Source organism: Stegostoma tigrinum, chromosome 42 (assembly GCF_030684315.1).
Source record: "Stegostoma tigrinum isolate sSteTig4 chromosome 42, sSteTig4.hap1, whole genome shotgun sequence".
Lineage (NCBI taxonomy): Eukaryota > Metazoa > Chordata > Chondrichthyes > Orectolobiformes > Stegostomatidae > Stegostoma > Stegostoma tigrinum.
The window spans coordinates 14,233,634-14,305,722 of record NC_081395.1 but is presented as its reverse complement, the minus strand read 5'-3'; the positions used below and the strand labels follow the sequence as shown (position 1 = coordinate 14,305,722).

At 44.0% G+C, this 72,089-nt stretch overlaps 1 protein-coding gene across 2 annotated transcripts; it reads left to right on the top strand.

Annotated features, from left to right (window-relative positions):
- The first annotated feature begins 24,430 nt into the window (after positions 1-24,430).
- Positions 24,431-47,029, top strand: LOC125449343 (gastrula zinc finger protein XlCGF8.2DB-like). 2 transcript variants are annotated; one of them, XM_048525061.2, is made up of 4 exons: positions 24,431-24,523; positions 29,967-30,066; positions 32,873-32,977; positions 45,498-47,029. In XM_048525061.2, exon 4 carries the CDS (start codon positions 45,567-45,569, stop codon positions 46,392-46,394), a length of 828 nt encoding a protein of 275 aa, XP_048381018.1. In that variant the 5' UTR covers positions 24,431-24,523; positions 29,967-30,066; positions 32,873-32,977; positions 45,498-45,566; the 3' UTR covers positions 46,395-47,029. The 2 variants fall into 2 exon arrangements, with proteins under 2 accessions (XP_048381018.1, XP_048381019.1); XM_048525062.2 differs by lacking the exon at positions 29,967-30,066 and having other exon boundaries at positions 24,451-24,523.
- The last annotated feature ends 25,060 nt before the right edge of the window (positions 47,030-72,089 follow it).

Below are 72,089 nucleotides of genomic sequence, written 5' to 3'. Positions count from 1 at the left end.
CAAGGAACTGATGTATCATTAATGTGTTCATGCTGACCAGAAACCATGTAAGTGCTCTCACTGTGGGACAAGGTTTGGATACTCAACTCAACTCATTGTACGCCAGCGAATCCACACTGGGGAGAGACCACACATGCTCTGAGTGTGAGAAGGGGTTCATGCGATCATCCAGCTTCCTTGCATACGGGCGAGTTTGCACAGTAGAGGTACCTTTTAAATTCCCAGACTGTGGAATTGCTTTGAAAGTTCCAGAGAGCTGATGTCGCATCAAAATGTTCACACTGAGGAGAGGCCATTGAAATGCTCTCACTATGGGATTGGCTTCATGCTTTCATCCTGATTCATCGTACACCAGTGAACTCACACTGTGTAGAGACGATTCACCTGCACTGAGTGTGGGAATGAATTCAGTCATTCACGATATCTGCTGAGAAACCAGTGAGTTCACACTAGGGATAGACCGTTCACCTGCTCTGAGTGTGGGAAAGGATTCATTTTGTCATCCACCTGCCAATGCACCAGCAAGTTCACACTGAATTGGGGTCTTTCAAATGCCCAGACTATGGGAAATGCTATAAAACTTCCTAGGAACCGATGAGCTATCAGCATAGTCACACGGGTAAGAGACCATACAGGTGCTATCACTCCGGGATACAGTTCAAATGATCGTTTCAACTCACTGTCCACCACTGGGGAGAGGCCATTCACCTGCTCTGAATGTGGGAAAGGCTTTGTTATGGTGACACAACTCACCATAACAGACTGGCTAGTATAAATTCCAAGCGGAGTCGAACAACATCACTTTATTGGAGGCCTCACTGATAGTGTTACCTAGCATGGTGATGGAATGTCTGAACAAAAACAAGCCAACTTGGCGAACAAGTCAACAATCTCACCCACAACCTGAGCTACAAATATTTACAAAAACCTTAATGTGTTGTTTGATCCATTTCTGTAAATTGTTGGGAACCAGGTTCTTTTCAGTATGGTTGAATGTCGTTGTTTGTTACTTTTTCCCCAACAAAGGGCCATTTCAGGGGGCAGTTAGGAGTCACCCACATTACTATGTGCCTGGAGTCACATGCAGGCCAGACGGGTAACAGATTTCTTTTCACCAAGGATATTGCTGAACCAGATCAGTTGTTCTGACTATCAGTGGTAGTTTCATGGCATGACCAGAGAGAGACTTGCTTTTAATTCCAGACCTTTTGAATGGTATCTAAATCCCACCAGCTGCTACAGTGTTTTGATCCTGTATCACCTGAGCAGTACCATCTGGATGGATCACTAGTCCAGGGACACTCCTGCTACACTGCAATCACCTCTGAAATTCCAGCTCAGTTCTAGACATTAATATTCCATGTAAATATCAAATCAGTTAGCTTTGTTTCAACTCGTGTATTGAGTCTTTTTAAAATTCTGATAAGTAGGATCCCTTTGTATCCACATGGTAGGGTCTCCCTCCCACCCTCCTCCTCTAACCTAATTAAGAGTTCACAGACTCGCAGCAAAAAAAAAGGGTCGAGGGAAGTGCCTGGTGAGAAAAGTGCGAGTCTTTGGTTCAGGAGTCTTTGGTGAAGAGGCTCAGTGAGGAGATTACGCCACAGTTGAAGAGGTGAAGACATGACTGCCAAGCTGATTCAATGTGCTGCGTGCATGATGTGGGAGGACAGGGACACTGATGGTGCCTCTGGCTCCTATAGCTGTGGAAAGTGTGTCCACATTCAGCTTCTGAAGGAGGTTGTTGCAGCCCTGAAGAAAGAACTAGATGACCTCAGGCTCATCCGAGAGAATGAGAATTTTCTGGACAGGACCATCAGCGAGGTCATTACACCGAGGATACCAGAAGAGAGAAGAAGGATGTCGATGAGGAAGGAAGAGATGAATGAAGTACAAGAGACCACAGGGGAAGTACCTCTCGTAAACAGGTTGACTCTCTTGGGAACTGCCGAGACAGACAACACTGCCAGTGTGAGAGGCGGACAGGTCTGCAAATCAAACATTGGCGTAGCAGCAGAGCCAAGGAGTCAGACATCATGCAGAGCAGTGGTAATAGGGGACTCCATAGTGAGAGGGACTGAAAGGGGTTTCTCCAGCAACAGGCAGGATTTGAGGATGGTGTGTTGCCTTCCTGGTGCCAGGATTCAGGACGTCACCGACAGAGTGCAGGGAATCCTCAAGGTCGAAGGTGAAGAGGCGGAGGTGGTGCATATCAGCACAAATGATGTAGGGAAGAAGAAGAGAGTCATTCTACAGCGGGACTTCAGAAGAACTCGGAAGAATGCTGAAAAGCAAGACTTCCAGGGTGTTATCACTGGTTTGCTTCCAGTTCCTCAGGCTGGAGAGGGCAGGAACAGAGAGATGATGGACTTGAACGTGTGGCTGAGGAACTGGTGCAGGAAGCAAGGATTTAAATTCTTGGATCACTGGGGTCGGTTTCGGGTAAGGATAAATTGTACAAGAGGGACGGGTTGCACCTTAATAATTGGGGGACCAGCTTTCTGGCAGGCAGGTTTGCCGCTGCAACACAGGTGTGTTTAAACTAAGTAATGGGGGGGAGGGGCCAAACTGGAAATTTAAGAATGAAGTTAAAGGGAAAGTGAGAATAAGAGAAGTTAAGAAAGACAACAGAATCAATGGAGCAGAAAACTCAAGAAGGGATTGCACAGTATGGCCAAGTGAAATAGGGATTGATAGGAAGGGTGAGGGGAGAAACAAATTAAAAATATTATATACGAATGCACGAAGCATAAGAAATAAGGTGGATGAGCTTGAGGCTCAGTTGGAAATTGGCAAGTATGATGTTGTGGGGATAACTGAGACGTGGCTTCAAGTGGACAGGGCCTTGGAAATAAATATTCAAGGGCTATACGTGCCATCGAAAGGACAGACTGGTGGGCAGAGGGGGTGGGGTAGCCCTGTTGGTGAGGAATGATATTCAATCCCTTGCGAAGGGGCACATAGAATCAGGAGATGTAGAGTCAGTATGGATAGAGCTGAGAAATTCTAAGGGTAGAAAGACCCTAATGGGAGTTATCCACAGGCCCCCAAACAGTAGTCAGGATGTAGGGTGTGAGTTGAATCAAGAGTTGAAATTGGCCTGTCGCAACGGTATCGCTACAGTTGTTATGGGAAATTTCAACATGCGGGTAGACTGGGAGAATCAGGATGGTACTGGACCCCAAGACAGGGAGTTTGTAGAGTGCCTCTGAGATGGATTCTTAGAACAGCTTGTATTGGAGCCTACCAGGGAGGAGGCAATTCTGGATCTGGTGTTGTGCAATGAACCGGATTTGATCAGGGACCTCAAAGTAAAGGAGCCATGAGGAGGTAGTGACCATAATATGATAAGTTTTAATCTGCAGTTTGAGAGGGAGAAGGGAGAATCGGAAATGTCAGTATTGCAGTTGAACAAAGGCAACTATGGAGCTATGAGGGAGGAGCTGGCCAAAGTTCAAAGGTTCAATACCCTCACAGGGATGGCAGTGGAACAACAATGGCAGGTATTTCTGGATATAATGCAGAAGGTGCAGGATCAGTTCATACCAAAGAGGAAGAAAGATCCTCAGGGGAGGTGGGGGCAGCCGTGGCTGACGAGGGAAGTTAAGGGCTGTATAAAAATAAAAGAGAAGTATAATATAGCAAAGATGAGTGGGAAGCCGGAGGACTGGTAAGCTTTTAAAGAGCAACAGCGGATAACTAAAAAGGCAATACACAGAGAAAAAATGAGCTGTGAAGGAAAATATAAAGGAGGATAGTAAAAGCTTTTTTAGGTATGTGAAAAGAAAAAAATGGTTATGTCTAAAATTGGGCCCTTGAAGTCAGAAATGGATGAATTTATTATGGGGAACAAGGAAATGGCAGATGAGTTGAATAGGTACTTTGGATCCATCTTCACTAGGGAAGACACAAGCAATCTTCCAGATGCAGTAGTGGCTGAAGGACCTAGGGTAGTGGATGAACTGAAGGGAATTTATATTAGGCAGGAAATGGTATTGGAGAGACTGTTAGGTCTGAAGGTTGATAAGTCCCCATGACCTGATTGACTGCATCCCAGGGTACTTAAGGAGTTGGCTCTAGAAATCGTGGACGCATTGGTAATCATTTCCCAATGTTCTACAGATTCAGGATCAGTTCCTGCGGATTGGAGGGTGGCTAATATTGTCCCACTTTTCAAGAAAGGAGGGAGAGAGAAAACGGAATTATAGATGTCAGTGGTGGGAAAGATACTGGAGTCAATTATAAAAAGTGAAATTACAACTCATTTGGATAGCAGTAACAGGATAGGTTAGAGTCACCATGGATTTGCGAAGAGGAAATCGTGCTCGACTAATCTTCTGGAATTTTTTGAGGATGCAACTATGAAGGTGGACAAGGAAGAACCAGTGGATATAGTGTATCTGGACTTTCAGAAAGCCTTTGATAAAGTCCCACATAGGAGATTGGTGAGCAGAATTAGGGCACATGGTATTGGGGGCAAAATACTGAATTGAATTGAAAATTGGCTGGCTGACAGGAAGCAAACAGTAGTGATAAACGGGTCCCTTTCAGAATGGCAGGTGGTGACCAGTGGGGTACCACGAGGTTTGGTGCTGGGACCGCAGCTGTTTACAATATACATTAATGATATAGACGAAGGCATTAAAAGTAATATTAGCAAATTTGCCAATGACACAAAGCTGGGTGGCAGTGTGACATGTGAGGAGGATGTTATGAGAATACAGGGTGACTTCAACAGGCTACGTGGGTGGGTGGATGCATGGCAGATGCAGTTTAATGTGGATAAATGTGTGGTTATACATTTTGGTGGCAAGAACAGGAAAGCAGATGACTATCTCAATGGAGTCAAGCTAGGTAAAGGGGAAGTACAACGAGATCTAGGTGTTCTTGTACATCAGTCAATGAAAGCAAGCATGCAGGTACAGCAGGCAATGAAGAAAGGTAGTAGCATTCTGGCCTTCATAACAAGAAGAATTGAGTATAGGAGCAAAGAGGTCCTTCTGCAGCTGTACAGGGCCCTGGTGAGAATGCACCTGGAGTATTGTGTGCAGTTTTGGTCTCCCAATTCGAGGAAGGACATTCTTGCTATTGAGGGAGTGCAGCGTAGGTTCACGAGGTCAATTCCCGGAATGGTGGGACTATCATATGTTGAAAGATTGGAGCAACTGGGCTTGTATACACTTGAGTTTAGAAGGATGAGAGGGGATCTGATCGAGACGTATAAGATTATTAAGGGATTGGACACTCTGGAGACAGGAAGCATGTTTCCGCTGATGGGTGAGTCCAGAACCAGAGGACACAGTTGAAAGATAAGGGGTAGGCCATTTAGAACAGAGTTGAGGTAAAACCTCTTCACCTAGAGAGTGGTGGATATATGGAATGCTCTGCCCCAGAAGGCAGTGGAGGCCAACTCTCTGGATAGTTTCAAGAAAGAGATAGATAGAGCTATTAAAGATAGTGGAATCGAGGGTTATGGGGATAAGGCAGGAACAGGATACTGATTGTGGATGATCAGCCATGATCATAATGAATGGTGGTCCTGGCTTAAAGGGCTGAATGGCCTACTCCAGCACCTGTTGTCTATTGTCTATTATTGTCTATTGTCTATTTTCCTGTGTTCTCCATCCTCATCTCCATCAACAAATTGTGAGCTCATGGAACCACTTTGTCACTGTGATTGAGACAATCTGATTTGCTGACACCCTTTAACTACCCATTGGGCCATACTGTCTCTCAAGGCCCCCCCTCCCCAAATTCTGAGACATGAACTTGCACCTTTCTTCATTCGTCATTCGTAGTCAACAGCAATTCAATACTGGAGAGACAGGGTGTGAGCGTTTTGCCTGTGACAAGATTTATAAAACCTCTTTCACTGATGGCGCTCCTGTGCACTCACTGTGGTTCCATTCCATTGATCCAGTCTCACTGTGGGAAGAGGTTCTAGTGATTGTTGAACTGGCAGCATTACCAGCATGTTCACACCAGGGAGAGGTCACTCACCTGCTCCGTTTGTGTGAACGGCTTCACTAATTTATCAGACTTGCTTGCACATTCCTGAATTCACACTCCGTATCCACCAGTGCACTGTCACTGAGGAGAGGCCATTCGGCTGTTGCCAGTGTGGGAGGAAATTCAGTCAGTCCTTCCCAACTCAGCACACAGCAACGTGTTCACACTGATAAAAACCTGTTTTAAAATTCTTCTTGTGAGCAGAGAATTTAAAGCAAAATGTATCAAATGAAACAAAAACCAATTCACTCTGTTGCAAAACTGTTCACTCCTCTCTGTGGGAGAAAGGACTCATTTGACAACACTGAGATGCCAGAGAGTTCACAAGTGACTCCAGTCTGCTGTAGCTGGTGCTGTTAGTCACATCCACGAGTGAATTATGTTCATTCTGACAGTTGACGTTTGTTTCTGCTGTGTTAATAATCCCTGTAACTGGACTGGAGTGTAATAATCGGGACAGACATCAAATAACTTAGTCTTGGATGAATGACGCCTTTGTTAGCTTCTGTCTTTTTCACCTGGCCAGAGCTCAGAAAGACCAATCTGGGGGCTGTACAGCAGATACAGAACACCAGCCTGAATACAATCATTCAGGATCACATTAAGAATGACAAACAGGACTTGGGTTCTCTGTTCACTGACAGCAAAGCCACTGTATGGGTTCACCCTGAGATCAGGAAGAAATGCATCCCAGCCACTCTCCTGCCTGGTTCACAGTTCTTGGACATGGAACACAACCACTGTTATGGCCAGGTTTAGACTCAGTGAGATTAATGGGGAATGCTGCAAACTGGCTGATTTGGGGTCAAATTGGGATCTATTCCTGAATAAAAGTGAATCAGCAGATTTAGGTTTCCAGTCTGACTGTGAAGCTAGTCATTATTCTGTGCAGATGTAATATGTCTATCTGACAGTCCTGAACCCTACCATTTTTAATGCAGATTTTAATTCTCTTAATTTTAAATACATTGTTTAAACTCTGCATTGAAATAACAGATAGAGGATTACGCAGGAACTTAGCCACTACTGGTACATCTATACAATAGCTATTTGCTCTCCAGACAAAGGCTTACTTCCTGGAATTCCCTGTTATGTGTGTGTGTGTGTGTGTGTGTGTGTGTGTGTGTGTGTGTGTGTGTGTGTGTGTGTGTGTGTGTGTGTGTGTGTGTGTGTTTGTGTGTGTGTGTGTGTGTGTGTGTGTGTTAGTTAATTAGCCACTACAATAAGTGAAGATTCACAACCTGGAATATTCATGAGGGATGTGATCCTGACAGTCATTCTGGGATCATTCCTGCTGTGAACTCCAGTACTGACCCTACTGAAGTCTGTAGGCTCAGTGAGTTGTCAGTCAGGAAGCTGGGTTTACCTATCTGGTAAGGAAATAGATGAATCCTTACTTAGAGTTTTATCTTTATGTCAGTGTCACTGTGGTTGTGAAACTAAAAACTAATAAGGGCAGATATCCCATATGCCTTTTTAATCATTTTATCTACCTGATACATTAAGGGACCATGGATATGCACGCCAAGGTCTTTTTAATTGTCGATGCTTCCTATGGCTCGACTGTTCATCATGTATTCCTTGCCTTCTTTATCCTTCCCAAGTGTATCACCTCACATTTATCTGGATTGACTTCCATTTGACACTGGTCAGCCCATCTGACCGGCCAAGGGCTTTAACACTGACCCTGGAAGAATTCCTCTGGGCACAGGCGTTCAGACACAAACGCATTTCTCCGCTTCCTGCCACTCAGCCAGTTCTGGATCAAATTTGCTAAATTTCTTCCGCTGTGACCTTTACTATCAGTCTCCCACAGAGGACCTCATCAAGAGCTTTGCTGGTGTCCAAGGCAACTATCTCAATTGGATTGCTGTCATTTATGCATCTACATACGTCTTCAAAAAATTCAATCAAGTTGGTCAGACATGGTCTTCCTTGAACAAATCCATGCTGGCTGTTTTTGATTAATCTCGACCCTGCCATGTGCAGATGCATTTTATTCATCAGAATTGCTTCTAATTGTTTCGCCACCACTGATGTAAGAATGACAAGCCTGTAGTTTCCTGGTTTATCCTAGCTCCCTTATTGAATTAGAGTACCACATTAGCTGTGCTTCAGTCTCTGACTCATCTCCTGTGGCAAGAGAGGAACTGAAAATTATATCCAGCACATGGCACAAAGGTAGGTAACAGAGAGTGATGGTGGAGGGTTGCTTTTCAGACTGGAGGCCTGTGACCAACAGTGTGCTGCAAGGATCAATGCTGGGTCACTGCTTTTTGTCATTGATCTAAGTGATTTGGATGTGAATGTAGGAGGTATGCTCAGTAAGTTTGCAGATGACACCAAAACAGGTGAAGGAGGTTACCTCAGACTACAACTGGACGTTGATCAGATGGGCCAATAGGCTGAGGGGTGGCATATGCAGTTTGGTGTAGGTAAATGTGAAGTGCTACATTTTGAAAGGGCAAATCAGGGCAAGACTTAGACACTTAATGGTAAGGTCCTGGGGAGTGATGTCAAACAAAGAGACCATGGGGTGCAGGTTTATAATTCCTTGAAAGTGGAGTCGCAGGTAGACAGGGTAATGAAGAAGGCATTTGGTATACTTGCCTTTATTGGTCAATGCACTGAATAAAGGAGTTGGGAGGCTGTGTTGCAGCTGTACAGGACATTGGTCTGGCCACTGGTGGAAAACTGCATTCAATTCTAGCCTTCCTGCTGTTGAAAGGATGTTGTGAAACATGAAAGGGTTCAGAAAAGATTTATGAGGATGATGATGTCAGGAAATGTGTTAAGATTATCAAGTCTAGAGGTAACAAAGGAATAGATGAGAATTTCAGCAGCAGATGAGCTGGGACTAAGGTGGAGTCAGGTGAAGTTACTGAGGTCTTGTTGATGATGGGGTTATGTGATTGGATGCCTGTCTTTGGTGAAAAAGTTTGCTAAGGTTATGAGCAGTCTGGTTCAGCCTCGACATTTATCTGGGAGAGAGATGGAGTCAGTAGCAAGGGAGTGGCAGTTTCCCAGCCTAGGTCCCTGTACATGACAAATGGCAGTGCCCCAGTTGGACATTATGATGATTCAGCAGCTTTCGTGGTTACTTTCTCCAGGTGTCGGGCCCAAACTTTTCAAGATTCATTCAGCTCAATTTCACAACCTGCCCTTGTGTTTTTGTAGGTTCTCTCTCATTTCTTTTTTTCTCTGTTTGATATCAATTTCACAGCAATTTAGAATGAGAGGATTTTGAACGTGGAAAGAAAGAGCACTGTTCATAGTGGAGAGAAACTGTACACATATTCTCTGCGGGAAAAGCTTCAACCAATCATTATTCCTGTCAAAACAAAATACAGGCACCGAATGGAGAAACTGTGGAAATGCAAGGAATGTTTGAAGGGATTCACTTCTCCATCAAAGCTGGAAACTCACTGGTGCAGTCATACTGGGGAAAAGCCATTCACCTGCTTCAAGTGTGGGAAGGGATTTATCCAGTTACCCCAGCTACTGACACGCCAGTGAGTTTATACTGGGGACAGATCTTTTAAATGCTTCCGGTGTTGGAAAAGATTCACTCAATTAAGTCACCTACTGACACACCAGCAAATTCACACTGACCCTTCATCTGCATTCAATGTGGAAAGAGTTTCAGGCATTCAGACAGCTTCATTGCACACCAGCAGGTTCACAGTGGGGAGAGGCCGTTCACCTGCTCCGACTGTGGGAAGGGATTCACTCAGTTAGGTACCTTGCTGACACACCAACAAGTCCACACTGGGGAGAGGCCGTCCATCTGCTCCATGTGTTGGAAGGGATTCATGACCTCATCCCACCTGTGGAGGCACCACCGAACTCACCTGAGATGGTAGGTATTGGAATCTGCTGTTGCTGTTGATCAGGAGGGTCAGGTTCCACTTAGAATTGCTCACTGTGAAGATGATAGTGCATAAAAGATGCACAATATATTTAGAACTGTCAAATACTGCCAAACATGTCAAGACCTGTCAAGAAGTGTTTCTATCAATGAGAACACTTCCCTTAATAGTGATCCATCTGCAATGTCAAACATTAAATTGTTTTCTCCTGAGTGCAAGGGTATTTGTGGATACTGGATGAGCTGGCAGGGTCGGTGATGGAGAAATAATACTGAGTGGATGTAAGCATTAAATTGGTGTAGTAGATGAGGGTGATGGGGTAGGGAGATGGTACTGGGTGACATGGATGAACAGTGGGCAGAGTGACGGTGTGAGTGATGGAGGATGGTTTCTGTTTGATTGCTTCATTTAATTTTTGGTCACAGGGCTGAGATCCAAGGCAGGCTGTCTGCCCCAGGCCTACTCGGATACTGGCGCCATCTTCTGGGTCTTTATTCCGATTTTCAATTGATCCCATTGACTCCAGACTGACAGTGGAGACTACGGATAGCCAGAATTAAAGGGCAGAACTGTAGCATCAGAAATCCTTCCTGTATGCTTGGCTTGGCAGTCTGAATCAAGGCATTGGATGTTACTTTCTACTGATGTTAATTGTACCTGTCACTGGGATAAAGTTTAATATTCTCGATCGGTAGCTGTTTAAAGTCAACTTAGAAATCTGGTTCACTCAACAGGCTCTTGGATGCTCGGGAAATTGTTTGCAATGAAGGCACATTCATAAATATGCAAAGGAGACATACAAATCTGCAAGAATAAAAACGTATTCAATTTGCAAGACCATTGGTTTCAAAATATATTTGCTTTTAATGTGGTCTCCAAAAGTGCAAGGCTTTTGTGCTCCTGAGATGTTGCTGGGCCTGCTGTGTTCATCCAGCCTCACATTTCATTATCTTGGAGTTAACAGTGTGTTCCTTTATGGGAGTGGTAAATTCAGTAGTCAGTTTCTTCCCATTAAAATTCCCTCGAATGTCATGAGAAATATTCTTGAAATGTACATTCCATTTCACTGTTTTGGTGAAAGGATGTTGATTGCTTGTATGATGCTGTTCTACAGATTTCTTGCTGCTTTTTATCGACAAGAGGCTTCATCTTCATTGCTTGCAATTAGATGTTTAGCATTTCAACTGTAGATGTTGTTTGAAGTTTTGTTGTCCATTTAACAGCTAGCTGTTTCAAAATTGTCGAAGGGAGCTGAGGTCAACACTATTGGAGTCATGTGAAAAACATCCGTTTTTTGGTCGGATGGTGGTGGGAATGGAGCCATTAAAATCTTCTTACAGCAGCAGGCTTTCTTGTTATTTTCCATGGCGACAATCTGTCTGTGGCAGTTTTTAACATGATAGTTTAACATTCCAGCTCCTTCAGGAGGTACATGAGATGTAGATACAGTATTCCAGCTAACTTTGATTTCAGAAAATATTTCTGGAAAGTCACCACTAGGTTCAGTCCTGTGTTTATAGAATAAAAACTGTGAAGGAAGAAAAGATAACGTTGCGGGTCCGGTGACCCTTCCTCAGAACACATGATTATAGAAGATGTGTGTAATGAAATATGTTCAACAGCCCAATAATCATCAAATATATATGTGTTAAAAGTTAATGAACTTAAAAGACCCTATACAGACAACAAATAAAATGAACGTCATCTACAAAATACCTCGCAAGAACTGTGACAAACACTACATTGGACAAACTGGCAGGAAGCTAGCCACCAGGATACATGAACATCAACTAGCCACAAAATGACATGACTCACTCGTATCCTTACATACAGATGAGGAAGGACACCACTTTGATTGGGACAACACATCCATCCTTGGACAAACCAAACAGAGACATGCACGAGAATTCCTAGAAGTTTGGCATTCCAACCGGAATTCCATCAACAAACACATTGACTTGGAGCCAATCTACCATCCCCTGAGAAAAAGAACAGGAAATGACATCACCAACCCAAGGAAACCTAACCAGTTAAATAGAAAGTGGGACATAACACCAGCGCTTCGTTGGAGGCTCACTGATGATGTTACCTAGAATGGTGACGAAACGTCTGAAAACTAACCTTCCAGCTCAGCAAGCAAACTCACATCCAGTCTTTTAAAATCTATTTTTGATAGTGTACAGCAAAGCACAAAAGAACTGCACTAACGCTGATTCCCAGAAGACTCCACTACAAATATTCTTCCACCTGTAAAGTGTCAATGCATTACTACTTAATAAAGTGTGAAGCTGGATGAACACAGCAGGCCAAGCAGCATCTCAGGAGCGCAAAAGCTGATGTTTGGGGCCTAGACCCTTCGGGCTTTTGTGCTCCTGAGATACTGCTTGGCCTGCTGTGTTCATCCAGCTTCACACTTAATTATCTTGGATGCTCCAGCATCCGCAGTTCCCGTTATCTCCAATGCATTACTACTCTCCGTCTCCTGTATTCAGTCACGTCAGTGTTTATGTTGCTGCTGTCTCTTTTGTTTCAGGAGTTCTGAATTTTCTCCCAAGTCCATTGTGTGGCACTGTCTCAAATACATTGTGTACCACATTAACACCTACTTCAACACAATCTGTTAGCTCTTCAAAGCACTCCAGCAATTCCTTGAGCATGATTTTGCCTTCAGAAATTAATGCTAATCTTCCTTAATTGTATGGTAATTGTTCATATGTGTGTTAATAATGTCCCAAATTATTGTTTTGAGAAGTTTCTCAACCCACGTGAACCTGATTGGTCTGTGTCAGCAAGGTTTTTTTTGCACTATTTTTTACAACCAGGGCATAACATTTTCAATTTTTCAGTCCTCCAGCATCATCCTGAAAGTAAAGAACATTGATTAAATTATGATCACAATAATGTGCAAATTCAGCTCCCACTTCCCTCAGTTGGGTTTCATCTCAACTGGTCAGTGCCTTATTAATTTAAAGGACAGACAACCTATCCAAAACCTTCTACTTGAAAATGATAAACCATAGCGAATAAGAACAGTTTACAATCACTGTGGTTACTGTTGAACTTGCAGGTGGGATGCCCGAATTAGTCCCTTTCCACACATGGAGCAGTTGAATGGCCGCCACTCCAGAACTCTCAGGGTTATAGTGAGATGAGATGAGTGCTTGAACCCAGTGCCTTGTGAGAGCACGTTAATGGTGCCAAATCACAGTGAATAGGCTGGTGCATTATCAGGGTGCATGACTGAGTGAATCCCTTCCTGCACTCAGAGGAGATGAATGGCCTTTCCCCAGTGTGAACACATCATTGAGTTTCCAGATTCAATGGGAAATGAATTGCATTTGTGATTGGTGATTGCATTTGTGTTTTAGCAGGTCAGATGGACAGCTGAATTTTCACCCACACACAGAGCTTTTTTCCATCAATATTCAAAATCTGATGATATTCTGTTTAAATGAAATTGGGCAGCTCAGCTCTGTCAGATACTGATGTGATCTTTGATTTTAGTTTCCTGACTGCAAATCCACCTGTTCTCATACTCTGTGAAATGAAATGAAAATGCAACATAAGGTAGTCAGAGAGAACCCTCAAAAATGTGACGGTAGGTTGTGAGGCTGAGCTGAATGAAGCAAGTAATTTGTGGGGCTGAACCTGGGGAAAAAATGACAATGAAAGCTGCTGGATTGTAATAAAATCCAACTAGTTGATAGATGCCATAAATTCAGGAATGAATTGTCACATAGTCAGGATCTATACATGTGCAATTTCAGCTCCCAATTCCCCCAGTTGGGTTGCACCTCAACTTGTCAGTGCCTTATTAATTTAAAGTCCAGACCTCAACGAAAGGACAAAGAGAATGTGATGGATGGGGCTAAAGAGGTAGGACATGCAGGGGATAAGGAGAGACAGTTTTTATTTTAACTGCTCAAGATTTTTGATGACGATATCCCAAACACCATCTTTGCTAATGAGAAGTAGCAGGTAAACATCATTACCTCCCAGTTACACCGACTTGTCTGATATCCAGTACTGGGTGAGCAGAAATTTCCTCCGATTAAATATTGGGAAGATTAAAGCCATTATTTCTGTCTCCACAATCTCCACTCCCTCACCACTGACTTCATCCCTTCATCTCACTAATAACCATCTGAGGTTGAACCGGACTATCACAATCACGGGGAAATATTTCATCACCAAGACTTTTTATATCCACCTCAGTAACATCACCCAACTCCACCTAGTCTCAGCTCATTTGCTGCTGAAATGCTCACCTGTTCATTTGTTACCTCTAGACTTAACTATCGTAACACATTCCTTGCCAGATACCCACGTTCAACCTCCTTGTAAACTTGAGCTCATTCAACACACCGCTGCCAGTCTGCAAACTCACACCAAGTCTTGTTCACCCATCACCATTCTATAATTTGAATGGGATGGTCATAAATCTGGTGAAATTAAACAGAAAAGTAGAAATGTGATAGATTTCCGAAATTGGAAATAACGTATGTATACAAGAACAAAGGATAAGGTGTAAGAGGAATCAAATTGTATATAGATGGAAATTTCTAGCTGACATCTTGCCTTATTACTCAGCAACTTTGAGAGACAGGATCAGCAACTGTCACACCTTACTGAGAAATAGAAGTTGAGCAGATTCTCCTTCCTCTCTTGTATCTTATTCTGATCCATCAATCAGAGTGAACGTGCGGGTCCCATATGTGCACAGTCACTTACATTGGGTCAGCTGCTGGATGGAACCTTGGGTGCCCTGGACTTTATCTCTGGTGTTTCCAGTCCCGAAATATCAGTATCTCCTCACGTTTACACCCTGCAGCAATCCAGGTCTGGCCCCTGATTCTTCTTTGTCTTCCTTGCTGGGTATTGGCAGGAAGTGAGGCAAAAACAGTTGGAATTTCTCTCAGAGATTGTAAGAACTGGCAGTTCTCTTATTTGTGATGTACGAGGACACATTCCATGGTTCACAGCAGTTACTTTTCTTCAGTCATTTTCTCATCCTCCCTACACTGTCTTGTCTGCTGTTAATTGTATGTTTTTTTGATAGTTTCACAATTATAGACATAAACATCACATATTAGAATATAACTACTTTCTCACTTTTCTCTGATTGAAATTTATATTGTAGTTAATAACAGAAAAGGCCTGAAGTTGGAATGAAGTGATTCTGTGCAATGGAATGTCTTGTCAGTGTCGCCACTGGCAAACTGTTTGCAGGGAAGTGCCTGTTTGAGTTTGTAACTCAGACTAAACTTTTCTTTTCCATTACACATATTGTATCAGATATTTCACCTCAATGTCTTCCAGACATATAACCAAAGGTCCAGATACACAAATCTTTCGCAAACATAAACAGAAATTTCTGGAGAAACTCCAGTGGAGTGGATTTAACACCTTAACTCTATTTTCTCTCCACAAATGCTGCTAGACTAGATTAGCTTCTCTAGCAATTTCTGTTTTTCTTTCAGATTTCCAACATATGCATTTCCTTTTTCGACTTTTCACAAATCTTTGAGTTTGAAGGAGAAGGTTAAAATGCTGTTTGAGTCTATGAATCTAATTTACCAGCACCTTTCAGTTCCAAAGAAATTATACCAGACTCAGAATGTTAATCTGTTGCCATTTCCACAGATGCTGTCAGACCCAATATTACAATTTTTTTTGTTTCAGGGTTCCACTATCTGAAGCATTTTGTCTTTTTCTGACTGGAGGCTGTTTGATTCTGCTAGGAGTTACCTTGGTGATGGTGAAATAAACCTATCAGCATTTCCCATGGACACTGATCCTGAAGGACAAGGAATGTCTATATCTGATACTGTGACCTTGATTCAGTTTTGAACTTCAGGCCGACATCTCCCTCATGCTGCCTTCTGCTAATGAAAATATTGCCTATTTCCTTTGTCTCACCACAGGTTAAACTGTAGTTGGAAAAGAGTTAGAGTCTCTACAAGATCTTCACGACAACTGTGGTCTCATCAAGGTCCTGTACAACTGCAACAAAATATCCCTGCTCCTACACTTGAATCCTCTCACTTCGAGGCCAACATACCATTTGTCTTTTTCAATGTCTGTGGCACCTGCCTATGTACTTCACAGAGTTACCCAGACTAGCTGGGCCTTTCTATATTCATTTAAATGTGTAAAAATGCCAACATCCAAATTTCAAACACACCCCGCCCCGTTCATACTGAGAATACGGTGCTAAGAATTGGGAACATCCTGTCTTCAAACACATCATGCCCCACGCCTGTTCACATTGAGAATCTCTCTCAAGAACTGGGAATTTCCTGTCTCCAAATACATCCCACTGAATCACGGTTGACATAACAGGACAGTGCACTGGCTGTGCAACGTTTTCTCATCAACATCTTTAAAGTACATTTGTTGAATGGATACTCAAAGGAGAAAATTGAAATGAAAAAGGCAAACTTGATAAAGTGTCATGTGAGGCATTTGTGTACAAACATTCATGCCCATTGACTTGAAGGGGGCGCCAGTAACATGGACTTGAAATAGGCTGAGTGAAAGGAAACAGGGTACTCAAGAATGATTGTTTTTGGGCAGGAGGTATTAATCAAGGATTAATGCTTGAACCTGTCTTTTTCCTGATACACATTACTCACCTGGGATATAATGTCTCGGGCTCAGTTTCAACACATGTGGTTAATGATGCAAGATAGATTGCTCTACAAAGAGCTGACATGGACTTGAAAGATGAAATGGCCTCTTTCATTGCTATAATGAATTTATGTCTCATTTGTGAACCATTCTTCACAATATAACCCTGTCCAGATTTGCAGAATCATTCAGATAAATCAGCTCAGCATTCCCCTGCAACCGGTATGGTCTGTCCGTCCTCAGGTGTGGTGCCCATACTGAGCACATAAACTAGGCTTGGTCGATCTATGATTTTGAACACCAATGTTTTTTGCTCAGACCCATACCTGAGCTACCTTTTCATCTGTGATCTTCCCCCCCAAACCTTTTTTCTCTACAGTCAACGGCCAATGACTTTCAGATGTACAAGCCTCCTAGCAGCAGTCCTGAAGTGGAGTAGAAAATGAATCAGGAGGTAGAAAAAGCATTCAAGAAAGAAATAAGGAAAAATAATAATAATAATAATAATAATAAAAGGAGAACCACCAATTCAATTGGGACAAGACCAATATGCAAGCAAAGCAGAGACAAGCACTGGAGTTCCTAGAAGCCTGGTACTCCATGAAGAAAGCCATCAACAAATACATAGAACTCGAACCCATATACACTCCATTGCAAAGGAAAACAGGAAGTGAGGTAATCCAGCTCAATGGACTCCAGAATTTAAATAGCAGACAGGAAAACACAATGGCGCTTCATCGAAATCTGCACTGATGATGTTACCCAGGAGGGTAATGAAACATCTCTGGAACAATGAACCAACTTGGTGAGCCAACCAACCACAAGAAAGACTACTACAGTAATCATGGGGGACTTCAATATGCAAGTAGACTGGGAAAATTATGCCAGTAGTAAAAAGGTATTTGTGAATATCTACGAGATTTTGTTTTGGAGCAGCTTGTTGTAGAGCCCACTAGGGAACAGACACTTCTGGACTTGATGTATAATGTGGGAGACTTGATTAGGGAGCTTAAGATGGAGAAACCCCTGGGGGCAATGACTATAATAGAATGGAACTCATCCTGCAGTTTGAGATGGGGAAGCTTGAATCAGATGTGACAGCTCTACAATCGAGCAAAGACAGGAAGAAAGAGCTGGTCAGAGTTGATTGGAACAGGAACATGTGGTTGGTTGGCTTACCAGATGGGATCGTTGTTGGTTCTCAGACATTTCATTACCCTGCTGGGTACCCAGCAGGGAATACAGTGGAGCAACAATGGCAGGGATTTCTGGAGGCAATTCAGATGACACAGAAGAAATTTATCCCAAGGAAGAAGAAACATACTAAGGGTAGGTCGGGACAATTTATGACAAGGGAAGTCAGGGACAGCATTAAAGTAAAATAAAAGTGATACAATGGTGAAGATTGGTGGGAAGCCAGAGTATTTGCAAGCCTTTAAAATCCAGCAGGGGGTGACTAAAAAAAACAATGGCGTGGGGGTGAGAAAGTCAGGGACAGCATAAAGGCAAAAGAAAAATGATAAAACGGGAAAGATTGGTGGGAAGCCAGAGGATTGGGAAGCCTTCAAAAACCAGCAGAGGGCAACTGAACAAACAATAAGAGGGGTGAAGAAAATGAAATATGAGAGGAAGCTAGCTAGTGACACAAAATATTGCATGAGGTACTTAGATACATAAAAAGTTACGAGAGAGAGACGCAAGAGTGAACATTGCACCATGGAAAATGAGGCTGGAGAAGGAGTAATGGTGAACAAAGAAATCGCTGAAGAATATGACTTTGCATCAGTCTTCACAGCAGAAGTCACCAGAAGCATAGCAGAACTTGAACAGAGTTTGGGGCAAAGATGAGTTTAGTGGCCATCATTAAGGAGAAGATGTTGGGAAAGCTTTGGTTGGATAAATCAGATACACTACACCTCAGAATTCTAAAGGAGGTAGCTGCAGAGATTGTGGAGTTATTGGTGGTGATCTTTCAGGAATCACTGGATTGAGGGATTGTCCCAGAGTACTGGAAAATGGCTAAGGTAATCCCCATGTTTAAAAATTGAGGGAGGCAGAGCATGGGAAATTACAAGCCAGTTAGCATGATCTTGGTTGTTAGTAAGATTTTTAGAGTCCATTATGAAGGATGAGATTATGGAGTACATGGATGTTTGAGGTGAAATAGGGCTGAATCAATATGACTTTGTCAAGGATAGGTCATGCCTGACAAATCTGTTAGAATCTTTGGCGAGGTAATGAGTAAGGTAGACAAAGGAAAGCCAGGGACATCATCTATTTGGATTTCCATAAGGCATTTGACAAAGTATAATTGCACAAGGCTGCTAAATAACATGGTGTTAAGAGCCCATGGTGTTAAGAGCAAGGTACTGGCATGGGTAGAAGATTGGCTGACTGTTAGAAGCAGACTGGGGATTAAAGAGATATTTTTCAGGATGGTAGCTGGTGACTGGTAGAGTTCAGACTGGGGGGGGGGGGGGTCAGTGTTGGGACCATAACAATTAATATTTTAATATTAACAATATGGAAGAAGGAACTGAGATCATTGTACAAAGACATGGCAGGTGCAGTACAAAGTGGGGACACTGCGAAGTTTAGAACTTTGGTAGGAAGAATAGAGGTGTAGACTATTTTCTAAATGGGGAAAGGTTTTGGAAATCTGAAGCACAAGAGACTTAGGAGTCCTGGTTCAGAATTTTTTGTTTGAGCTAACATGCAAGTTCATTTGGCAAGGTAGGAAGGCAAGTGCAATGTCAGCATGAATTTCTAAAGGACTAGATAGAAGAGCAGAGATATACTACTGAAGTTGCATAAGGCTCTTGTGAGACTGCACTGGGAATATAACAGAGCATAAAAGCTGACGTTTTGGGTCTACACCTAGGCCCGAAACATCAGTGTTTGTGCTCCTAAGATGCTGCTTGGCCTGCTGTGTTCATCCAGCTCTATACTTTCTTATCTCGGATTCTCCAGCATCTGCAGTTCCTGTTATCACTGGGAATATAATGATTAGTTTTGAGCCCTGTATCTAAAGGATGATGTGTTGCATTGGAGGGGTATGGAGGAAGTTTACAAAAATGACCCTGGGGAGGAAGGACTTGTCATATGAGGAGATTTGAGGACTCTACATGACAGAGTTTAGAAGGATGAGTGGAAATGTCATTGAAATTTAAAGTATACTGAGAGGCCTGGATAGAGTGGATGTGGAGATGATGTTTCCACAAGCAGGAGAGACTTGCATCCAAGGGTACAGCCTCAGAGCGAAGGGACAACTGTTTAGAATTGAAGTGAGGAGGAATTTCTTCAACCAGTGGGTGGTTAGTCTGTGGAACTGTTTGCTGCAATAGACCATGGAGGCTAAATTATTGAGTCTTGATTAGTAAGGGGACCAAGGATTGTGGGGAGAATATAGGAGAATAAGGTTGACAAACATATCATCCAAAACTGAATGGTGGAGCAATACCAATGGACTGAATATGCTCCAGAGGAGGTGATGGCCTAGTGTTATTATCATTGGACTGTTAATCCAGAGATTCAGATAATGTTCTGGAGAGAGGAGCACCCCAACCTTCAGTTCACCTGGGCCATCTCCAGCACATCCCTCACCTTCCTGGACCTCTCAGTCTCCATCTCAGGCAACCAGCTTGTAACTGATGTCCATTTCAAGCCCACCAACTCCCACAGCTACCTAGAATACACCTCCTCCCACCCACCCTCCTGCAAAAATTCCATCCCCTATTCCCAATTCCTCCGCCTCCGCCGCATCTGCTCCCACGATGAGGCATTCCACTCTCGCACATCCCAGACGTCCAAGTTCTTCAAGGACCGCAACTTTCCCCCCACAGTGGTCGAGAATGCCCTTGACCACGTCTCCCACATTTCCTGCAACACATCCCTCACACCCTGCCCCCCGCCACAACCGCCCAAAGTGGATCCCCCTCGTTCTCACACACCACCCCACCAACCTCCGGATACAACGCATCATCCTCCGACACTTCTGCCATCTACAATCTGACCCCACCACCCAAGACATTTTTCCATCCCCACCCTTGTCTGCTTTCCGGAGAGACCACTCTCTCCATGACTCCCTTGTTCGCTCCACACTGCCCTCCAACCCCACCACACCCGGCACCTTCCCCTGCAACCGCAGGAAATGCTACACTTGCCCCCACACCTCCTCCCTCATCCTTATCCCAGGCCCCAAGATGACTTTCCATATTAAGCAGAGGTTCACCTGCACATCTGCTAATGTGGTATACTGCATCCACTGTACCTGGTGTGGCTTCCTCTACATTGGGGAAACCAAGCGGAGGCTTGGGGACTGCTTTGCAGAACACCTCTGCTCGGTTCACAATAAACAACTGCACCTCCCAGTCGCAAACCATTTCCACTCCCCCTCCCATTCTTTAGATGACATGTCCATCATGGGCCTCCTGCAGTGCCACAATGATGCCACCCGAAGGTTGCAGGAACAGCAACTCATATTCCGCTTGGGAACCCTGCAGCCCAATGGTACCAATGTGGACTTCACCAGCTTCAAAATCTCCCCTTCCCCCACTGCATCCCAAAACCAGCCCAGTTCGTCCCCTCCCCCCACTGCACCACACAACTAGCCCAGCTCTTCCCCTCCACCCACTGCATCCCAAAACCAGTCCAACCTGTCTCTGCCTCCCTAACCTGTTCTTCCTCTCACCCATCCCTTCCTCCCACCCCAAGCCGCACCTCCATCTCCTACCTACTAACCTCATCCCACCTCCTTGACCTGTCCGTCTTCCCTGGTCTGACCTTTCCCCTCCCTACCTCCCCACCTATACTCTCCTCTCCACCTATCTTCTTTTCTCTCCATCTTCGGTCCGCCTCCCCCTCTCTCCCTATTTATTCGAGAACCTTCACCCCATCCCCCTCTCTGATGAAGGGTCTAGGCCCGAAACGTCAGCTTTTGTGCTCCTGAGATGCTGCTGGGCCTGCTGTGTTCATCCAGCCTCACATTTTATTATCTAATGTTCTGGAGACCTGGGTTTGAATCCTGCCACAGCAAATGGTGGAATTTGAATTCGATAAATATCTGTAATTAAGAGTCTAATGATGACTGTGAATCCATTGTTGATTGTCAGGAAAAACTCATCTGATTTTAGGGAAGGAAACTGCCATCCTTAGCTCGTCAGGCCTACATGCGACTGCAGACCCACAGCAATGTGGTTGACTCTTAACTGCCCTCTTGGTAATTAGGGATGGGCAATAAATGCTGCTTAGCCAGCGATGCCTTCATCCCATCAATGAATAACAAAGAAACACTGTATGCTTTTATAATCTGAACACTGAGCAAAACCCCCACAATTTGAATCAAAAAACCTAAAATATGGGAATACATAAAAGGTTACACATCATGGGAAGGTACTAAATTAGTGGTTATTGTTTTCAGGTGGGAATGTTCAGAATGAAAACTTCCTGACGCCAGCACTAAATCCCCTCCCTGTGGACTGGACATTCCTTCAACCACTCATCCAACAAATAGCTCCCACCCTGGATTCAGCATCGTCTAATGTCATGTGATCTACACCCCTTTTCAGGCAGGAGCAGACTCAGCAGCAGAGCTGGGTTGTCAGTCAAATATTAGCTTTATTTGGACAAAGTGTGGAGAAGTTTATCTGTCATCAAGCAAACTACAGTGATAAACTCAGGCAGCTATTTACAGTTGAATGCATGGTACGCTGCTCATGTCAATAACTAGACAGTCGAGCAATGAAAGGATTTCTTGTAGGTTTTGCAGCCTCGGTCTTCAAGCTTTTTCTCTCTCTTAGTTCTTCATCTTCTAATTATGGTTGCTCTCCATTGCACAAATATGTTTTGAGGATCTCTTTTATCCTTGTTCTTTCATTAACCGCTCCCTGTGGCCAATCACCACTGATATGAACAATAGTCATCTTACTTAACCATGTGATATTCCACATATTCATTACTCTATCTCCTCTAACCTCAGGACTGCTACGTCTGTTATCATTTATTTCACTAACATTTCTCTATCCTCTGAGAAAGCAGATTCAAGAGCTATCTTTAGCTTTTAGCTGCAGGGAGCCTTTTCAAATCCAACTTAAAATCCCAGAATCTCTAACTTGGCATCTTTCTGATCTATTTTCTAACGTTTGCTTGTTTACTGTACTGCAAATGCAAGATTCCAATGACAATCTATGTTAGCTTCTAATATTCAAATAAAATGATGAAACCTATCTTGTTGCCACCGAAAGGGTGAGCTCGCCCTAGGGATGTGAGAATGGACAAGAGTTGAAAGTAGTTCCAATCCTTACATTTCATTTCAGAGATAATGGAAACTGCAGATGCTGGAGAATCCGAGATAACAAAGTGTAGAGCTGGATGCTCCTAAGATGCTGCTTGGCCTGCTGTATTCATCCAGCTCTACATTTTGTTATCTTACATTTCATATGTCCATTTAAAAGGGAAACAATATTTTGTCAATCCCTTGTGCCCACAAGGCGCATACACATTTGATCAATTACTGTTTGTACTCCACAGGCTTCCTATTGCTGCTACCTGGTAAATCCTGTGGGTTTCAGCAAAGGTTCAGCACAGGCTTCTCAAATCCCTGCTCTGGCTGCTCAGATGATTTTGGTTTCAAAGAATTTCAAAGCCCAGTGGATTCCGGTAAATACTGTTCCACTATTTTCTGTGCAGGGCCAGAAACCGCTATTGTGGGACAAGGTGTTGTGGTGGTATTAGAGGTGCTTTGTCTGGTCCTCCCTCAGTTTGGGGATGAAAATAGTGAGTGGGGGGCAAGTTTTGTATGGAGTTAACACTTCTCTCGACTTCTGCAGCAGTATCTCATCATTGCCCTGACTCTAACTCAGACCTGTTTGGTGGAGGTCGGTGACATTTTGTAAGCCCACGGCTACAAAATCTGTCACAACGACAAAGTTGCTGGAGAAGCTCAGCAGGTCTGGAGAAAACAGAGTTAACGTTTCGGGTCCGGTGACCCTACCTCAGGAAGGGTCGTTAACTCTGTTTTCTCTTTCACAGATGCTGCCAGACCTGCTGAGCTTTTCCAGCAGCTCTACTTTTGTTCCTGATTTACAGCATCCGCAGTACTTTTGGTTTTTACAAAATCTGCCATTTTTTTAAAGACAGCAGAAATCTCCGGCAGCGCTGTCGTCATGACTTGCACGGACCTATTGCAGTGCCGTGCTTCAAACTCCATGAGGCAGCCAAACTCTGTGACAGACAGATCCCTACCTCCCCACCTATGTTCTCCTCTATCCATCTTCGGTCCGCCTCCCCCTCTCTCCCTATTTATTTCAGAACCCTCTCCCATCCCCCTCTCTGATGAAGGGTCTAGGCACGAAACGTCAGCTTTTGTGCTCCTGAGATGCTGCTTGGCCTGCTGTGTTCATCCAGCTCCACCCTTTGTTATTCTGGAGACTCCTCCGTCCTCAGACCTTATGTACTCCCTTTGCTGCTGCATTTGTCTTTTTTGTGTTCCTCTTCCGACTTACCCCACCCACATCACTCCACCATTGGAGCTGCCGAGGATACAAGCTTCTGGAATTTCGCCCCAACTCTCTCTATCTTTTTTAAGATCTAAAAATCGTCCTGTCTAATCAAGGTTTCGATCATTTGTGAAGCTCCTTCGCGAGATTTGCCAATGTGAAAGGTTCTAAACAATGCAAATTGGTTGTTGTTATTGTCATACATTAGGAGAAACAAGAATTACATATTGGTTCCCCGGCTCAGGAAGAACCCTCATTGCTGGACCTGATGAACAGCACCAAAATACAAGGAGCACCGCGCATGCTTCAGCTCGCGCACAGACAAGGGTGATTGATGTGAGTTCTGGACCAATAGTAGAACAGGGGCGGGGCTTGAAGACGGGTCGGCACGGCTGCTGGCCTTCCAACCAATTGGAGTGAATGAGGGGCAGGACTAGTGCAAACCACGTGATCGCACGAGCGCATTGCAGTAATCGCTAATGATCAAGGCTTGGGCGTCTGTGGAAGGTGCAGGACACGGTAAAGAAAGAAATAAACAGCAGAAAGTGGGAGGGAAATGATATTGGTACAGCCTGAAAGGTTTTAACTTAGTGCATGTCGGAGAACACACATTTGAAACTCCCAGTCTCGCGTTTGCAGTAAACAGGAAAACGCCTTGAATGGCGACGGCCCGAGTGACTGCCACCATCTTTATTGGGGGCAATGGTCCGCGGGACACATGCGCGGACGCCAACTTTGTAGGGGGCAAGCTGCAGCGAGACACATGCACATCCTTCCCTGGCAGGGAGTGATAGGGGAGGATTTACACAGAGCAAATTCAAGCCTAGAAAAATGTTTGTTTCTTCTGGATATCCTACCCAGACTGTGGGATCATAACAGCTAACACTGCTGTGATTTACCTCTTTGTCAATATTTAACTTTCTCAGTTTCTAATGATGGGTATAATTTAGCCCTGTTTAGTATTCTGTTGTTATTTTCACAGATTTTTGTAAATGAATTTTTTGCTGCTGCTGACCAAGTGCTGGTCTGTTACCAGATTCATTGTTCCACGATATGTTTCACTGTCAGGAATTCTTTTTCCAGTGGAACAGTCCACTTCCATTCTGTTTCAGGCTACCAAATTCTGCACTATTTTCATTCTCTGTAATTCATTTTGCACTCACTGAAACATTAAATGTGTTTCTCCCTTGACAAATACCAGCAATCATTGCCAAAGCCCTGCTCCCTGTGGAGAATGGAATCGTGACCTTATTGCGTAGCTGCAGTTTGTATGGTGAAAGTGCTCCCACAATGCGGTTAGCTAAGAAGTTACACGTCATTCACCCAGTGATAGTGAAGAATTGACAATATGTATCCAGATCAATGACAATTTGTATTTTAATCATATTTATAATTTCACAAAAACATAATCAAGGAACTCTTTACCTGAGCCCACAGGTAGAGATATTAGGCCATGAGAACAAAACATTGCCAAATATGGGGATTTTAAGGACTATCTTAAAGGAGGAAAGTGAATTTGAGAGATTTAAGGTGGGAATTCCAGACCATGTTTCCCTGGCAACTGTAGAAACAGCTGAAGCAATTAATAAACACTTTGGAGTCTGAAACTAAATGAGTTGTTGAGGTTTCAAAGGTTGTATGGTGTTGCGAGATAGGGATGATCACAGTCAGCAATTAAACCATGGTGTGAATTTTAAAATGTTGCAGGAGCCTTTGTAGATCAGGAAGCACAGCAGGGATAGGTGAACAAGGTACATGTGAGCACGTGGGCAGCAGAGTGTTAGATATTTTTGAGATTACAGGGAGGTTGAATGTGGGAGGCTGGACTGGAGTGTTTTGATAGTTAAGTCTAGAGGTAACAGGAATGAATGAGAGTCTCAGCAATTGAGCTGAGACTAGTGTGGAGTTGGATGATGTCACTGAAGTGGAAGTAGGTGGTCTTGGTGTGGGACTAGGCTGTTACTCTCATTTCACCTCACCTCTGCAATTCAACTGTTCGTCAAGTTGTAAATCAAGTCTGAAACAAGGTCAACAGCTGAGAGGTCCTTGTGGAGTCCAAACTGGATGTCACTGAGCAGCTGCTGCTTGATAGGACTATTGATGATACTTGCCACCACTTGATTGATGATCAAGAGTAGACTGATGGAGGGGAGATTGTCCCAGTTGGTTTTGCCCTGTGTTTTTGTGCTGAACATACCTGGGCAATGTTCCATGTTGTTGGTAGGTGCCAGGGCACTGAAACAGCTTGGCTTAACGTGCAGCAAGTTCTGGAGAACAAGTCCTCAGTACTATTACCAGAATGTTGGCAGAGCCCATGACCTTTGCGCTATTCGTCTATTTCTTGATATTATTTGAAGTGAATTGAATTAGCTGAAAACTCACATGTGATGTTGTGGGTCTCTACAGAAGGCCAAGATGGATCATCTCCTTGGCACTTCTGGTTGGAGATTACTGGAAATGCTGTAGTCTTTTGCGTGGATGGCTTGAGCTCCTCCACAGGTGTGGTGATTTTTGGAGTGCTTCCTCCAGCGACTTGTTTAATTGCTCATCACCATTCACAACTGGGTGTGGCAGAATCATAGAATCCCCACAGTGTAGAAATGGGCCATTCAGCCCAACAAGTTGACACAGACCCTCCCCCTACCCAAACCTGTAACCTTGCATTTCCCATAGATGATGCACTGAAACTGCACTGCGGAGCTTGTATCTGACTTATTGGTTGTGGGATAACTTAGCTCTGTTTCTTGCTGCGTATGCTGTTTGACATATGTAGGTAGTCTTGTTTGGTGGCTTTATCAGATTAGCACCTTACTTTTAGATATGCCTGGTGATGCTCCTGCCAATGCCGTCCTGTACTATCCGTTGAAACAAGGTTGATCCCCTGGCTATGTGGTGATGGTTGAGTGGTGTATATGCCAGGCCATGAAATTGCTGGAATTCAATTTCACTGCTGTTGATGGCTCACAGCACCTCATAGATGCTCAGTTTTGAGTTCCTTGATCTGTTCGAAGTCTGTCTGGTGGAGCACGATGATAGTACCACACAACACAGTGGACAGTATTCTCAGTGTGAAAGTGGGGCTTTGTCTTCACGAGAACTGTGTGGTGGTCGCTCTTACTGTTACAGTCATGGACAGATGCATCTGTAGCTGGCAAATTTGTGATGATGAGATCAACTATGTTTTTCCTGTTGTTGGTTCCCTCGCCACCTGCTGCAGACTCATTCAAGCAGCTTTGTTCTTTGGGACCCGATCAGCTTGATCAGTAGAGGCAAGCTACTCTTGATGGTGGACATTGAAATCCTGTACCTGGAATACATTTGGCTCCACTTACACCCTCAGTGGTTTCTCCAAGTGTTGTTCAACGTGGAGGAGCTCTGATATTTCACCCAAGGGAGGACGGTATGCGCTAATCAGCAGGAGCCATGAGACTTCCAGGTATCTGGAGTAAATGCTGAGTACTCCCAGGGCTAATCATTCCTGTCTGTACAACACTGTGCCACCACCTCTGCTGGGTCTGTTCTGCTGACAGGACATGACATATCTAGGGATGGTGGTGTGTGGGTCATTGTCTGTAACGTATTATTCCATACCTGTGTCTATATCCGGCTGTTGCTTGACTAGTTTGAGAGACAGCCCTCCAAATTTTGGCCCTAGCCCCCAGATGATAGTGAGGAGGATTTCGCAGGGCTGAGAGGCCTGATTCTGTGTTGCACTTTCAAGTGCCTTGGTAGATGCAAAATGGTCCATCCGGTTTCATTTGTTTGTTGAGATTTCACAGTGATTAATACAACTGAGTGGCTTGCTGGGCTGCAATGAGGTTAGCAGATTTCTTTTCCTGTAGGACATTAGGAATTTATTTTCTGCCATTGGCATTGGTTCCATGGCCATTAGTTGGCTATTAATTGCAGTTATTTTTTATTGAATTCAAATTCCACTGTCTGCTGAGGTGGGATTCGAACCTGGACTTCGGCTGTGCATTTTAATATTCTGGATAAAAGTTAAACACATCAGGTTTGTTCACTTCTTTTAAAATGTCACCAACACAAGTTTTGCTTCCTTCCAAAATGCAGACCATTATCCTGTCTTCTCCATCTGATCAGCTGCCTGGCCGCTTCCCCGCACCCCCTAGCCCGTCTTTCTTGTTGCTCCTCGTATTTAGTCCTAAATTTACATCTTTCTCCAGTGTCTTGTCACGCCTTATCAGAACTCATCTTGACCCTTTACCCTATCCTTGCTGTACTACAGACACTCTAACTCTCTATCTCTTCTCCTACTCCTCGTTGTCACTCCCCCAAGCCAATTCACAGATAGTGTTCCTTGTTCTGTCCTTCTCTCTTTTCTGGTTACGTCCTTCTGACCGTTCAGTTAAAAGCCAATATTTGACCTCACCGTCATTGGAAAATCCCGCTCCATCTCCACTCTGTTTTTCCCCTCCAAAGCCCATGTGTTTGGTGTCCATCAAGAATCTATCCATGCCCCCTCCTGTTTGTCACCTACATACTGCCAGGAAGTGACATTGTCCAAAAGAACCGTGTTTGTTTTCACATGTACTCTGTTCTATGCCCAACTCTACCTCACCACCATCCCTCTCCATTGAGCCACTGACACTCAATTATCAAACTGCTAATCACGCTTACAGCTCTGGGTGAGCAGAAACATCCTCCAGTGAAACATTGGGATTGTTAAACCCTTCGCCTTCGGAACTGTCTGAGGCTGAACTAAAATCCTCACAATACTGCTATCATATCTGACACCAGAATGAGCTACTGATCACCCATCTACACAATCACAAACACCAGAGATTTCAATGTCTCAAGTTTTCCTCACCCCAGCTCATTTGTTACCAAAACCCTTACCTGTGTCTGGATTGTTTTCAAATTGATGATTCTGCAACCTAACCCTTGATCAAGAATCTGGTCTGAGACTCCCATGATAGGAAACATCATCTTAGCGTTTATCCTGTCAAAACCCTTAGGAATTTATATGTTTCAAAGAGATCATCCTTCATTCTTCCAAAATCCAGTTAGTATATTTCCAACCTGTTTAGCCTTCTTTGAAATACCTTCAATGACATCATATATTTCCTTAAATAAGTGGAACAAAACTGCTTGCATTAGTCCAGATATGGTCTCACCAGTGCTTTGTACAGTTTCCTGAAGACATATACCCCAAATTCTTGTACTGCAAGTGCCTTGAAAGAAAGGACAACATTCCTTCGCCCGTCCTAATTACCGATTGCTACTGTGTGCTAGCTTTCTGTGTTTCCTGCACAATTACCCCCAAGACTCTGTGTGACAGCTTTCTGCAGTTTTCACCTTTTAAATAGTAGTCTGTTCTTTTATTGTCTCTTCCGAAATTAATAACTTCACATTTTCCCACATTATACTCTATTTGCAAACTTCTTGCCTACTTATCCTATCAATATCTCTCTGTAAACTGTTTGTAACCCTCTCAGAACTTGAATGTTATGACTGTTCTATGAGATCCTCCCTCATTCTTCGAAACTCTTTCTTGGGAGCACTGGACAGCAGAACATGTGCAATTGCTATCTTTGTAGAACATAAGTGTTTGGAAGGACTGGGAGCAGCTTGCTGCCCATTGTTCTGAATGGAGGCTAATTGTCCATCGACCTGCGTTCGCCTTTAACACACAATGCCTTATTGATGAGGGAGAGTGGCAGCACGTAAGAACAGAAAAGGCCGCAAATGCTGCTCTCTGCATTTCACTAACTCTTGGAAAATTCAGATCGTGTGTCAAAGGCCTGTGCTCTGTTCAGTCACTGAACTCCGAGGTGGAAATTCATAGAAATGCACAAAACATTCCCCCTGAATCGACTGCTGACCTCCATAAGGAGTAATGTGCAGCAGAGAGAATGCACGGTCACCCTGGGCCAGGACAAGGGGATGTTGTGAATTTCTACCCTAGACTGACAGTGATGGATTTTGTCAACTTGTGTTACAGGCTATTACAAGTAAACGTGCAGGTGGGAGTCTCAATGATTGTAACACCGAACTCTGACAGAATTATTCAGTTCATCAGGACCTGGATATTTGCATTGAGTGTGAGTATTGTGTTCCAGCTCATTCACACTTGCTGCATAAATTCTTCCTTTAATCACCTTATCCTCTGGGTAGATATTTCCCCCAAAACCTTCAATATGTATCCTGTAATCCTTTTATGATCAGCTCATGATTGTAAGGTTTATCATCCTAAAGTGTAACTATTGCAAACACCTCTATCAAAGCTTCCTTCAATTTCTTCTGCTACATGAAGAACAATCTCAGTTTCTCCAAACACCTGATTCCCCAAGAGATAGTAAGAACTGCCGATGCTGGAGTTAGAGGTAACACTGTGTGGAGCTGGAGGAACACCTGATTCCCCAATGTCTGCTTGCTATCTATAAGGCACATGTCAGGATTATGTGGAACATTCTCCACTTGCCTGCATCAGTCAGCTCCCAACAATATTAAAGAAAGTGAACAACATACAGGACAAGCCACTGTGATTAGTGTCCCATCCACCACCTTCACCCTTCCGTGTCTCAATCGCCAGGGCACAGTGGCATCACTGTGTGAAAGGTAAAGTCACCATTGTCCTACCAAACCATAGGCTGCTCTCTCATTAGAGGGGGATGACTGATCATGGCTTAAACTGCAGGTGGTCACACTCCAGACAACAGGGAGATGTTGAGAATGAGAGTCCATCTATTGTAGATGGATATTCTCAATCTGTACCAGCAACACGCATGTTGAAAGAATGAACAATGTGAAAAACCCCTAACCATGCAACGAATATACCTCATTCCATGAAACATCCTGGTAAATCTTCACTGCACCCTCTCAGGGACCTTGCCATCCTTCCCAGTGAGTGGGTGATCTTTGATTTGCACAGATCCAGATGTTCTGTTCTTGTGTGCGATGTCATCATGCAGTGACAATTACTGTCTGTAAAGAGTGATAGATACGCAAATCCTGAAAATGTTCAAGACGTATTTAGATACACACTTGAGATGCGAGACAGACAAGTCTATAGCCCAAGTGCTGAAGGATGGGATTAGAATAGTTATGTGGTAGTTTTCTTTACTGGCGCAGACCCGATGGCCACAGGGCCTTTTTCTGTTTTGTAGACCTTTGAGACACTTAATATAGGAATATGACAAACCACATTTGAAACCAGGTCAGAGAAGGTGATATTAGAATAAATGGCACATGATTAGTCATTTATTTTCTGGAGGAAAGTGAGGTGGAGGCAGAGCAGTTTGAGAGAAAATTCTGGAGCTCGGGATCCTGGAGTCAGAAAATGCCTCAATCAAGTGGAGAAATAAAAATGGGGTGTCCTAAAAGAATAGTATTAGAGGAAAGCACATATCTCAGAGATTTATGAGGCTGAAGGAGATTAGAGATAGTGAAGATTCTGAGGCTGGTGGAGATTACAGAGTTAAGGAGGGTTTGTGAGGCTAGAGGAGAGTTATATATATATAAAGGGAGTATGACGCTGGATGAAATGACAGTGATAGAGAGGTAGCAAGTTTTGAGAAGATTTGTAGCTCAGGTTGAGGTTCTGGATGTGAGTTTGCTCGCTGAGCTGGAAGGTTAGTTTTCAGATGTTTCGTCACCATTCCAGGTAGCATCATCAGTGAGCCTCCGACGAAGCGCTGTTGTTATGTCCCGCTTTCTATTTATCTGGTTAGGTTTCCTTGGGTTGGTGATGTCATTTCCTGTTCTTTTTCTCAGGGGATGGTAGATTGGCTCCAAATCAGTGTGTTTGTTGATGGAGTTCCAGTTGGAATGCCATGCTTCTAGGAATTCTCGTGCGTGTCTCTGTTTGGCTTGTCCTAGGATGGATGTGTTGTCCCAATCAAAGTGGTGTCCTTCCTCATCTGTATGTAAGGATACGAGTGATAGTGGGTCATGTCGTTTTGTGGCTAGTTGATGTTCATGTATCCTGGTTGGGATTGGGACAACACATCCATCCTAGGACAAGCCAAACAGACACGCCCGAGAATTCCCAGAAGCATGGCATTCCAACCGGAACTCCATCAACAAACACATTGGCTCCAAATCAATCTACCATCCCCTGAGAAAAAGAACAGGAAATGACATCGCCAACCCAAGGAAACCTAACCAGATAAATAGAAAGTGGGACATAACACCAGCACTTCGTCGGAGGCTCACTGATGATGCTACCTAGAATGGTGACGAAACGTCTGAAAACTAACCTTCCAGCTCAGCGAGCAAACTCACATCCAGTGATAGGGAGGGTTGTGAGGTTGTAAGAGATGACGACGATAGGGACAGTTGTGAGGCTGGATGAGATTACTGTGATAAGAGAGGGCTGTAGTGGCTGGAGGAATATACAGAGGTGGCAAGAGTTAGAGTCAGACAGCACAAAAACAGATCCTTCATGCCAACCATAACCCCAAACCAAACTAATCCCACTTAACTGCGCTCGGCTCATATCCCTCCAAACATTTCTTATTCATGTACTTGTCTAAATGTTTTATAAACATTGTAACTGTATCCACATCCACCACTTCCTCCGGAAATCCATTCTACACATCAACCACTCTGTTTTTAAAAAAAATCCCTAAAGTCTTTTTTAAATCTTTCCCCTCTTGTCTTAAGAAAATATCCATCATAGTCTTGAAATCTCCCACTCTAGGGAAAATACACCTGTCATTCTCCTTATTTTTACCTTTCATTATTTTATAAACCTCTATAAGATCATCTCTCAACTTTCTATGCTCTAGTGAAAGAAGTCACAGCCTATCCAGCCTCCCCTTACAACCCAAACCTTCCAGTCCCAGCAACATCCTGGTTCATCTCTTCTGAATCCGCTCCAGCCTAATAATATCCTTCCTATAACAGGGTGATGAGAACTGGACAGGGTACTCCAGAAGAGGCCTCACCAACATTCTATACAACCTCAATGGAATGTCTTAACTCCTGTACTCGGAGGTCTGAGCAATAAAGGTAAGTGTGCTAAACGCCTTCTTAACTATCCTATCTATATGTGATGCAAACTTCAACAACTTTAACCCCTAAGTATTTCCGTTCTATAATCTCTATATTCCATTCTACTAACCAAAGGCCTACTTTTAATTGTTTGAGTCCTGCTGTTATTCATTTTACCAAAATGTAACATCTTGCATTTTTCTAAATTAAATGCTATCTGCCACTCTTGAGCCTACTGACCTAGTTAACTAAGATCACTTTGTAATTTTAGATGAGCTTTTTCAATGTCCACTATGCCACCAACTTTGGTGTTACCAACAAACTTATTAACTATGCCTTTTGTATTCTCATCGCAGCCATTTATATAACTGACAAACAAAAAGGGGGCCCAGCACCAATCCCTGTAGAGCACCACTGGTAACAGGCCTCCAGTCTGAAAACAATCCTCCACCATTACAATGTCCCTTGTTTTTAAGCTAATTTTGTATCCAATTGGCAAGGTCACCCTGAATCCCATGTGATCTACACTTACTAATTAGTCTACCATGCAGATCCTTATCAAAGGCTTTACTAAAGCCCAAATAAATGATGGATACTACTCTGCCCTCATCGATCTTCTTAGTTACAACCTCAGAAAAACTCAATCAAGATTGTGAGACACCCTCTCACAAAGCCATGCTGACTATGCCTTTCTAAATGTATATAAATCCTATCTTTCAGAATCATCTCCAACAACTTACCCACCACTAAGATCAGATTCGCAGGTCTATAGTTCCCAGGCTTCTCCTTACATCCTTTCTTGAACAATGGCACAGCATCAGGCACCTTGCTCGTATTTATACGTGATGGAAATATTTCTGCAAGAGGCTCCGAACTTCCTCTCTAACCTCCCACAAAGACTTGGAATACACTAGATCAGGCCCTGAAATATTATCCACATTTATGTTTCTCAGACTTTCAGCACTTCCTCTTCTGTAATGTGAACTATTTTCAAAACATCAACGTTTATTTTCCTGAGTTCTCTGGCCCCCTTTTCTTTCTCCACAGTAAAAATGGACACAAAATATTCATTTAATATCTCTCCCATCTCCTGAGTTTCAACACCAAGATATTTGCTTGATCTTTATGAGTCTGTACTGTCTCTAGTTCCTCTCTTGCTCTTAATATAGAAGCATAGGATCCCTACTGTGTGGAAACAGCCCATTTGGCCCAACAAATCCACACCACCCTTCCGAAAAGCATCCCACCCATCCTCCTACCCTTTCCCTGTAACGCTGCACCCCACCATATCTAATCCACCTAATTTACACACCCCTGGACACTACAGGCAATTTAGCATGGCCAATCCACCTAACTGGCACATCTTTGGACTATGGGAAAAAACTGGAGCACCCGGAGGAAACCTACACAGACACGGGGAAAAAGTGCAGACTCCACACAGACAGTTGCCTGAGGGTGGAATCGAACCCGGGTCCCTGTCACTGTGAGGCAGCAGTATTAACCACTGACCTTTCTTTGCATTATCTTTAACCTGATTTGTCAAGGCTATCTCACATCCTCTCTTTGCCTTCCTGGTCTCCTTAATTAGAATGTCCCTACACACTCTGTATTGTTCAAGAGATTTATTTGAACTCATTGAACGAATTCTTCATCATCTAGATCCTTCATACTATAGTAGTCCCAGTCAATGTTAGGAAAATTAAAATCACTTACTATTAAAACCTCATTATTTTTATATATATCTGAGATTTCTCATCATATTTCTTCTTCCACTTCCCTCCATAGTATAATCCTGTCAAGGTGATCATTCCTTTTTTATTTGAAAAGCTCAAATGAGTAGGGTGGGGGTTTCTTAATATGTCTTATTGAGAGGTATTTCTTGTTTAAAGTTTTAAAATATAAAACATAGCTACTAACTTATTTTATGGTAGTGTTTTTAGAACAGTAAGACTGTCTTTTCTGGGTCTGTAGATTTTTAAGGTTCAGAGATGGCCTTTTGTAGAGTGATGTGCTCTTCTTGTTGAATGTGGGTGATTAGGGAGAATTTCAATGATCCTGATGATTATGTTTGCAGGAAGTGTGTTTCATTGCAAAACCATATCGGATCACATGCTTCAATTGGAATGGCAGTTAGAGGCAATGAGAAATTTATGGTAGCTGGGGGGTGGATGTTTCTGGAAGGTAGAAAAACCATAGATACAGTCAGGTAACTGCATTACTATTAGGCAAGGTAGATGGGGTAGGCAGGTAGTGCAGGCATCTCCTGCAGCTGTCCCCATCTCAAACATGTATGCTGTTTCGGACAATGCAGGAGGGTATAGACTGTCGGGGAATGTAGCAGTGACAGCAGGTTACTGTACCGTGACTAGCTCTGTTGTCATGAGGGCTATGCCAGGTTCTAAGTGATCAATTATGATAAGGGACTCCATAGGCAGGGGTGCAGACTAATGTTTTTGTGCTGATAGTGAGATGTCAAAATAGTGCTTTTGCCTCACTGGTGCCAAGTTCAAGGATGTCTTGGAGGGAGTGCACAATATTCTCAAAAGGGAGCATGGCCAGTAGGAGGTCATTGTGCATTGGTGCCAATGACATAGGAAGAGAACAGGGTGAGGTCCTGGTGAGAGATTATAGGACATTAGGCAGGAGGTTAAAATGTGGGTCATCAAGGGTAGTAGTATCTGGATTATTCCTGGTGCCACGTGCTAGTGAGAGTAGGAATAGCTGCTGAGAAGCTGGTGCTGGGGAGAAGGAGTCACATTTTTTGGATTATTGGAATCTCTTCGGGGTAGAATTGACCTGCCAAAGAAGGACAGATTTTATCTGAATTGGAAGGGCACTAATATACTGGTGGAGAGATTTGCTAGTGCTATTTGGGAGCTATTAAACCAGCAAGGGAGTGGCGGTAAACCCAAAGAAATGATGTGAAAAGAGATCAATCCAAGGCTGGTACAGTTGAGGAGTCAAACAGTCAAGGCAGAAAATGAGCTAGGACTGACAAGTTATACTGCATTTATTTCAGTGTAAGAGATCTGACTGGTAAGGGAGATGAACTCAGGGCATGGTTGGGATCATGGGATTGGGATATCATAGCCATTACAGAAATGTGGCTCAAGGATGCATAGGACTGGCAGCTTAACGTTCCAGGGTATAGATACTATAGGAAGGATAAATTGGGGGTGGTCGTTGGGGGGGGCAGCAGGGGGTGCAGGGGGCAGGGAACAAGAGAGGAGGGGGAGTGGTGTTTTTGATACAGGATGAATTATAGCTGTACTTAGGGCTGATATACCTGTGAGTACATCCAGTGTACATCCATATTTGGGTGGAACTGAGAAATAAGAAAGGGATGATCACCTTATTGGGATTACACAATAGACCCCGCTGCCCAAAAAAAAGTCTTCAGGAAATTGAGAAGCAAATTTACAGAGAGATCTCAATTATCTGTAAGAATAAAAAGGTTCTAATAATTGGAGATTTTAAATTTCCAAACATAACCTGGGCCGTCATAGTGTTAAGGGCTTGGAATGGAAAAGAATGTGTTAAGTGGACAAGAAAATTTTCTGATTCAGTTTGTAGGATGTACCTACTAGAGAAGAAGCAAAACTTGACCTTCTCTTGGGAAATAAGGCAGGTCAAGTGACTGAGGTATCAGTGGGGGAGCACTTTGGGACCAACAATCCCACGGCGCAGTGGCTTGGTGATTAGCACTGCTGTCTGACACCACCAGGGATCTGGGTTGAGTTCCACCCATGGGCATCTGTCTATGTGGAGTTTGCACATTCTCTCTGTATTTACATGGTTTCCTCTGGGTGCTCTGATTTCCTTCCACTGTCCAAAGAGCGTTCCAACCAAGACCCACTCCCCTACATTTCCCATAGATAACCCACCTAACCTAAACATCCCTGGGCACTATGGACAATTTAGCATAGCCAATCCACCTACCCAGGATGAGGCATTCCACTGCTGTACATCTCAGATGCCCTCGTTTTTCAAGGACCGCAACTCCCCCTGACCCGCAGTGGTCGAGAACGCCCTCGACCGTGTCTCCCGCATTTCCCGCAACTCATCCCTCACATCCCCTCCCCACAATAAAAACCAATACAGAATCCCCCTTGTCCTCACATACCACCCCACCAACCTCCGGATCCAACGCATCATCCTCAACACTTCCTCCCTCTGCAATCCGACCCCACCACCAGACATTTTTCCCTCCCGCCGCCCCCCCCCCCCACTCCCCCATCTCCCTTCCAGAGGGACCACTTTCTCTGTGACTCCCTTGTCCACTCTACACTCCCCTCCTGCCCCACCACACCCAGCACTTTTCCCTGCAACCACAGCAAGTGTTACACCTGCCCCAACACCTAACCCCTCACTTCCATCCCAAGCCCCAAGAAGACTTTTCACATCAAGCAGATGTTCACCTGCATATCTGCTAATGTGATATACTGCATCTGTTGTTCCCGTTGTGGCCTCCTCTGCATCGGGGAAACCAAGCGGAGGCTTGGGGACCGCTTCGCAGGACATCTGCGCTCGGTTCGCACTAGACAACTGCACCTCCCAGTCGCGACCACTTCAACTCCCACTCCGCAGATGACTTGTCCATCCTGGGCCGCCTTCAGTGCCACAACAATGCCATCCGAAGGTTGCAGGAACAGTAACTCATATTCCGCTTGGGAACCCAGCAGCCCAATGGTATCAATGTGGATTTCACAAGCTTCAAAATCCCCCCTCTCCCTACTGCATCCCAAAACCAGCCCAGCTTGTCCCCGCCTCCCTAACCTGTCCTTCCTCACACCTATTTTCCTCCTCCCACCTTAAGCCCCACCCCCTTGCTCTACCTACTGACCTCATCCCGCCCCTTGACCTGTCCGTCCTCCCTGGACTGACCTATCTCCTCCCTACCTCCCCACTTACACTCACCTTTACGGCTCCATTCCCACCTCTTTGACCGGTCTGTCTCCTCTCCATCTATCGTCTCCTCTGTCCATCTTTTATCTGCCTCCCCCTGTTTCCTTATTCATTTCAGAACCCCCTTCCCCTCCCCCATTTCTGAAGAAGGGTCTAGGCCCGAAATGTCAGCTTTACTGCTCCTATGCTGCTGCTTGGCCCGCTGTGTTCATCTAGCTCTACATCTTGTTATCTCGGCATCACATTTACTGTTTGCTAATTTGCCGCAACCGTCCCAGGGTCTAACAAATTTTAGTAAATTACCACGAGTGCATTTGCTATTTCCCAAACCATCTCTTTTATTCCCCTCAGATGCATTCAGTCAGGGCCAGAGACCTGTCTACCTTTGCCCAACACTACCTCTTTAGTGATAATGATTTTTAGGTCATCACCTGCCATTACCTCCGAAGGCCTTCAAAAATGAGATGATGGCGTACAGCGACAGTATGTTCCTGTTAAGGTGAAGGGCGAGGCTAGGTGTAGAGAATATTGGATGAATAGAAAAATTGAGGCTTTGTTCAAGAAAACAAAGTAGGCATATATCAGGTGTAGACTGCTGGGATTGAGTAAATCCCTAGAAACTATAAGAGCAGTAGGAGTATACTGAAGAGGGAAATCAGGGGGACGGAAATGGGATGTGAGATAGCTTTGGCAAATAGGTTTAAGGAGAATCCAAAGAGATTCTACAAATATCTCAGGGACAAAAGAGTAACTAGGGAGAGAATAGGACCCCTTAAAGATAAACAAGGCAGTCCATGGAACTGCAGGAGGTAGGAGAGACACAATGCGACTATTTCATGGCAGTTTTTACTGTGGAAAGATATGGAAGCTGGAAAATTTGGAGAAACAAGTAGTGATATCTTGAAAAGTGTCCATTTTACAGAGGAGGAAGTACTGGATGTCTTAAAATGCATAAATGTGAATAAATCACTGGGACCTGATCTGGAGTATCCCAGAACTTTGTGGAAAACTAGGGAAGTAATTGCTGGGCCCTTTGCTGAGACACTTGTATCATCGATAGCCACAGGTGAGGTGCCAGAAGGCAGGTGCTGTTATTTAAGAAAAGTGATAAACAAAGGTCAGGGAACAATAGACCGGTGAACCTGAAGTCAGTGGTGGGCAAGTTCTTAGATGGGATCACGAGGGACAGAATTTACATGAGTTTGGAAAGGCAAGGGAAGATTTGGGATTGTCAACATGCCATTGTGTGTGGAAATCATGTCTCACTAACGACTGAATTTTTAGAAGAAGTGACAAAAGATTGATGAAGGCAGAGCTATGGATGTTGTCTGTATGGATTTCAGAAAGACATTCCATAAGGTTCTGCACAGTAGACTGGTTAGCAAGGTTAGGTCACATGGAATACAGGGAGAATTAGCCATTTGGATACAAAATTGGCTTGAAAGTAGGAGACAGAAGTTGTGGTGGAGGGTTGCTTTTCAGACTGGAGGCCTGTGACCAGCAGTGTGCTGCAAGGGTCAATGCTGGGTTTACTGCTTTTTATCATTTATAATGATGTGGGTGTGAACGTAGGAGGTATGGTTTGTAAATTTACAGTTGGCACCAAAATTGATGGTGTAGTAAACAGTGAAGAAGGTTACCTCAGAGTGCAATGGGACCTTGATCAGATGGGCCAATGGGCCGGGGATTGCCAGATGGAGTTTAATGTAGACAATTATGAGATGTTGCACAAAAACAAAGTTGCTGGAAAAGCTCAGCAGGTCTGGCAGCACCTGTGGAGGAGAAAACAGAGTTAATGTTTCGGGTCCGGTGACCGTTCCTCAGAACTGATGGTGGCTAGGAAAGTGACAGTTTATATGCAGAAAGTAGGGAGGTGGGTGGGTTAGGGAATAAATGATAGGATAGAGCCCAAAGATAGAGAAAGACAGTTGGACAGGCAATGGAGTTTCTAACGATTAGGCTGGAAGGGTGAATAGTTGTTAGTGGGGTCTGTCAGTGACTAACACTGGGGGGTGTGGAGTGGTAGGCTATGTGGTAACAAGGCCAGGTGTGTGGGGTGGGGGCTGGGGCACAGGGGAGTTTAGGCCCTAAAATTATTGAACTCAATATTGAGTCCAGAGGGCCATAGGGCCTCCAAGCGGAAAATGAGGTGTTGATCCTCCAGCTTGTGCTGGGCTTCACTGGAACACTTTCGCAAGCTGGAGATAGAGATGTTGGCCTGGGAGCAGGGTGGTGCATTGAAATGGCAGGCGACAGGTAGTTCAGGGTCTATTTTGTGAGCAGAATGTAGACGTTCTACAAAGCGATCACCAAGTCTACGCTTCGTTTCCCCAATGTAGAGGAGACCACATTGTGAGCAGCGAATGCAGTAGACTAGATTCTTGGAAGTGCAAGTGAAGTGTTGCTTCACTTGGAAGGTATGTTTAGGCCCTTGGATACTGGGGAGGGAGGAAGTAAATGGGCAGGAGTTGCACCCTCGCCGGTTACAGGGGAAGGTGCTGTAGAACTGTGGGGAGGTATTGGAGGTGAAGCAGGTATGTACCGGGGTGTCCTGGAGGGAACGGTTCCTATGGAAGGCGGACAAGGGAGGGGAGGGGAATATGTGTCTGGTGGTGACAACTTGCTGGAGGTGGTGGAAATGGTGTCTGATAATCTTCTCGATGTGGATGCTGGTGGGATGGTCGGTGAGGATAAGGGGGACCCTATCGCTGTTGCAGGAGGGAAGAGAACTGGTGAGGGCAGAAGTGCGGGAGATGGGTCGGACCTGATTGAGGGCCCTGTCGACAATGGAGTGGGGAATCCTTGGTTGAGGAAGAATGTGGTCATTTCGGAGGCTCCCTTGTTGAAGTTGGCCTCATCTGAACATGTGCGATGGAGACGGAGGAACTGAGAGAATGAGATGGAGTCTTTACAGGAAGTGGGGTGTGAGGATGTATATTCCATGTAGCACTGTGAGTTGGTGGGTTTGTAATGGATATTAGTGGCCAGTCTATCCCCAGAAATGGAAACAGAAATATCGAGGAAGGGAAGGGAGGAGTCAGAGATAGACCAGGTGAAAGTGAGGGCAGGGTGGAAATTGGAGGTGAAGTTGATGAAGTTTTCCAATTCTGAGGAAGGGTCACCTGACCTGAAACGTTAACTCTGTTTTCTCCTCCACAGGTGCTGCCAGATCTGCTGAGCTTTTCCAGCAACTTTGTTTTTGTTCCTGATTTACAGCATCCACAGTTCTTTTGGTTTTAATGAGATGTTGCACTTTGGTAGAGCAAATCAGGGCAGGATAAGGTTCCGGGGAGTGTAGCTGAACAAAGAGACTTTGGAGTGCAGGTTCATATTTCTTTGTAAGTGGAGTTGCAGGTAGATAGGATGGTGAAGAAGGCATTTGGTATACTTGTCTTTACTGGTGTGTGCAATGAGTGTAGGAGGTCATGTTCTGGCTGCAGAGGATGTTGATTTGGCCACTTCTGGAATTCTGTGTTCAGTTCTGGTCTTCCTGCTATAAGAATGATATTGTTAAACTTGAACGATTCAGAAAAGATTCATGAGTATGGTGCCAGGGTTAGACGGTCTGAGCTACAGGAGGAAGCTGAATAGACCTGGGCTATTTTCCCTGGAGAAGCAGAAGCTGAGGGGTGACCTTATAAACTTCCATAAAATCATGAGGGGCATGGATAGGATGCGGAGCCAGGGCCTTATTCCCAGCTCAGGTGAATCCAGAATTAGAAGACATAGGTTTAAGGTGAAAGGGAAGTGATTTGAAAGGACCTAAGATGCAACATTTTTAAGTTGAGTGTGGTACAAATATGGAATGAGCTGCCAGAGAAAGTGATGGAGGCTAGTTCAAATACAACATTTAAAAAGCATCTGGTTAGGTACATGAAGAGGAAGGGTTTAGAAGGATATGGGCCAAATGCTGGCAAAGGGGATTACACTAATTTAGAATACCTAGTTACCATGGACAAGGTGGATCGAAGGGTCTGTTTCTGTGCTGTACATCTCTATAACTCTAATGAATTAAAATTAAGATGGATTTCTGTTTTGTGGAGAGGTAGCAGTAGCTTAATTCTCCTTGGAGCTGAGAAGGTTAAGCAGTGATTTAGTCCAGGTGCAGATTTGTTTCCAGGACATTTAATTTGCAAAGAGAGTGGGAGAAAAATTATTAATGTTATCACAATTTTTGGTAACCGCTTGTCAGACAATTGGCAAATGCTGCAGGGTAAGAATGTGAAAATTATTTTACTCAGTAAGTTTGAGCATCTGGAACAGTCTGAATAGCAGCTGGATGCAGATTCAAGTTATTCTCAAAAGGGATTTGGAATTTAACATTTTAAGGAATTATTCGGAGAGCTATGGGCAAATGACAGGAAAGTTGGAATAGATATGCAGTATCTCCAGAGAGCGAGTACAACCCAAATGGGCTGAATAGCCTCTGTACTCTTGAACACACCACACCATTCACTGTGAATGATGAAGCCCATCCCAGAATGCAGAGGGAGGCTCCCACCGCCCACCGCCCACCACCCACCTCACAATGGGGCCTGGCTGATTGATGGCAGCTGTAGACCAATAGGAGGAGAGTGGGCATGGCTGGCAGACTGACCAGAACTGACTGGTCCTCCGGCCAATGGGAGTGAATGAGGGTGACAGAAAGGACCGCAAATGTTGGAAGCTAGAGTCAATAAATGTGGAGCTGGATAAGCACAGCAAGTCTGACAGCATCCAAGAAACAGGAAAGTTAACATTTCAGGCCGAAACCCTTCTTCAAGATTCCCTGGGAGTGAATGAGGCGTGCGGTCAGTAGAATGACATGTGACCATGAACTCTGCAAGTGCAGTGTTGCTGTGAGTGGGACCTCAGTGAGTGTGAGGGGAGTCGATGGAAAAGCTGGGGTGGGAGAGACTGCGGATTTAGGGAGAACAATGGAGTCAGTTAGAGTGGACTGGGAGGTTTTGTAAACACCATTGTGGGCCACTAGACCCAACTTAGAAACCCTGATGAGTGAAAACCGAAAGAACTGCGGATGCTGTAAATCAGAGACAAAAACAGAAGTTGCTGGAATAGCTCAACAGGTCTGACAGCATCTGTGAAGGGAAATCAGAGTTAGCATTTTTGGTCTGGTGACCCTTCCACAGGACTGATGGTGGCTGGGAAAGTGTGGGTTTTCATGAAGAAGTTAGGGTCTGGGGAGGAGGTAAGGAGTCAACCATAGGTGAGGATAGAGCTCAAAGAGAGAAAAGAGCAGTCGGACAGACAATGGAGTACATAATGATTTGGCTGGGAGGATGAATAACTGTTTAGGGGGACTGTTAGTAGCTAACAGTAGGTAGTGTGTAATGACAGACGATGAGATAATGGGGCCTGGTGTATGTGTTGGGGTAAGGACACGGGAGAGTTCAGGCCCTAAAATTGTTGAACTCAATGTAGATTTTCCTAGCTGGCATCATTCTAAGGAAGGGTCAACGGACCCGAAACGTTAACTCCGATTTCTCTTCACAGATGCTGCCAGACCTACTGAGTTTTTCCAGCAATTTCTATTTTTATTTCTGATTTACAGTATCTACAGTTCTTTTGGTTTTTATTTACGGGGATTTTCTAAGTCAGATCTAGTGGCCTACACTGGGTGGTTATAACCTCCTGGTCCACACTAACTGACTCCGTCTTTCTCCTGGTTTCCACTGTCTCACCTACCGTCCACTCGCTAAGGCTCAGTCACAGCGACACTGCACCTGCACAGTTCGTGGTCGAGTGTGGTCCTGCTGGCCCCACTGCTCATTCACTTCCATTCACTGCAGAGTCCCCAGAGGAAAGTGAGGTGTTGTTCCCACTGTGGAACATCTGCAATGCTCAGAATGTCATTGGCAGCACATTTAGTGGATCGGTCACACTGCAGCTGAGGATTACATAGGCTGAAAAGGAATGGGTGACCATCAGACAAAGTAAAAAGGCTCAGGAAGGAAGTGCAGGAGTCAGCAGTGGTCATCCTTTTCTCAAACAGATTCGGTGCTTTGGATACTGTTGTCCTCTTGGGGGCAGCAGCCATGTTCATGGCACTGTGGCCAGCTCTGCTGCACGGAATGGGAGGAAACAGAATGTCAGGAGTACAGTGATTGAGGATTCAATAATAAGGAGTATGGACAGGCACTCTGTGGTCACAGATGTGAATCCAGGATGGTATGTGCCTCACTGGTACCAGGGTTAGGAATGTCATGGAGTGGCCGTAGGACGTTCTGGAACAGCAAGGTGAACAACCACTGTTTGTGGGAACATGTGGGAACCAATGACATAGCTAAACAAAGGAATGAGGACCTGAAAGCTGAATATAGGAAAATAGATACATTAAAATGCAGGATATCAAATCTAGTTATATAAGACCTACTCCCCGTGCCACTGTTAGTGAGAACAGGGATAAAAAGTTAGATCAGAAGAATTTATGGCTGAAGAAATGGTGTATCATGGTGCAATTTAGATTCTTGAGGCATTGGGACAGTTTCTGTGCTGGTGGAACCTGTACAACCCTGAATCATGCCCCTGTGCAGAGCTGGGACAAATCTCTTTGCGGGAGCTTATTCTAGTTGCATTGGTGAGGTTTTAAACTAGATGACATGGGCATAGGAACTAAAGTGTAGGCTTAGATGAGTCAGTTTCTGATCAGGAAATGGGCGATAGAACAATATTAGTGATGTAGTCAGCTGCTCAGAAAGAGAAAAGAAACAAAGATTAACTGAGGATCATGTCCTTCTTCAAACATCAGTCCTGACATCCCAGGAATCAGTCTGGTAAACCTACTTTATGATCTGTCAATAGCCAGGGCATCCTTCCTTGGGAACAGCGAACACTGGTACACACAGTACTCTAGATGTTGTCTCAGTAAGGACCTTACAGCAAAGTATCTCTGCTTTTATACTCGAATCCTCTTACTTTGAAGGCCAACATATGATTTGCATTCTTCACTGCTAGCCATTCCTGCATGCTTCCTAAAAGAGAATCACAGAGAAACACTAAACAAAATGAGGTCAGAAACTTGGTATAAAATTGTTGAACACAATATCCCCATCATATCTGTGCTGGCCATCAAGCACCTACTAATGCTCGTCCCATTTTACAGCACTCAGCTTAGCTTATTTCACAGAGCTTTGTATGATCATTTAACTACTTCAAAGCCGCAATGGTCCCTGCAACTGTCACCATTTCAAATACTGCTAGACCTGTTGAGTATCTCCCGCATTTTTCAGTTTTCATTTCAAATTTCCAGTATTTTTTTTGTACTTGTTCTTATTCCTTTTAGAGGGATAGAAGGGTCTGGGATGAAAACAGGAATAGTTGAGTTGTAGATATATAAAATGCCTCTCCAACCTCTATCTTTTGCTGTAGTTTTGTGCAAAAATGGATTCATTCCCCCTCCATAGAACGTTTATGGACCAGTTAAGTGTTAATGATAATCCAGCTGTTTCCCCAAGTGTCGGGCTCCACAAATTACCAGATTCATTTCTCTCAGTTTCACAACCTGTGTATGTTCTGGTTTCTCACTGATTGTATTTGTTTCCTGTTTGAAAGACTGATTTGCAATTAGAGAATTCAAATGAAACCATATCCACATCTGATAGTCACTCTGTTTATCACAACCCAATTATCTCAGGATTTTGAACATTGAAGGAAAATACACCGTTCACACTGGGAAGTAACTGTCTGTGAAAGTTCATCTGAAATGTCCAAACACCAGCGCAGTGACAGTCGGGAGAGACGGTGGAAATGTCGGGATTGTGGGAAGGGATTTCTGTACCCATCCCAGCTAGAAACTCACCAACACAGTCACAGTGGAGAGAAGCCATTTATTTGCTCTCATTGTGGGAAGGGATTTATTCGGTCATCCCACCTGCTGGAACACCAGCGAATTCACACTGGGGAGAGACCATTCACCTGCTCTGATTGTGGGAAGGGATTTGCTCAGTCATCTAGCCTGCTTAAACACCAGCGAGTTCACACTGGAGAGAAACCATTCACCTGCTCTGATTGTGGGAAGGGATTCAATCAGTCATCCAACCTGCTGAAACACCAGCGAGTGCACACTGGGGAGAAGCCATTCACCTGCTCTGAATGCGGGAAAGTATTCACTCAGACAACTCACCTGCTGATACACCAACGGATTCACACTGGAGAGAGACCATTGACCTGTTCTGTGTGTGGGAAAGGCTTTGCTGATTCGAACTCCTTGCTGATACACCAGCGAGTTCACTCTGGGGAGAGACCATTCACCTGCTCTGAGTGTGGGAAGGGATTCACTTGCTCATCTAACCTACTGAGACACCAGAGCATTCACACTGGGGAGAGACCGTTCACCTGCTCGGATTGTGGGAAAGGATTCACTTGCTCATCTCACCTACTGATACACCAACGAGTTCACACTGGAGACAGACCATTCACCTGTTCTGAGTGTGGGAAAGGATTCAATCGGTCATCCTACCTGCTGACACACCAGCAAATTCACAAAGAACCACAGTTGAAAGATTTCACTCTGACTCACACTAAGGAATGAACCATGGTTTAGGGCTGTTTGTATTAAAGTTTTTAATCCCTGCTGAATTAAAGGTGCTGATGTTGTTAATTAAATGTTAATAACAAATGTGTGCATCAGTGGGGTAGGTTTTGGAAATGATCACATCATCTCTGTACATCAACACATTCACATTGTTGAAAGACTCTCCATCTGCATGGAGAAGGGATTTCCTGATTCATCAGGACTGGTTAACCACCAAAGAATTTCTAAATGATTTTAGGTGTTGCTTTTTTTATACTACTGCTGTCAATATCCAAGCCATGTTTTTTGGGCTTGTTTCTGGTAATCATAATCATAGAATCCCTACAGTGTGGAAACAGGCCCTCTGAAGACCATCCTATCCAGACCTATGCCCCTACCCTTCCCCAGTAACCCTGCATTTCCCATGGCCAATCTGCCTAATTTACTTATCTTTGGATTCCAGGAGGAAACCCACATAAGCACAGGGAGAATATGCAAACACCACACAGTCACCTAAGGCTGGAATTGAACACTGGTCCCTTGTACTGTGAGGCAATAATGCTAACCACTGTTCCACTTTATGTTTGTACACACCATACGTCTGGCTACTTATTTGAGAGAAAAATAATATAAAATCAGCTTTTTGTTGAACACTACTGTGCATCAAGTTTTTGTTTTATCTCTAAAGCAGACTCATTTACTCTGAGTAAGCTCGTGGCGAGCATAAGAACTGGTTGGAGGAGTTTCTATAGGCATGCTAAGAGAAAAAGATTATTGAAAACTAATATAGATCCCTTACAGAAACGGGGGAATTTGTATTGTGGAAAAAAAGGAATGGCTGATGAATTAAATTCATACATGGGTGCACTGGTGGTCAACATCCAAGATTCTTTGGACTCTTTAGCACAATTCCCACAGACTGAAGGGTAGTTAATGTAACCTCACTGTTTAATAAAGGAGGTAGAGTGAAAACAGGGAATAATAGACCAGTGAATTTGATACATGTACTGGGGAAGTTGCTTGAATCCATTGCTAAGAATATTATAGTAGAGCACTTGGAAAACATTGTTATAATCGGGCACAGTATGGATGGATTTGCAAAACGGAAATCATGCTTGACCAATCTGTGGGAATTCTTCAAGGATGTAACAAGTAAAGGTGCTGGTTTTCAAAGAATGGAGAGCTGGAGGGAGTGGAGGAGCAAACGGAGATATGGAGTGTTGTAGTAGCTGCTGGAAAAGTGTAAAGGTTATAGGGAGACTTCTTGGGCCTGGGGAAGGTTAGAGAGAGAGAGAGTACAGGCTGCAGAGTCTGGCAGAGCCTGTAGGGAGAAGACCTGATAGATGGGGATGATGTTGGGGTGTACGGAGATAGAGGGTGTTGTAGGTACTGGAGGAGGTTACAAATGTAAGGAAGATTGCCAAGACAGGGTAGGCTGATGAACTACAAAGAATCATACAGACAGGGTAGTTTGTAAGTACAGGAGAAGTTATTAGGGATAGAGAAGGTTGCAGTTTTGAAAGAGCTGTGAATGTGTGAGATGTGGTCACAGGGACAGGCGTGTCTGTTGGGAATGGAGGAGCACACAAAGGTAGGAAGGCTGTCAGACATAATGTTACAGAGAGAACGAGGTTTCCAGTAGCTAAAGCAAGTTACAAAGACAGGGACAGTGATCAAGCTGCAGGAGGAAACAGATTGGGAGTGTTATAGGTACTGGAGGAGGTTTAACAGATAGGAAATATTCTGCAGTCTGAGAAAGTTTCAATGATAGGAGGTTGTGTAGGTTACACAGATTAGGAGGATAGTAGGCCTGAAGGAGGTTATGGAGACAGGGAGTGTTACATAGAAACATGGGATGGTGGAGGCCATTTAGCCACACAAACCTGCCACACTTTTCAATATGATCACGCCTGATCATCCAACTCAGTAACCTGTTCCCAATTCCTTTACATATGTTTGATTGTAGTGACTGGCATAGGTTACAGTGATAAGGAGGATTAGAGTTACTGGGGAAGGTTACAGTGATAGGAAGAGTTTGAGTGACAGGGGGAGTTTACAGATTAGGAAGGGTTGGAGTGACTGAAGGAGGTTACAACAATATTGAAGGTTAGAGTTACTCAGGGAGGTTACAGTGATTGGGAGCATTGGAGTGATGGAAGGAGGTCAGTGATAGGGAGGTTACAGTGATAGGGAGGACTGTGGTGAATGGAGAGAGTTATAGTGATAGGGAGGGTTGGAGTGACGGGGTGATGACAGAGATAGTGAGGGTTGGAGTGACAAGAGGACGTTACAGTGATAGGGAGGTCACTGATAGGGAGGTTAGAGTGATAGGGAGGACTGTGGTGAATGGAGAGAGTTACAGTGATAGGGAGGGTTGGAGTGACTTGGGGTGGTTACAGAGATAGTGAGGGTTGGAGTGACAAGACAACGTTACAGTGATAGTGAGGGGTTGGAGTGATGGAAGGAGGTACAGTGATAGGGAGGACTGTAGTGAATGAAGGGAGTTACAGTGATAAGGAGGGTTGAATTGACTGAAGGAGGCTACAGTAATAGGGAATGTCAGAGTTACTCGGGGAGGTCATAGAGATAGGGAAGGTTGGAGTGAAGAGAGGATGTTACAGTGATAGGGAGGGTTGGAGTTATGGGTCAGAGTGAAGGAAGGAGGTTACAGCAATAGGGGGGTTACAGAGATAGGGAGGACTGTGCTGGAGGGACATATAGTGATAAGGAAGATTGGAGTGACTGGAGGAGATTATATTGATAGGGAGGGTCGAATTTTCAGGGGTATATTACATTGATCAGGAGAGTTGGAATGACTGGAGGAGATTACAGCAATAGTGAGGATTACTGGGAAAAGTTGTAGTGATATGGAGGATTAGAGTGATGGGGTGCTACAGTGATAGTAAGGGTTGGAGTGATGAGAGGATGTTACAGTGATAGGATGGTTGGAGTGATAGAAGGAGGTTACAGCAATAGGGAGTGTTGGAGCTATTGAAGTAGGGAGGGCTGCAGAGGCTGGAGGATGTTACAGTGATAGGGAGAGCTGTGGAATCCAGTCAATGTTAAAGAGATAAGGAGAGTCATTCAGAAAAGACTGGAAGAGACAACAGAGATATGCAGAGTTTTGAGGCCGGAGGAGGTGACAAAAACAAAGGGGTTGGAGGAGGTTACGGTGACAGGGAGGATCGTAGGAGCTAGTGTTGGTTATAGCAATAAGTATTGTCATGGTTTCTGGAACAGGTCATAGTGAAAGACTTCCCATGACTCAAGGAGATTACACACGCAGGGATGAAATTAGGAACAGGAAGAGTGTCCAGAGATGAAGTGTTGTAGAGACAGGAGGAGTTTATTGTGATCGTGAGGATGGAGAGATAACTTTATAGAGAGGGTATTAGGGACTGATGGTGTACAGAGATGGGAAGAGCTGCAAGAGGTTACTGTGATAGTGAGTTTGTGGTGATGAGGGATGTTTACATCAATAGCAAGGGTTTGGGAAATAAAAATGTAAGTAAGGTAGGGAGGTTTCTCAGGTCTGAAAGAGATTACATTGATAGGAATGCCTCAAAGGATGGGAGAATTTTTCAGATAAGGAGGATTGTAGGGGCTAGAGAAGGTTACACAAGTCAGGAGGGATGCAGGGACTGAAGGCCAATACATAGGCATGGAGGGTTGTATTGTTCGAATCAACGACGGGGTTAGGGACTGCTGTGGGGAATTACATAAATAGGGAAGCTTCTGTCTCCTTGGGAAGCTTTCACTGGTATAAATGTTGTTAGGGATTGACATTACTAATACAAAGAGGGATTATGGGGGTTACAGCCAAAAAGAGGTTTGTACATATGATATGAGTTTACAGAGATAGGAATGGTTCTAGTGACTAGTGGAGATAACAGTGATCAACTGTAATGAATGGAGAAGGCCACAGTCACAGGGAGAATTCCAGTGGCAGGAGGAGGTGAAGTCATATGGAGCTTTGTAAGGACTGACAAAGGTTACACTGGCATAAGAGGGCCGTTAAAATGCAGAGCTGGAGAAGCACAGCAGGTCAGACAGCATTGAAGGAGCAGGAAGGATGACATTTCAGGTCTGCACCCTTCATCAGAATTGGGGAGGGGGAAAGGAACTCTGAAATGAAAAGAGGGAATGGATGGGGCTGGGGAAAGATAGGTGGCATGGTGATAGGTGGATGCACGTAGGGTTTGCAGAGATTAGTCAGTGGGAAGGGTGGAGTGGATAGGTGAGAAGGGAGATGAACAGGTTGTGTCAGATCAAGGAGGCAGGGTGAGAAGGAGGGCTGGACGTGGGATGAGGCTGGGGGTGGGGAGATTTTGAAGCTCGCGAACTCTTTGTTGAGGCCATTGGGCTGTAAGCTTGCAAGGCAAAATATAAGGTCCATGGATGCTTTTAGTGGCTTCAGGAGGTTACAGTGTTGTGAAGCTATCACTGATGGGGGGAGGTAGAGTTAGGGAACATTCTTGTAATAGAGGAGATTGCAGAGACTGGATGAGGTTGCAGGCATGGGGAGAGTTTAAGTGGCTTCAGAGCACTTTACAAAGGGAAGTTTGTAGGGATTTATACAGCAATTTATACAGGCAGGAAAGGCTGAAGGGACTGGAGGAGTTTATACAGATACAAAATCTATAATTCCAAATTGGGTTTAAGATTGTTAGACTGAAAGTAGTGAATGATAGGTGTTAGTGTCTTCTGTTCCTGCAGTTGATTCTAGTTGATTTAAACAGGGTGTTCCTTCTGTTGCAATGGCTGTTTTGGTCACTAACTGTTTTCTGGGGGTTAAGAAATGATGTCAGGAGTTTTAAAAGTACGGAGCAAGGCAAAGTTTTTGGGATTGGCAGACCAGCTGCAGGTCACATTGTCTTTGTGCATGCGCAAAGCTGAGGGAATTACAGCAGTAACTCGACATTTAAAAATGCCAAAAATGGTGAAAATTCAATTGTAAATAAAAAGACAACAAAGCAGTTTAGAGTTTGATAAAAATCAGAGGAAAAAGAGAAAGAGAGAAAATTTAAATTTACAAAGTTGGCAATTAGAGTGGAGAATCAACTTAAAAGGCCGGAGGTGAAGACAGAAGGCAAGCGCTTTGAGGAGGCAAGTGATGATGAGCAAATCCACCCTAACAAAACCCTGATGGGGATCTGTTTATGTCCCAAAATTGCCTAAATTTGACGAAAAGCATGTAGAAGCCTTTTTCATTTCATTTCAAGAAGTCTTTAAACACATGAACTGGTCTGTGATGCATGTGGGTTTTGTCGATCCAAACAAAGTTGGCAGGTAGAACCAGTGAGCTATTTGTATCACTATCAGAGGATATCTGAGGAATATAATGAGGTGAAAATTGTCATTTTAAGTGCATATATGTACCAAAATCCTACAGACAACATTTCAGGAATCTAAGGAGGGACCCTGGTCAAACATACATTGAGTTTGAAAAAATCAAAGTAATTTTGGTCGTTGGATAAGGGCAATGAAAATCAATCAAACATTTCATGCTCTTAGAGAGACGAATATTTCAGAGGAGTTCAAAAATTCACTTCCTGAAGTAGTGAGGACTCGCGTGGAAAAACTGAGCAATAAAACTGCAAGATTATCAGCTGAAATAACCGATGATTATGAAGCACTTCATCAGTACAAGTCTGGCTTCCAATGTCAACTTGTGAGGAATAGAAACTGGGGAAAAGAGGAATCCTCAGGTAGTAAGGGAAAAGGAGATCTCATTGAATATAATGAAGATAGCTTACCACAGGATAAATGGGAAATTCATGCTGTGGAAACAGTAGTAAAAAAAGCTCAATTGTTTTCATCTCAATAAAGTAGGTTTCATGAAGTCGCAGTGTTGGTGGCTCCAAAAATGCACTGGGAAAATGGATATGGCAAAACAGGATAAGCCTGGATAAGTTTTGTTGAGACGGTAAAGGAAGGCACAGTGGAAACTAGAAAAAAATCCTTCACCAGTTGAGGAGATATGTAATTCAGAAGGACTATTGCCAGAAAAAATAGTAATATGTAGAATTCATGGTGAGACAAGAAGTGCTCCATTATGTAAAATGAGGTTGGAGTATCTGTTGAAAAATGGAGAAGTGGTCGTAGGAGTAGTAGAGGATCTCTTGGTTCCAGGAATACAATTTGAATTTCATAATGACAGAGCTAGATCACAGGTAGGAGTTCTGCCTACTGTGGTTAAAATGCCAGTAGAAAATGAGGCAACTGGGATATTACAGGAGGTATATCCTGGAATTTTTCCTGACTGTGTGATAACAAAGTCACAAAGTAAGAGGAGGAACTTGAAGAAGAATTATCTGAGACCATATTTAAATGAATAACTGAGAAAAAACCAGGTGTAAGATAATGTGGATATTTTAGTTCAAAGAGTTGACTGAATTAGATCAGAAAGATAGAAACTAAGGCGGTTGTATCAAAACATAGCATAGAAACAGATGCTGCTTGGCCTGCTGTGTTCATCCAGCTCCACACTTTGTTATATTGGATTTTCCAGCATCTGCAGTTCCCACTATCTCAGAATCTGAGTGTATCACAGATTGTTGCTGTCTGAAAAATGACATCTTGATGGGGAAATAGACACATATCTATTCACATATTCAGGCCAATGAGACATAGGCGGAATTTCATCAGGTTGCATTACAGGTGCGTTCTACAGAAGACCTGTAGAGGGTAGTGCATGAATTATTAAAAGGATGTCGCTTGGGAGTGAGGAAAACTCAACCTAACTGCTTATTATTGCAGTCATTCAATTTAACATTATACATGTGGCAGGATGTGGAAATATAATTTCCAATGTGTTGTGACTGATGAAAATTTTGGAGGTGTTTGGTGGCACGGGTAAACTGACGAGAATAGGTTGTAGTAATTAATGTTTGCATGCTTAGAGTCAATGTAATGTATATCTATTGTGCTGCAATAATATAGGAAGACAAAGGGTTTTAAAATGTAGCCATTTTTATATATTGATACTTTTTTTAAAAGATGAAAGTGTGAAGATGCTGTCACGTTAAGAGGTTATTTTGTCCTTCGTGTTGATGTGAGTTTGTAAGGTGGAGGTACTGAGCTATCTCTTAGAAAATAAACGTGTTAGACCTTGGACAACTCAGTATGAAGCTGGAGGAACACAGCAGGCCTGGCAGCATCAGAGGAGCAGGAAAATTAACGTTTCAGGTTAGGACCCTTTTTCAGAAATGGGGCAAGGGAAGGGAGCTGAGAAATAGAGAGGAGGGGTGGGGCTGGGGAAGCTGGGTGGGATGATGATGGGTGAGTGCGGGTAGGGAGTGGTGAGGATTGGTCAGTGGGTGGGTTGGGGCAGATAGGTGGGGGGGAAGATGGACAGGTTGTGTCAGTTCAAGGAAGGGAAAATATCTTTGGCAGTGGGGTCGGATTGCAGATGGTGGAAGTGTCAGAGTATGATGTGTTGGATCTAGAAGTTGCTGGGGTAGTACATGAGGACAAGGAGGAATCTGTTGTGGTTGTTATTGCGGGAGGGGGTGTGAGGGATGAGTTGCGGGAAATGTGGGAGACACAGTCAAGGGCATTCTCGACCATTGAGGGGGGTGAAATTGTGGTCCTTGAAAAACGAGGACATCTGAGATGCTCTGGAGTGGAATGCTTCATTCTGGTAGCAGATGTGGTGGAGGTGAATGAATTGGGAAGAGGGGATGGCATTTTTGCAGGAATGTGGGTGGGAAGAGGTGTACTGTAGGTAGCCGTGGGAGTCAGTGGGCTTGAAATGGATATTCGTTTCCAGGTGGTTGCCAGAGATGGAAACAGAGAGGTCCAGGAAGGACAGAGAGGTACCAGAGATGGTCCAGGTGAACTTAAGGTTGGGATGGAATGTTTGGTGAAGTGAACGAACTGTTCGAACTCCTTGTGGGATATTATTTGACATTATTATCCAGAGAGACTTGATGGTGCCAGAAAGCAAACATGATGGAAAATGATATATTGCCAGCAGATTGTACTGGGAACATGACAAAGTCTTGCTGTGAATCCCTGTCAGAAATCACACTACACCAGATTCCTCCTCCTACCACTCCCTGGATCATGACCCCAACCCCGAGCACCAAACCATCATCTCCCAAACCATCCACAATCTCATCACCTCATGTGACCTCCCACCCGCGGCCTCCAACCTCATTGTCCCCCAACCCCGCACTGCCTTTTTCTATCTCCTTCCCAAAATCCACAAACCCGCCTGTCCTGGTCGACCCATTGTCTCCGTCTGCTCCTGCCCCACCAAACTCATCTCCACCTATCTGGACTCCATTTTCTCCCCCTTGGTCCAGGAACTCCCTGCCTACATCCGTGACATTACCCACGCCCTCCACCTCCTCCAGAACTTCCAATTCCCCGGTCCCCAACACCTCATTTTCACCATGGATGTCCAGTCCCTATACACCTGCATTCCCCATGCAGATGGCCTCAAGGCCCTCCGCTTCTTCCTGTCCCACAGGCCTGACCAGTCCCCCTCCACCGACACACTCATCTGCTTAGCCAAACCCGTCCTCACCCTCAACAACTTCTCTTTCGATTCCTCCCACTTCCTATAGACAAAGGAGGTGGCCATGGGTACCCGCATGGGCCCAAGTTATGCCTGCCTCTTTGTAGGTTACATGGAACAGTCCCTCTTCTGTACCTACACTGGCCCTAAACCCCACCTCTTCCTCTGTTACATCAATGACTGTATCTGCACCACCTCTTTCTCCCACAAGGAGGTCAAACAGTTCATCGATTTCACCAACACCTTGCACCCCAACCTCAAGTTCACCTGGACCATCTCCAACACATCCCTTACCTTCCTGGACATCTCTGTCACCATCTCAGTCAACCACCTAGAAACCGATATCTATTTCAAGCCCACCGACTCCCACAGCTACCTAGAATACACTTCCTCCCACCCACCTTCCTGCAAAAATCCCTTCCACTATTCCCAATTCCTTCGCCTCTGCCGCATCTGCTCCCAGGATGAGGCATTCCACTCCCATACATTTCAGATGTCCTCGTTCTTCAAGGACTACAACTTCCCCTCGGCAGTGGTTGAGAACACCCTTGACGTGTCTCCCATATTTCCTGCAACTCACCCCTAGTCCCTGCCATAAACGCCAGTAGAGAATCCCCCTATTCCTCACATACTACCCCACCAAACTCCGGATGCAACGCATCATCCTCCAACACTTCTGCCATCTACAATCCGATCCACCAAAGACATTTTTCCGTCCCCACCCTTGTCTGCTTTCCAGAGGGATCACTCTCTCTGGGACTCCCTTGTCTGCTCCACACTCCCCTCCAACCCCACCACACCTGGCACTTTCCCCTGCAATCCCAAGAAGTGCTACACTTGCCCCCACACCTTCTCCCTCACCCCCATCCCAGGCCCCAAGAAGAAATTCCACATCAAGCAGTTGTTCACCTGCACATCTGCCAATGTGGTATACTGTATCCACTGTACCCATTGTGGCTGCCTCTACATCAGGTAAACCAAGTGGAGGCTTGGCGACTGCTTTGCAGAACACCTACGGTCGGTTCACACTAAACAACAGCACCTCCCAGTCATGAGCCATTTCTAACCCCCCTCCCATTCCTTAGATGACATGTCCATCCTAGGCCTCCTGCAATGCCACAATGATGCCACTCAAAGGTTGCAGGAACAGCAATTCATGTTCCGCTTGGCAACCCTGCAGCCCAATGGTATTAATGTGGATTTCACAAGCTTCAAACTCTCCCCTCCCCTGACTGCATCCCAAAACCAGCCCAGCTTGTCCCCGCCTCCCTAACCTGTTCTTCCTCTCACTTATCCCCTCCTCCCACCTCAAGCCGCACCTCCATTTCCTACCTACTAACCTCATCCCCCCCTTGACCTGTCCATCCTCCCCAGGCAGACCCATCCCCTCCCTACCTCCCCACCCATACTCTCCTCTCCACCTATCTTCTCCTCTATCTACCTTCTATCCGCCTCCTTCTCTCTCCCTATTTATTTCAGAACCCTCTCCCCATCCCCCTTTTCTGATGAATGGTCTAGGCCCAAAACGTCAGCTTTTGTGCTCCTCTGATGCTGCTTGGCCTGCTGTGTTCTTCCAGCTCCACACTTGTTTATCTCGGATTCTCCAGCATCTGCAGTTCCCGTTATCTCTGATACCAGATTACAGTCTAACAGATTCATTTGAAAACACAAACTTTCAGAGCCCCTGTCCTTCTTCAGGAGTCCAGTCCTTCCCAGGAGCAGAGGAACTATGCCATGTTCTTTGCGGCCTTCAACATATTAAGCACCCCAACAAGATGTTCTTCTTGCCTTCACTTCTCACCTTCAAACAACCGCCAAACCTTAAATCGACCATTGCTCATGGCAAACTGCCCAGCCTTCAGGACAACATCACTCATAACACTTTACAACCCTGTCATGGCAACCTTGACAAGACGTGTCCCATCTTTTACATGGAAGCTACCATCAGACATGGGAACACCATCCACTATGTGTACAGCAATAACTCATGTGACTTGGCCAACATTGTCTATCTCATATGCTGCAGGCAAGAATGCCCTGAGGCATGGTATATTGATGAAACTATGCAGATGCTACGACAATGTATGAATGGACATGACACAGAAATCGCCAAACAGGAATGTTCGCTCCCACTGGAGAACACTTCAACAGTCAAGGACATTTGGCCTCGGCTCTTCGGATAAACATCCTCCAAGGCAGACTTTGGAAGACACAGCAACACAGAGTCACCAAGCAGGGGCTGATAGCCAAGTCTGGTAACCATGACAATGGCCTCAAATAGGATCTTAGATTCATGTCGCACTACAGGTGACCCTACCACACTATACACCCTCATACATGTAAACACACACACATACACGCACACAAACACACACACTCGATATCTCCCACACAGACTCTCTCCCATGCTTGCACACACACACACACACTCTCTCTCTCCCCCTCACACACACACCCTCTCTTCCCCCTCAAACACACTTACTCTCTCCCCCTCACGCACACACCCTCTCTTCCCCCCTCAAACACACTTACTCTCTCCCCCTCACGCACACACCCTCTCTTCCCCCCTTAAACACACTTTCTCTCTCCCACTCACACACTCGCTCTCACATACACGCAATCAGTAATATGGTGTTTTATAAATTCCTACTTTAGAAATAAAACAAGTCTGACTCCAAACAAAAACACAAAAATATTCTAAACAAGTCTCACACCTAGCATGCATTGTCTAACCAAAACTATCATCTCTTCTCTGCACTGATAAAATCTTTAGTTCTCTCAGGACGATGACGAATGGAATTTTGGGATTTACATTTGCATATTAATCACTTAAAACCACTGATTAAAGATTTAACAGTATCTTAGGTTTGTTTAGCACATCCTCATCGATGGTGTGAACCTTCCATCTTTTCCTTATAATTTCTGAGTCTGATACTACCTCTCTCACTAACTCCTGAAGAAGGACTGAGGCTCTGAAAGCTTGTGTTTTCAAATTACCCTTTGGACTTTAACTGGTGCAGTGATTTCTGACTTTGTCCACCCCAGTCCAACGCCAGCACCTCTACTTTGTGAATCTCATCTAGGTTAGACATTATCTTACAATTAAGGTATTAATATCCCTTTGGAATTCTTTCTTCATGTACATAGACTTACTCAGATAAACACAAACGCGCGCACACACACATACACACACACACACACACTTACAAAACCTCTCATACACTCAAACTCACACAATAACTCTTGCACTCACACACACAAAGACTTAGTCACGCGCTCCCACCCTTTCAGTCACTCACATAACACACACACACGCACTACACAGGCTGACAGATAGACATGCACACATATGCGCACAGGATGTTCCTTTAGTTGCAGATTTTTTTTTATTTTCAGACAACACACTATTTGAATTGGTGGGGACAGTGTGGATTCGAGAAATTCCTTCCTTCTGGATCAAAATTAGTTAGATTCCAGATTAAAACTCTGACAGCATCTGAACAAGGCTTCACCAGGAATGTGTTTAATAACTGTCGATCCCTCAGTTACTTTGATATTTGCAGTGTTAGGGTATGATTTGGGTGAAGTACCGCCAGGCCCAGGGACATTGGGAGACCCATTTTGCTCTATTTGCTCTCATGTCTATTTTACTTGAATTCTGTGTCTTTTATTCATTGGCTATCAAGAGTCAGGAATTCTTACTATGACAGTTTTAATGAGACGACATCAGGAATTCTGTGGATCATTTTCATCCTCAGACCGACAGCACTTAACCAGTGACGATACCGTGCCTTTAAGGTGTATGTTTTATCCTGGTTTGAAAGAACAACAAATGCTGTAGATCAGAAATATAAACAGAAATTAGTGGAAAGGCTCAGCAGGCCTGTCAGCATCTGTGAGGAGAAATCAGAGTTAATTTTTCATCGTCCCGCGAGTTCTGAGTGGCGGCAGGGGGGTGGGGGGGTGGGGGGGGGGGGGGCGAGGTGTGGCGGTGGCCACCGGACCTGAAACATTAACTCTGATTTCTCTGCACAGATACTGCCAGACCTGTTGAGCTTTTCCAGCAAATTATGTTTTTGTTTCTTTCACACAAAGATTGGAGGACAAGTGCCCCACACTCTGAGAAGATAAACGACCTGTGAAGCTTTGGGATAGTTTTGTTTTAAAGTTGGATTGACAGACTTAGCCTGAGTGGGTATGGTCAAGCTCTCACTGATTCAGGATTTTCAGTTAGCTTTCGGCATTCATTTCTGGGATCTCAGCAGTTACTCCCTCCCGGCGGCTATACGCTTTCTATCTGGGGAGCTGCTGCACGTATCTCATTCTTGCTGATGGCATTGTATGTGAAACAATCTGTTCGCCTTTTTTGCCATGGGGCTGTTTTTAGCATGTTGCCACGTTGGAAAAACTATTTTTTCGTAAAATAATCTAATATTCTGTTAAATTCTTTCAATTGACTTAAGCTATTCCAAGTTTCTCTTTCTTTTGTTTTATTTTAACTATAGTGTTTGAATAAATTATATTTTGCTCAACATCCAGGAGAGGGACCAACTGAATTGCATTTAGCACACATGACATGATATTTACTTTGAAAATAGGGAAAAGTTAGAGTCTAGTCTACCTCCTTAATATACTTGGAGGGGAGTTGATCTGGTCCATAACATTTTTATCCTGCTAAAGTCTGCTGCATTTCTGAGGAAGGGTCCCGATCCGAAACTGTCAGCTTGCCTGCTCCTCTGATACTGCCTGGCCTGCTGTGTTCCTCCAGGTTCACGCTGTGTTACCTCTGACACCAGCATCGGCAGTTCTTACTATCAAAGTCTGCTCCTCTTCTCTTCCCTGATTACTCCAATGTCAACTTGTGTGTCATCTGGTAATACTAAAAATATTTCCTATTTTACACAGGTTGAAACAGAGGAAAACAGCCTCTACAGTGTCTGCATCAAACATTCTCAAGACAGGTACAGCATGGGGTGACATACAGATTAAAGCCTACTCTACATTTGATGTTAGCACCACACAGACATTTCTTTTACAAATTGAGCAAAGTGAGAAAGCTGAGCATCGATGGTATTGCATCACTGAATCGCTGTTAGTGTCATATTCATTTCTTCCCTTTATCGCATGGATCTGCATTTGCTGTTTCCCACCAAAATTGAGAGCACAGTTTATCAGTGTTACTAGCGAACAACGCCAGGGCACATACGAGAGTGAAAGTGAAATTTTCACTAAGCTTTCCTCATCTAAAATTCCCAGAGTAGGTCGATAACAGAGTTAGATAGAGAGTGGAGCTGCCTCTACAGTACCACATCAAACACTCCCAGGTCAGGGACTGCGTGGGGACCTCTCTCAATGTTGTCACGGTCAAATATGCAAAGGACGGTGATAATCAGAGCAGAGGTGCAGAGTGGAACTCAATCTTAACTGTCTCCGTCACATACCACCAAACCCATATATACAAAAACACAATCCTGAACTCTCCACTTCGATATTACAGGGTCAATATATTACTGTCTCAATATTCTCAACAGACACTGGACTCTTCAAAAAAATTCATTTTCTTTGTTTGATTCTCTCGGTTCTGTTCAGATTTTCTGCTGGATTCCTGCTTCTGAAGATCCACATGAACAATTTTCCCAAATCCTAGGTGTCATGTTTTGTTCCCAAACGCAGCGCCTGATTCAAATGCGGTGTGTGATACAATAACCTCTCTGTGTCGGGGGGGGAGGTGAAGTTCGAGACTGATCTTGCAGTGTGAATGTCCTGTGTTAATCTGGCATCGAGGGATTGCTAATGGAGCTTGCTCAATATTTTAATGACTTGTGCATCTCTATTTACTCTGCCTCCCATCAGAATTCACGGGACACCGACAACAGACGATAAACACAGAGAAATACCGCTTCTGTACTGTCGTCTGTACACACCAAGGTCGAAATAATGCTGAGTTCCAGGCGGAGTAAGTGTCCATCCACACGATACTTATCAAACACTCCCTGGGCATGTACTTCACGAGGTTGCGTACAAAGTAACATGATCCTGCTACATTGTTTCCATCCAACACTCCTTGGTTACAAGTTTGAAATCCCATCTACACACTTTTCGATGACGGTAGATCTGTCAGTTAGGGAGCTATTCAGTTCTATGAGCCTTCTCAGATCTTTCTCTCTCATTGTCTCTGCCTCCTTCTCTCTCCCCCCACCGTTGTCTTTCACTTCGCTGTCTCCCTCCCTCAACCCTCTTGTTGTCTTCTGAGAGTCTGTTACGACATTGTTACATTGAGTCAGACTGCATAGTGAGAGAAACAGTGTTTGAAGTGCCCTGGAAGGCATTGGCTTGGCTGTAAACGGGGTCATTTCCAGCTTGGTGAGCTGGTACTAGTGGGGGCCGCAGAAGAGCCAACGCTAAAACCATAGCCACTTACAATCGATTTGGACGAGTGGAACAAGTGTAATGTCTCCAGGTTCGCTGGCAAGACCATTAATGGGGACGACCAAAGAGGCTGGAAACAGAAATAAACAGCTTCACTAAGTGACCCAGTAACTGGCAGATAGAATGTAATGTGGAGAAATGTCCACGTGCGGCAGAAATTTCCAAACTAACTCAGTGACACATTTAAATACTGGTTCCCAGCCGTGTCCACACTTGCAGACCGAATGAGGTTTTGTCCCGGTGGGACGGCAGTTTTAGGATTGAATATTATAACGTTTGTGACATGAAGGTACTGAGGGTGGCAGACTTCGCTACATTCCCTCACATCATCTAATTGCCTGCCCGTGTAATGTGAGAAATACTTAGAAGCATTGGCACAAGGCATATCATGTTCGGAGGAGGGGAAAAAGTTGGTTTTGCGCCTAAAACGGTGGGAAATTATCAAACATTATTGTCCAGGGTGCGTGATGATGGCAGAAAATTAGCACAATGTAGAGTTAACCATTTAGAGCACAAGTAACAAATTGCCACTTATTGCAAGGAAGTTCTTTTGGGAACATGTGCAAGTCTTGATGTGAATCCCTCTCCGTCAGATTTTCCCGTTCGCTGAAGATATCCATATCCTTTTGGAGTTCCTCATTCGCACACGTACACATGCACAGGCACACACATGCAATCTTTCGTGCACACTAAAACACAGACGAAACTCTCACATGGACACACGCTCAGACGCACAAACACTGTCATGGACTCGCCCACTACCAGTCACGCCCTCACACGCGTGCACAGACGTTTAGAGCATTACAAAACATTATCTGACAGAATCTCCCAATCTTAGGCATACCTCACACACAAACGAGCAAAATCTTCCGTTCAAACTCAGTCGCAAACTCTCATAGTCACACTGACGCCCTCGCTATTACACTCACTCCCTGACGTGGTCCAGGAGGATTGTTTATTTGTAAAACCACTTTCCCTTCATTTTAGATAGCAGAACATTAGTGAAGCCATAATAGCTCTCCTTGGTCTTCGATAAATTGCTGTTTTCGGGATAAAAGAAGCCTAACCCCAGGTTAACACTCTGCAACGGATTTTGAACAAGGCCTCACACTTAGTTTAGTGGCTGACCTGACATGTCACATTGTGTATGTTCCTGCCGTTCTGCCTGTTTGAAGTTTAAATAGCTGGAGAGTGTTGATACTTCTAATTCTCTCAGGCAATAGCTTTAAACAGATTCTGGAACTTGCATCTTAATCAATCGAAACGCCCGTGTCCTTTCCAATGAAGCTCTCCATACCCTGCTTCTGCATCCAGGCTAATATTTCTACAATGTATGAATGTAAACGGCTTTTGAAGATAGGCGCTTCTTCTTTCCTGACAGCATGTCGGACACAAACTGAAGCAGTCTCTGTATTTGTACTCAGTTTTACCGTGTCACTCTTTAGTTTAAATTGTCCCTCCTCAGTCTAACATCCAAAATCATCAATTCACATCTCGCTGTATTTCATTTCCAGGTGGCTGCGACATAGAAACAGAGAAAGTAAGGGCAGGAGAAGGTCATTGGCGCTTGCAGCCTGTACCACAATCTAATATGATCATGGCTGATTTTGCAATTTCAGCTTTCTCTCCAAATCCCTCCATCCCTGTGGCCACAAGGTCCACATCCAGCTTGAATATCTCTTATGAACTGACCCCAACAACGTTCTGTGGGAGAGAATTTCACAAGTTCACCATTGTCTGAATGAAGCAACTGTTCCTCACCTCAGTCCTGAATGGCTTACCCTTTATTCTTCGACTGTGACCCCTAGTTCTGGACTTCCCCAACATCTGGAGCATTCTTCCTGTATCTAGATTGTCCAATCGCATCAGGATTTTATGGGTTTCTATTTTATCTCGCCTCATTCTTCGAAATTCAAGTGAATAGAAGCCCAGTCAATCTAATCTTTCTTCATATATCATTCCTGCCATCCGGGAATCAGTCTGGTGAACTTTCACGGGACTCCCACAAAAGCAAGAATGTCCTTCCTCAGACTAGGACACCAAAACTACACATAATACTCAAGGCATGGCCTTATGAAGGATCTGTATAACTGCAGCGAGACATCCCTACACCTATATTCAAATCCTCTCGCTATGAAAGCCAGCATGCCGTGAGATTTCCTCATTGACTGTTGCACCTGCATGCCAACATTCAGCGACTGTTCTACCATGACACACAGGTCTCGTTGCAATTAACCTTTTCCAAAAATGACATCATTCAGATAATAATCTTCCTTCCTGTTTTTGGGAGCAAAGTAGATAATCTGACAATTATCTACATTATGTTGCATTTTCCAAGTACTTACCAACTCAGCCTGTCCAAGTTATCCTGCAGCCTCTTAGCATCCTCTTCGTAGCACACACTGCAGTCCAGCTTCGTGTCATTTTGGAGATGTTGCATTCAATTCCTTCATTCGAATTGTTAATGTAAATTGTGAACATTTAGAATCTCAACATTGAACTCTGCAGTACCTCACTTGTCACTGCTCACCACTCTGTAAAATGCCCCATGATTTCCAACTCGCTGTTTCTGTCTGCCAAACAGTTCTCTGTCAGTGTCAATACATTATCTGTGATACTATGAACTTTAATTTTCCTTCCTAATCTCTCATGTGGAACCTTGTCAAAAGTCTTTTGCTAGCCCAGAGACACGACATCTAGCAATTCACCCTTGTACTCTCTGCTGGTCACAAACTCAAAACATTATAGAAGATTTGTCAAGCATGATTTCCCTTTAGTGAACCCATGTAAAGAACTATCCTGTTACTGCTTTCCAAAAGCTTAATATGACACCCTTAATAATTGACTCCAGCATTTTCCCCACCACCAATGTCAGGATAACTGGCCTATAATTCCCATTTTCTCTCTTCCTCCTTTTTTTTTGAAAGAAATGGGGTTTCATTAGCTACCGTTCAGTCCATGATCATCAGTGTATCTGCTATTTATAGGACTGCTTCCTTAAGTTCTCTGAGATGCGGTTCATCATGCCCTGGTGACCCATCAGGCTTTTATTCAGTCAATGTCCCCAGTACATTTCTGACTATTAAGGGCTTCCTTCAGTCCCTCCTTCATGCTTGATCTTCTGTCCCCAAACATTTGCTGAAAATTTCCTCCTCAGTGAAGAAAGATCCAAAATATTTGTTCAACTGCTCTGTTGTCTATTTGTTGATCATTGTGAATTCATCTGATTGTAAATGCAAGGGACTTTCATTTGTCTTCAAAATTTTTGTCTTCTTCAAATATCTATAGATGCTTTTGCAGTGGGTTTTTATGTTTTCCACAAACTTACTTTCATATTCTATTTTCTGATTTTGATTTAAACCCTTTAATAATATATAAAGTGTAAGGTATGTTTAGTCTGCAAAGCTGGGATAAATGATTCAGAAGGAGTCTGTCGGTCAGCCAGTTTAGGTTTGTTCACAGCATCTATTTCATATTAGCACAGCTCTGACATTGACTTCATTAACAGCAAAAGGCAAAAAAAAGTGGAGACTTGGCAGTCTTTGTCTGTTTCAGTGCAGCATAGATTTACCAGAGTGATAGTTGGACAGCGAAGGTCAAAGATGCGGGAGTTAATAACACAAGGTTATATCACCTTATAATCGGAGATGATGAAAGATTTTGAGACTATAACAGAAACTGCTGATATAGATAGAAAAGCTTCTTGATGTTTCTGGACTCTAGGACTAGGATAATCATCTAAAAATATAACAATACTCAAAAACACATCCAAGAAAAAAATGAAGAAACAAGGCCTCACATTTCCCAAAATATGAGTTCACCAGGTGAAAATGGCAGAATTCCTCCCTATGGGGCATTATTAATTCAGATGACTTCCCCACCCCCTCCCCCGATAATCTGGGTGTCTTGGTCTCTGTGGAGTTATTTCACTCAAACCCAAAACTCTTCCCCTCACAACAATTGCAGCCACCCACCCTGCCTGCCTCCCGCAAACTCCAAACTGCCTAGCAATGCCTGGCAGCCCTAACCCCTTTGTTCCCCTAGCAGCTGGCCACAGACAGAGCACGTCATTGTTCCCCCAACAATGGATTGCTGACCCCACCCCCAATCATTTCTGCTTGCAATGGCCAGTTGTCAGACACAGGCTGTGTTCCCCCAGCAATGGTCTGTGACCCTACCCCTCTGTTCCCTTAGCAACACAAAGTATATCCAAACTCAATCTGTTCCCTCAGCAATGGCCTCCAAAACACCTACCCCACCCCAATTCTGTTCCCCAGCAAAGTACAGTGGGAGATGGTTTAAGGAAAAGGGATGCAGTGAGTGAAGCTGAGTGGATCTCATTGACTATAACATCCTTGATTGGAGTTGTTAGCCTAGGCCTGTCAGGAAGCCTTGGCTGACCAATGTAAACAGGGGTATCAGAATATTCTCAGTTCTGGGATTGACTCTGATCTGGCTTGCCAAAGCTAGTGTACATAAAGGGTGACGTGTTGACAGGATACCAGCCTCTGTACAGTTGTTTTAAGAGGTGTGGAAAAGTTGAGGAAATGAGATAGAAAGAGATTGGGAGATAGAGTGCAAGATTGAGAAGTGAGTGAAGGAAAATGAGAGTGGGACGGATAGTGAGAAAGAGTGAGCAAATGGAAAGAGGAGACAGACAGGGAAATTGCAAGGTTGGAGGGAGATATTGAATGAGCAAGGGAGCAAGGGAGACAGACGAATTCTGCTGAGGCCAGGCTGGAGTGGGTGACATCTGAGGTGAAAGCAAGGACGGAGTGCCTTAAACCCATCTCATGAGCTTGCTCCCAATTTCCTCCCCTTCCTGAAGGACCAGGACTTGGGACTGAGTTTATTTCTGTCTAGGTCAGCTTCTTTTAAAGAAGACAAACAAAATGTAGTTAGCTCTGTGCTTAGTGCTTCTTAATGAACTTTTATTTATTGTTCACCAACTGAAGTTATATGTACAGCATACGGAATAGTGCCTTTTCTCACTGGTTACTGAGTTGAGTGAAACGTTGAACTGTATCCTTGTAAGCTGTGTGATAAAGCTGGACATGCCAGCAAAGTTACCATAGCGACTTGATGCTTGATTGCTGAATATTTGAATTGAAATAAGAAAATCATCGATTGATTAATGAGTGAATTTGAACGATTGATTGATTTGGGTGAAGGGATATTTCAACACATTATTCAGCTGCTGTCTGAACTTAGTCTGGGTCACTGCATAAATCGCGGTATGTGCGCAGCAACTGAGGAGCTGCAGCATGAAGCCCATTTCTTGCACAGCGTCATGTAGATACAGAGATACATATGACAGAAATGACATTCAATAGAATATAGAATACACCATTAACATTGACCATAACAGGATGAAATTGGCTTGAGATCACAAACAGTAAAATGATGGATTTTCTTCGATTTTGTATTTCTGTGTCACAATGAATGTCCCCATTGGTCTGAGTCCGGAGTCTCTTGCGGTCTCTGCTGGTCACCAAAATGTGTCTGATTGTTAAAAAATTGAGCCCCAGAATCAGGACAAATGGGAGAGCCGGGGTTACAATGTAGTGAAGGAATTCTATTGTGGGCCAGAGCTGAGAGTGAAGAACATTGATCGTTACAGAACAAAACCAAGGGGCATTCCCCAGCAAATAATAACCCATGAGGATAAAATACCAGAAAATGTTCTTTAAACAGCTCAGCACAGTCACTGTCCCCAGAGGCACAGCCGCTGTTTTCTCACTGCAATACTTACTTTTCAGGTTCTGGCAACTTATGGGCATAAATCGATCGAAGGTGAAAGCGACAGTGAGCCAGACAGAACAGTCAGTGGCTGCATAAAGGAGGATGGCGTGGATATTGCACACGCAGATGTCCCATAGGAAATAAAACTGTTCCTGATAAACAGTTGGAATGTGACTCAATATCAGGTCAAAGATAATGACCAGTAGATCCGCCACTGCCATGGCCACCAGGTAACGATTGACACATGGCGACAATCCACAATCCTTATAAAGCAGGACATAGTTCATCTCTACATTAACTGTGAAGAAGGTATGCAACAGTTTACCTTAGACATCAGCTTGGAGGCAAAGTTACCAGTTTCATTGAGAACCTTATGAGGTTTTCAATTAAGTCACTGATGTGTTGCAATAATTGATCTGAAATAACACATGGGAAGTTATGAACTACTTACAAAAATTCAATGTGAAATGCAAGAAACACACCGTTCCCAAACACGCAGTCACACATCCACAAGAACAGACGATTTGTAGAAAATTGCCACACACTCGATCTCTTGAGGGTCAACACAGTTCGCTTCTTTACAGTTCCTAATATGATGGGTGAAAACTTTGCCATCCTGAAGGATTTTCTCCCAGATCCTTCAATGAAATCTCTGTCTTTTCACCTAAGTTGCAGTGGATCTTCAATCCTGAAGAAATGTAAGGTCAGCAAAAACATATTCCCCTCTTTTTCTGCCTAAGGGGACTTCAAAACACTGGTTCCTTCTCCCTGGAACAGAATCTCTTCTGGATGGATCTCATCTTTTGTTCAATTACTGATGTGCAAATAATGTCTGTTATGGAATCTTCCAGATAATGTTGGTTATATAGTGTCCAGCAGACTGTTGGTTCCAGAGAATGTCAGTTGGAGAAAGTTCCAGAGCAAGGCAGTTGGGGTTTCAGAAGAGGTTTTTAAAGTTTCCAGAATAAGTAGTAGAGAGAAAATATGGAATGGATCATTAATCTGGATGTAAGTTTGCTCACTGAGCTGGAAGGTTCATTTTCAGACATTTCGTCACCATTCTAGGTAACATCATCAGTGAGCCTCCGGTGAAGCACTGGTGTTATGTCCCGCTTTCTATTTATCTGTTTAGAATTCCTTGGGTTGGTGATGTCATTTCCTGCATTGGTGATGTCATTTCCTTTTCTTTTTCTCAGAGGGTGGTAGTTGGGCTCCAAATCAATGTGTTTGTTGATGGAATTCCGGTTGGAATGCCATGCTTCTAAGAATTCTTGTGCATGTCTCTGTTTGGCTTGTCCTAGGATGGATGTGTTGTCCCAATCAAAGGTGTCCTTCCTCATCTGTATGTAAGGATACTAGTGAGAGTGGGTCATGTCTTTTTGTGGCTAGTTGATGTTCATGTATCCTGGTGGCTAGCTTTCTGCCTGTTTGTCCAATGTAGTGTTTGTCACAGTTCTTGCAAGGTATTTTGTAAATGACATTCATTTTGCTTGTTGTCTGTAAAGGGTCTTTTAAGTTCTTTAGTTGCTGTTTTACTGTGTTGGTGGGTTTGTGGGCTACCATGATGCCAAGAGGTCCGAGTAGTCTGGCACTCAGTTCTGAGATGTCTTTGATGTAGGGGAGAGTGGTTATGGTTTCTGGGCACGTTTTGTCTGTTTGTTTTGGTTTGTTGCTGAGAATTCGGCGGACTGTGTTCATTCATCTAATCGTGATCAATTAGTGATCATTAATCTAACTTCAGGCATGGCACGTTAGAAACAACTATGAGGTGGGAGAGATTTAGCACAGCATTGAGGGTGCTGCACTTAAGTGCACACAATTTATGAAACCAGGTAAATGAACTTGCAGTTCAGATTGAATTTTGCTGGCGCAATGTTGCGGTTATCACAGAGACATGGTTTCAAGGGGATCAGAGCTACAAAATGCATACCCAAGAATATATGTCCCATTGAAAAGATTGGCAGATGAGTAGAACAGGCAGGAATACCATCTTAGTTAGTAATATAATTCAATCAATAGCAAGAAGTGATATATGGTCAGAAAGCAGAGAATATAACTGGGCACAGTTGGGCAACAGCAAAGAAAATGAAAGCCTGAATGGGAGTCATTTAGAGCCTCCTTGCAGTAGTCAAGACATGAGGCAGAAAATAAATCAGGAAGTGGGAAAGGCACTATTACGATAATCACGGAAGACTTCAGTATGTGGGTGAACAGGGAACATATAACATAGAAAATTACTATACAGGAACAGGCCCTTCAGCCTATGTTGTGTAAACATTATATCAAAATAAACTAAATCCTTCTGCCTGCCCTTTGCCCATATCCCATGCCCCTTCCCCTTCCTTGCACACGCATGTATTTTACTAAAAGTCCCTGAAATGCCTCCATTGTATCTGCCTCCACTAACATCCCTGGTGACGCATTCCAGACTCCTCCTACCCTCTGTCTCAAACATCGACCCCTCTCATCTCCTTTGTACTTTGGCCCTCTCACTTGAAATGCATGCCCCTAGTATTAGACATTTCAACTCTGGAAAAAGAGACCATCAAAACTCTCCATGCATCCCATAATTTTATAGACTTTCAAGAAGTCTGCACTCAACTTCTGCCACTCCAGAGAAAACAGCCCTTATAGCTCATGGCCTCTAATGCAGCCAGCATCCAGGCAAACCTCTCCTGCATTCCCTCCAAAGCCTTCACAACCTTTGTGTAATGTGGTGACCAGAATTGATATGTTAAGTCCTTACCAAAATGCTTAAGAAATTCCGTGTAGACAACACCCACTGCTACACTATCATCAATCCCCTTCATTACCTCCTCAAAAAAAATCAATCAAGTTGGTAATACATGACCTGCTCCACATAAAGCCACGCTGACTGTCTCTGATTAAGCCATGCTTTTACAAATGCATGTAAATCCTACCTGAAGAATTCTCTCCAATAGCTTACCAACAACCGATGTAAGACTCACCGATGTGTAGTTTCCTGGATTATTCCTATATCCTGAAATGAACAGAGGAACTATATTGGCTACTCACCAGTCCTCCAGGCCTTCTCCAGTGGCGAGTAAAGATCAAAGACCTTGGCCAAGGCCTCATCAATCTCCTCTATTGTTTCCCTCAAAACCTGGGTCGATACCATTGGGTCCTGGGGACTTATCCACCTTAATATTCTTTAAGGCACCCTGCTTGTGACATAACCTGACTGATAATGCTGGATATGGTGATAGGTAATGAGACAGACTTAATTATGGAGCTAAGGTGAGGGAGCCTTCAGTTGGCAATGACCACAATATCATCAATATCACGCTATGGTTTGTGAGGGAGAAGCTGTAATTGGATCTCATAGCATTGTTGACTTAAAGGAGCTACAAAGACATGATGGAGGAGCTCTTCAGAGTTGATTGGAGGCAGAGCACAGCAGTGAAAATGGTCAAGCAGGTATTTTTCAGGAGGGCAGCCAGTGACTAGCAGGACTCCACAGAGGTCATTGTTGGGACCACAGCAGTTCACTTGTATGTTAACAGCCTGGACGAAGGAATGGAGGGCATCATTGCTAAGGTTACAGATGACACAAATATAGGTCGAGGAAGAGGTAATGTTATAGGGAAGATAGAATGTGGAAGGACAAATCCATGAAAGTGTCAGTAGTTTAATAAGATGATTAGGAATGTAAACAGGATACCTTATTATTCAAGCCATTGATTATAAGAACAGGGAGGATATGTTGAGATGTTCAGATCTTTGGTTAGGTCACAGCTCGATTACATATGTAGTTCTGGCCATTACGTTGTAGGAAGGATGTGATTGCACTAGAAGGGTGCAGGGAAGATTCACTAGGATGTTGTCTTGCATAAGACTGTAAGACAAAGAGCAAAAGTAGGTCATTTACACCACTGAGTCTACGCTACCATTCAATGACATCATGGCTAATCTGATAACCCTCAAGTCCACCCATCTCCCTTTCCCCTTGATTCCCTTACTAATTAAAAATCAGTCCATCTCAGCCTTGAGTCTACTTAATGACCAATCTCGACAAAGCTCTGTGTTAAAGAATTGCACAAATTCACTAACATAAAGTTATCATTGTCCTGCCAGACCTCTGTGCTGCTTCCTCACTGGAGATGGCTGACTGATGGTGGTTTAACCTGATGTCTCAGGCAAGGGGAGAGTTTGAGATGTAGACTCCTTCATGGCAATCTCAACCAGAGTAGGAATCACTCTGTAGTAAAAATCATCCATCAAGCCAACTGGGCTACCTGAACCCCCAAATAGGTCCACTACACTCTGAGAGGAAAAAAACAGATTTCCCCTCTTCTTTGCCTAAATGAATGACTCCTTATTTTGAGATTCTACCACCAGGTCCCAGACTCTCCCACAAAGAGAAACAATCTCTCCAAATTTTTCCTTTCAAGTCCCCCAATAATCTTGTATGCTTCAATAAGGTCACAGGCAATCAGTTCTGCAGGCATCACTTGTGAGGCTGGATAACAATGAATGGATGGCTAGTTTGTCAACCTTTGTTTCCCAAGGGACATTTCTTCTTGTCAACAGAACAGGGCAATTTATCAGTTTTCTTCTTGGAAGCAAAACTCCAAAGTATAGGGAGTGACAGCAACGCTGGCACATGTACAGGTTTCAAGATGAAGGAAATCTACTGACAATGTTCAGCACTGTATCCCGCACCACAATCCAGATGAAATTTAACTTGCTCTGAGCTCAAATCCTAAAGTAGCCCCTTTACCTTCCTAGAGTAAACAGCACAGATTGTCACAGTGCTAGGAAGTGGCTATTAATTTTACCATTTCTCTGCTGACTTCCTTCATAAACTGTTCACCAATTGCTACTCCCAGTAGTCCTGCACATTCTTTGTTTTCAGACAATAGTCTGAGCTTTCTCAGATTAATCTGTTTCTACTTGCTCTTTGACAAAGCATTCAAGGTTCTAATTGCTCACTGCAGGATAATATTTCTCTTCATATCGCCATTACTTCTTTTCCAAACTACCCTATGGCCGTGGCT

What these genes read in the sequence shown, in the direction of transcription:
- LOC125449343 (XM_048525061.2), top strand. Translation starts at nt 45,567, where the DNA reads ATGTCCAAACACCAGCGCAGTGACAGTCGGGAGAGACGGTGGAAATGT.